At 46.1% G+C, this 72,089-nt stretch overlaps 2 protein-coding genes across 3 annotated transcripts; one reads left to right on the top strand and one right to left on the bottom strand.

The window, feature by feature from the left end:
* The first annotated feature begins 13 nt into the window (after positions 1-13).
* LOC311124962 (uncharacterized protein KIAA0930 homolog) lies at positions 14-5,961 on the top strand. The gene is made up of 3 exons (XM_084199055.1): positions 14-95; positions 3,661-3,816; positions 4,742-5,961. The coding sequence occupies exons 1-3, from the start codon at positions 35-37 to the stop codon at positions 4,780-4,782; spliced, it is 258 nt and encodes an 85-aa protein (XP_084055181.1). The 5' UTR covers positions 14-34; the 3' UTR covers positions 4,783-5,961.
* An 8,993-nt stretch (positions 5,962-14,954) lies between these two features.
* On the bottom strand, positions 14,955-42,058 carry LOC311124961 (nuclear pore complex protein Nup50-like). Of its 2 annotated transcripts, none has more exons than XM_084199054.1 (8): positions 41,983-42,058; positions 40,577-40,659; positions 38,883-38,966; positions 37,786-37,993; positions 35,335-35,991; positions 17,512-17,593; positions 17,031-17,149; positions 14,955-15,351 (listed from the first exon to the last, which is right to left on the bottom strand). In XM_084199054.1, exons 2-8 carry the CDS (start codon positions 40,643-40,645, stop codon positions 15,152-15,154), a joined length of 1,419 nt encoding a protein of 472 aa, XP_084055180.1. In that variant the 5' UTR covers positions 40,646-40,659; positions 41,983-42,058; the 3' UTR covers positions 14,955-15,151. The 2 variants fall into 2 exon arrangements, with proteins under 2 accessions (XP_084055180.1, XP_084055179.1); XM_084199053.1 differs by having other exon boundaries at positions 38,883-38,969.
* Positions 42,059-72,089: the final 30,031 nt, after the last annotated feature.

Consider the following 72,089-nt stretch of genomic DNA (forward strand, 5'->3'; position numbering starts at 1 on the left):
CCGGAGGAAGGCCCCCAGGAACCGTATCGCTGAGATGAAGAAGAGCCACTCAGCCAACGATAGTGAAGAGCTCTTCAGGGAAGAGGATGACGAGGGTAACAATATTCCTACACCCCAACACCACAGTAAAACCCAACCCTACTTCCTACCCCAACACCACAGTAAAACCCAACCCTAATTCCTACTCATTGACCTTAGCAGAGCAGTGAAAAGGGTTACATTGAAATGTCCAAAACCCTTTCAACCCCAGTGTGTAAAGTGTTTTATTAAATCATTTTTGTACACTTGGTTAAAAAAAGAGATTCTAGAGATTTGCAGGTAAAGAGAGGCAAGTGATCTAACCCTGAGAGGGAGAGAGAGAGAGAGAGATCTAACCCTGAGAGAGAGAGAGAGAAAGATCTAACCCTAAAAGAGAGTTAGAGAGAGATCTAACCCTGAGAGAGAATTAGAGAGAGATCTAACCCTAAAAGAGAATTAGAGAGGGATCTAACCCTAAAAGAGAATTAGAGAGGGATCTAACCCTAAAAGAGAATTAGAGAGGGATCTAACCCTAAAAGAGAATTAGAGAGGGATCTAACCCTGAAAGAGAATTAGAGAGAGATCTAACCCTAAAAGAGAGTTAGAGAGAGAGAGAGTTGGAGATGAATGATTGCCCTGTTTGTGTTGATGAAGAGAGTGTATGTAATGTTTAGCAGTCTTGGTTCATTCTGACCTGGTAGAGAGAAGCTGGCTAACTGTAGCTGCAGAAATAGGGAGAAAGATATTCTAGTTGCCCTGGCTGGAAGAGATGAACTATAACCTGTATCATGTTACCCTGGATGTGTTGCAGAGAGAGTGTATAACCTGTATCACGTTACCCTGGATGTGTTGAAGAGAGAGTGTATAACCTGTATCATGTTACCCTGGATGTGTTGAAGAGAGAGTGTATAACCTGTATCATGTTACCCTGTATGTGTTGAAGAGAGAGTGTATAACCTGTATCATGTTACCCTGGATGTGTTGAAGAGAGAGTGTATAACCTGTATCATGTTACCCTGGATGTGTTGAAGAGAGAGTGTATAACCTGTATCATGTTACCCTGGATGTGTTGAAGAGAGAGTGTATAACCTGTATCATGTTACCCTGGATGTGTTGAAGAGAGAGTGTATAACCTGTATCATGTTACCCTGGATGTGTTGAAGAGAGAGTGTATAACCTGTATCATGTTACCCTGGATGTGTTGAAGAGAGAGTGTATAACCTGTATCATGTTACCCTGGATGTGTTGAAGAGAGAGTGTATAACCTGTATCATGTTACCCTGGATGTGTTGAAGAGAGAGTGTATAACCTGTATCATGTTACCCTGGATGTGTTGAAGAGAGAGTGTATAACCTGTATCACGTTACCCTGGATGTGTTGAAGAGAGAGTGTATAACCTGTATCACGTTACCCTGGATGTGTTGAAGAGAGAGTGTATAACCTGTATCACGTTACCCTGGATGTGTTGAAGAGAGAGTGTATAACCTGTATCACGTTACCCTGGATGTGTTGAAGAGAGAGTGTATAACCTGTATCACGTTACCCTGGATGTGTTGAAGAGAGAGTGTATAACCTGTATCACGTTACCCTGGATGTGTTGAAGAGAGAGTGTCTAACCTGTATCACGTTACCATGGATGTGTTGAAGAGAGAGTGTCTAACCTGTATCACGTTACCCTGGATGTGTTGAAGAGAGAGTGTATAACCTGTATCACGTTACCCTGGATGTGTTGAAGAGAGAGTGTATAACCTGTATCACGTTACCCTGGATGTGTTGAAGAGAGAGTGTATAACCTGTATCACGTTACCCTGGATGTGTTGAAGAGAGAGTGTATAACCTGTATCACGTTACCCTGGATGTGTTGAAGAGAGAGTGTCTAACCTGTATCACGTTACCCTGGATGTGTTGAAGAGAGAGTGTCTAACCTGTATCACGTTACCCTGGATGTGTTGAAGAGAGAGTGTATAACCTGTATCACGTTACCCTGGATGTGTTGAAGAGAGAGTGTATAACCTGTATCACGTTACCCTGGATGTGTTGAAGAGATAGTGTATAACCTGTATCACGTTACCCTGGATGTGATGAAGAGAGAGTGTATAACCTGTATCACGTTACCCTGGATGTGTTGAAGAGAGAGTGTATAACCTGTATCACGTTACCCTGGATGTGTTGAAGAGAGAGTGTATAACCTGTATCACGTTACCCTGGATGTGTTGAAGAGAGAGTGTATAACCTGTATCACGTTACCCTGGATGTGTTGAAGAGAGAGTGTATAACCTGTATCACGTTACCCTGGATGTGTTGAAGAGAGAGTGTATAACCTGTATCACGTTACCCTGGATGTGTTGAAGAGAGAGTGTATAACCTGTATCACGTTACCCTGGATGTGTTGAAGAGAGAGTGTATAACCTGTATCATGTTACCCTGGATGTGTTGAAGAGAGAGTGTATAACCTGTATCATGTTACCCTGGATGTGATGAAGAGAGAGTCTATAACCTGTATCATGTTACCCTGGATGTGTTGAAGAGAGAGTGTATAACCTGTATCATGTTACCCTGGATGTGTTGAAGAGAGAGTGTATAACCTGTATCATGTTACCCTGGATGTGTTGAAGAGAGAGTGTATAACCTGTATCATGTTACCCTGGATGTGTTGAAGAGAGCGTGTATAACCTATAACCTGTATCATGTTACCCTGGATGTGTTGAAGAGAGAGTGTGTAACCTGTATCATGTTACCCTGGATGTGATGAAGAGAGAGTGTATAACCTGTATCATGTTACCCTGGATGTGTTGAAGAGAGAGTGTATAACCTGTATCATGTTACCCTGGATGTGTTGAAGAGAGAGTGTATAACCTATAACCTGTATCACGTTACCCTGGATGTGTTGAAGAGAGAGTGTATAACCTGTATCATGTTACCCTGGATGTGTTGAAGAGAGAGTGTATAACCTGTATCATGTTACCCTGGATGTGTTGAAGAGAGAGTGTATAACCCGTATCATGTTACCCTGGATGTGTTGAAGAGAGAGTGTATAACCTATAACCTGTATCATGTTACCCTGGATGTGTTGAAGAGAGAGTGTATAACCTGTATCATGTTACCCTGGATGTGTTGAAGAGAGAGTGTCTAACCCGTATCATGTTACCCTGGATGTGTTGAAGAGAGAGTGTATAACCTGTATCATGTTACCCTGGATGTGTTGAAGAGAGAGTGTATAACCTGTATCATGTTACCCTGGATGTGTTGAAGAGAGAGTGTCTAACCTGTATCACGTTACCCTGGATGTGTTGAAGAGAGAGTGTATAACCTGTATCACGTTACCCTGGATGTGTTGAAGAGAGAGTGTATAACCTGTATCATGTTACCCTGGATGTGTTGAAGAGAGAGTGTCTAACCTGTATCACGTTACCCTGGATGTGTTGAAGAGAGAGTGTATAACCTGTATCATGTTACCCTGGATGTGTTGAAGAGAGAGTGTATAACCTGTATCATGTTACCCTGGATGTGTTGAAGAGAGAGTGTATAACCTGTATCATGTTACCCTGGATGTGTTGAAGAGAGAGTGTATAACCTGTATCATGTTACCCTGGATGTGTTGAAGAGATAGTGTATAACCTGTATCACTGTGTCCCCATGCAGACCTGTGTAACCAGTCCAACCTGCGGTCTCGCTCCCTGTCGGGTACAGGTCGATCCCTGGTGGGATCTTGGCTCAAACTGAACCGTACAGACGAGTACTTCCTGCTTTACTCCCACCTGACCTACGTCACCCTGCCGCTGCACCGTATCACCTCAGGTCAAAGACGCACACACACCATCGGTCCCAAATGGTTCCCTGTTCCCCGTTAGTCACATGCACAGGGCCGCAGGTGGTCCCAAATGGTTCCCCGTTCCCCCGTTAGTCACAAGCACAAGTTGAAAGATGTTAATGAATTACTGTTCATAGAAAGAAATCAGTCAATTGAAATAAATTCATTAGGCCCTAATCTGTGGATTTCACATGATTGGGCAGGGGCGCAGCCATGGGTGGGCCTGGGAGGGCATAGGCCCACCCACTTGGGAGCCAAGCCCAGCCAATCAGAATTAGTTTTTCCCCATACAAAGGCTTTATTACAGACAGAAATACTTCTCAGCACAGAAAATGTCAGAGAACACAACAGCCAGCTGGTCTGCACATGCTCTGAGGGCGCGGCTGGGGTCCGCTAATGGTCCTCTGATCTACATTTTACATTTTGGTAATTTAGCAGACGCTCTTATCCAGAGCGACTTACAGTTAGTGAGTGCATACATAATTATTATTTTATTTTAATTTTATTTTTTCATACTGGCCCCCCGTGGGAATCGAACCCACAACCCTGACGTTGCAAACGCCATGCTCTACCAACTGAGCTACATCCCTGCCGGCCGTTCCCTCCCCTACCCTGGACGACGCTGGGCCAATTGTGCGCCGGCCCACGGGGTCTAGTCGCGTCTCTGGTCCTCTAACAGTCCTCTGACCCCTTGACCTGTCATAGAGAAGAGGGAACCATTATGGACTTCCCCTTGACCCGTCATAGAGAAGAGGGAACCATTATGGACTTCCCCTTGACCTGTCATAGAGAGGAGGGAACCATTATGGACTTCCCCTGTCCTGGAAATGACTGTGTTGACCGCTCATTTCTTTTTTAATGTTTATTGTAAACTGCTGACTGATTTTTGTTGTTGTTGTTGTCTGTCATCAGATATCCTGGAGGTGAGACAAAAGCCCATCCTGATGACATAGCAGATCAGATCAGAGCTCCAGTCCTCCTCTAACTGCCCCAGAGGCCAGAGCCTCCCTACCAAGAGCCTACCTGCATCAGGCCCTGACTGACACCACTACAACCCAGTGGCGAGATGGAGAACTACAGCAACACTACCGCCATCTGGTGGTGACATGGAGGAATTACAGCGACACTACCGCCATCTGGTGGTGGCATGGAAGAATTACAGCGACACTACCGCCATCTGGTGGTGACATGGATTTACTGCGACACTACCACCATCTGGTGTTGACATGGAGGAATTACAGCGACACTACCACCATCTGGTGGTGGCATGGAGGAATTACAGCGACACTACCGCCATCTGGTGGTGGCATGGAGGAATTACAGCGACACTACTGCCATCTGGTGGTGACATGTAGGAATTACAGCGACACTACCGCCATCTGGTGGTGGCATGGAAGAATTACAGCGACACTACCGCCATCTGGTGGTGACATGGATTTACTGCGACACTACCACCATCTGGTGTTGACATGGAGGAATTACAGCGACACTACCACCATCTGGTGTCGACATGGAGGAATTACAGCAACATTACCACCATCTGGTGTTGACATGGAGGAATTTCAGCAACACTACCACCATCTGGTGGTGACATGGCAGGATTACAGCAACACTACCACCAGGTGGCGATTCAGAGAACTACAACCAAACCTGGCGTCAACGGCTAGCGATGACTTAAAGGGAAACCTTTTGTAACAATGAAAACCAGCCAATCAAAAAGTGCCTCTTCCCTCTGCCATGTCCCTGCTCGATGAGGATTCGCAGGTGGGTGCGAGGCGGTCGCCAGGGAAACAGGCATAGCAACACATCCTGGGACACACCTGTCCTTCAGAATCACATGATCACGAAGTGAAGCACCATTGGCTGAACTCTGACCTGGAACGAAAAGGATTTAGAATGTCTCTTGGACAAATCTAAAATGGAGCCCTATTCCCTGTATAGCGCACTGACTTTGGCCTGAGCCCTGAGTGGACTCTGACCCAAAGCCCTGTAGTGCTCTATAAAGGGAATAGGGTTCTATTTTGGACAACGCCTCTGTTGTCTTGTAAATATCTTGCTGCTTAACTACTCACTGATAAGCCTAGAGAAAGGTTACGCTTCATTCTGACGGAACATAAAGCTTCTCTCTGTTTTGCTGTTGCGTGTTTTTGGTGTCTTTCTCCATCACTGTGTGGTGGGGGAAGGTTGAAGGGATTGTGTGTGTGTCTACAACGTTTTATAGGTCCCAGGGTTTTGGTGATGTGCTGCCTGTAGTCTTCAGCGCGCCACTCGCACATAAAGGATGTTACTCTGAGGCCCAAATGGCACCCTAGTCCCTGTATTGACCAGGGCTATAGGAAATAGGGTGCCGTTTTGGGACGCGGTCTTGAGTATCTATTAAGTTTACTCTACAGTTTTAAATGTGACTTTTTAACTTTCAACAGGGAACTTAAAATGATGATCCGTATAAAAAAAGACTTGGAAATTCACACACACCTATCAAAGACTGGAGAAATATCCGGATTTTCCTCAGCACTAGAACAAGATGGCTGAATATAGAAACCCAGGGCCTGCTGATACTCAGCGTTAGTAACCGTAACCAACACAACTCTGCGCAGGGATACTAAAGCCTGTTGATACCTGGTGTAACCTCGTCCCCAGGCTCCCATTGCTGTCGCACAGAGCCTGGTAACGGTGTGGGACTGTCTAGAAACTTAGGGGGGGGGAATAAGGCTGTAACGTAACAAAATGTGGAAAAAGTCAAGGGGTCTGAATACTTTCCGAATGCACTGTAGATAAGGAAACACTCTGGGCTCCAGGAAAACAATTTTAAGATAGTAACGATATTTTAATTTTATTTTGGTGGTGGGAATGGGCTTCCATATGTATCAGATGGGTTAGGGTTAATCAAAATAAATGTTACACCACATTAACCATAATATTTTGGGAAGACCAATTGATTCTAAATTCCAGCATATAAAGTTTGTGAAAACTATTTCTAAGATGCATACTTACAGATTTTCCTAACTTGCGTCGTTGAACCCCCTAAGCTAGCATATGGAATTGTTTTAAAGATGGTCAACCCTAAAATCCACAATACAAAGGGGAGGTTCTAAGGGTTGGACTAGATGCTGATGGACTGAGAGATCAGCCAAAACCGGCGGCTGTTTTCACCACTCCTGCCACAGACTCCCATTCAAGTTCCATTCTGAGGAGAGAGAGAGAGGAGGGAAAGAGAGAGAGACAGAGAGAGACAGAGAGAAAGAGAGAGAGAGAGAGAGAGAGAGAGAGAGAGACGGGAAAGAGAGAGAGAGAGAGACGGGAAAGAGAGAGAGAGATGGGAAAGAGAGAGAGAGACGGGAAAGAGAGAGAGAAAGAGAGAAAGAGACAGAGAGCCGGCTGGTTGATGAGATTACACCTGGCGCATAGAGGGATGGACCGGGAAATCTGTTCACGATGCGGAAACACCGTGGACGGATACGAGACGCATTTTAATACCATGTGTAGATGCAACGGATAAAATGTGGGCACAATCAGAACGTGAACCTAGATCAGGACAAGGGACGGCAGTTATCACCAGGTATAAACAGGGCCGATGTGTGAATGAGAAACCCCTGGTGTAATCTATTAACAAACTGACCCCTGACCCCATCCTTCCTAAGCACTGTTGGAATGCTTCAGACATGCATCCTTCCATCCTACCTGCCTTGAAGTAATCACAGATCTCCAATTGGTTGGATAGGTGTAAGCCTCACACAACTCAATCTTGATCAACTCGTCGTCTGTTTCTGATTTATTTTAAATCGTGTGTAGTGAGGCGAGAAAACGTGCACCCCTTGAGGTCCGCAGGGTCAGGATTGGGCAACGCTGGCTTACACCTATCCAATCACTTAAGAGCTGTGATTACCTCAAGGGAACCAGAAAGGATGGACACATTTCTTCCGGATTTCAACTGGGCTCCTCTCTGTTCCCTCAAGCCTTAAAACCATTAATGTAACATAAAAGCTTTAATCAATGTTCGTTTAGTTAGTTAAGATTCCCCACTTCTCTGTTGTATCATTTCTCCCCGTTACTAGATGCTGACGACAACGTTACATTAACCACTCAGACGTCAGTACCAGCATGCAGAGTTCCCCATGCTGTTTCCTGTAGTTTGGCCATCTGGTTGTATTGGTCAGAGTCTTCACAGAGACTCAGTTGGTTTTGCTCACGTCCTTTCCTCCTTTTAAAAAAGGTCAAAGGTACTCGAGGGGAGGAAACAAGTGTGCTTGTATGAAATTAATCTCCTTCTCCTTCAGACAGATTATGTTTACAGAGGAATTTTTAAATGTGTAAAGTTATAACACATTTAGCTAGCTGTGCCAGACATTTTCTAGGTCAAAAGGTCACCAGCGTATCTTTTCTAAACGTGTGCATGCTTTTCTCCTCAGAGAAAACAGCTGATTCAAAGACTGATATCAAATCACTTCCTGGCAGGATACAGTTGTGCTTCCTTGGTGGGAAGAAGCTTTGAGGAGAGGACACTCCTCTGTTCCACTATTAACCAATTCCCTGAGATTCTACATATTCTGGAGCAGAGAGGAAATGTGGCAGTTTTAAAGCTCATTTCCTGTATTTCTATACATTTCGCCATGGCTAATGCTGTGTTCATTTGCTCAAACATAAAATCAATACTGCTAAATTTGTTTTTGGAATGTAATTCTCCCTCACTGACTAGCTTTTATTTTGGCAGAGTGGTTTCAGAGAAGTCCAGCAGGCTCTCTGGCCGTAGAGAGAAGCCTGTCCCGTCTCAGTATTTTACTGCTATGTAGTTGAAATGAGGGTTGAATGTATCCGCTCTGTTCAAATAGTCTGTCCCAAATGGCACCCTATTCCCTATATAGAGCCCTGGTCTAAAGTAGTGCACTATATAGGGAATAGGGTGCCATTCTCTGGTCTAAAGTAGTGCACTATATAGGGAATAGGGTGCCATTCTCTGGTCTAAAGTAGTGCACTATATAGGGAATAGGGTGCCATTCTCTGGTCTAAAGTCGTGCACTATATAGGGAATAGGGTGCCATTCTCTGGTCTAAAGTAGTGCACTATATAGGGAATAGGGTGCCATTCTCTGGTCTAAAGTAGTGCACTATATAGGGAATAGGGTGCCATTCTCTGGTCTAAAGTAGTGCACTATATAGGGAATAGGGTGCCATTCTCTGGTCTAAAGTAGTGCTCTATATAGGGAATAGGGTGCCATTCTCTGGTCTAAAGTAGTGCTCTATATAGGGAATAGGGTGCCATTCTCTGGTCTAAAGTAGTGCACTATATAGGGAATAGGGTGCCATTCTCTGGTCTAAAGTAGTGCTCTATATAGGGAATAGGGTGCCATTCTCTGGTCTAAAGTAGTGCACTATATAGGGAATAGGGTGCCATTCTCTGGTCTAAAGTAGTGCACTATATAGGGAATAGGGTGCCATTCTCTGGTCTAAAGTAGTGCACTATATAGGGAATAGGGTGCCAGTTGGGACACAGCCATCAAACTGCTTTAACTACTACTACCAAAAAAATACAATTTTTGCAGCGTTACAATTCCATTATTCCAGATCCAATATTCCATTATTACAGATCCATTATTCCAGATCCATTATTCCATTATTCCAGATCCATTCTTCCAGATCCATTATTCCAGATCCATTATTCCAGATCAGATCCTTTTCATAACATTTTGGAACCTTGTTTATTACTCTTCTGCTTCTCTTGGAACTAGAGGCCCCTGGCTGGCTGTCCCGTGGCTGGCTGCCTGTCCCCTGTCTGTCTGCCTGGCTGTCCCCTGTCCGTCCCCTGTCTGTCCCCTGTCTGTCTGTCCGTCCCCTGCCTGTCCCCTGCGGGAACGACACCGTTCCCAATGCTTCTTTACCCACGTTGGTTTTTGTATCAATAGACAGTAGATGTGTATGTTAGGACCATACTTCTGTATCATTTCCAGTCTGTATTGTACATGTTCCTGTACTGATAAATACACATCTGCAGAAAATACTGTGGAAGTGTCATTTCTTTCCCTCAGGCCCATTAGTCATGGATCACCAGAGGTACACTGTGTTCATATTCTGACCCAAATAGCACCGGATTCCCTTCATTAGCTCTACGTTTGACAGGTCAGACCCTTCTTCAAAGTATGAGATGCATTTAAAGGCAAGTCTGGTAAATATTTCAGTGTTCACCTCAACCGACAGTGCCAAGAAAAAACAAGTGGTACCTGTCGAATTGTTTATGGATTTATTCCCCAATCAATCAATCAATGACTACAAATGTATCAAGACAGGCAATGGCTGCGAGCCTCACCTCAGTGACTTCAGGTCATACAAAAGGACACTTGGAAAACAACCAAAACAGCATCTTTCACACCAACTGACGCCTTGTGGAAAAACATACAGCCCTTCCCTACCTCCAAAATGGCTCCCGACGTAGTGACTACCTTCGACCATCTCCAGCTCGCTGACTAGCTCCGGCTGTGTGTTCGTGTGACCTGTGTTTTCCCACAAGGCATCAACACTGCTAAATTAAAATTGGTTTTTGAAACCGACAAAACACATGTAAAAGAAAAATCTCACTCCAGCACAACATATTTTGATTTATCTTCTACAATAAATACAGTCTTACAAAATCAAAAACGTCTGAACACACATTCAGTATAAACACAGATAGACGGGACACTGGGTTTACAGAGTAAAAGGTGGAAACTAACTAGATGCCGTTGGGGGTTATCTAGTCAAACTGACCCAGTCTTACATTTAACATAAAGGGCAGCAGACAAAATGGCTCCCTACACCCTATATAGTGCACTAGTGTATCCCTATATAGTGCACTAGTGTATCCCTATATAGTGCACTAGTGTATCCCTATATAGTGCACTAGTGTATCCCTATATAGTGCACTAGTGTATCCCTATATAGTGCACTAGTGTATCCCTATATAGTGCACTAGTGTATCCCTATATAGTGCACTAGTGTATCCCTATATAGTGCACTAGTGTATCCCTATATAGTGCACTAGTGTATCCCTATATAGTGCACTAGTGTATTATTATAGGGGATAGGGTGCCATTTGGGATGAAACCTCATCAACACACCCTTCAAAGAAACACTGGTTTGCTCATTGTGTTATCCCCGGAGAGCCGACAGAGCAGGTAGAAAAATACTCCCAGTTCATACTAGTCTTCCACACTTTTGTTAAATCACTTCCCTTCGCCACACAACCAGAAGAACCAAATCATAACAGTAGATCGCTATCCGTTAAATATCTGAAATTTTAAAAAACAGCCTGCTTCCCTCTCCTCCAACTCATCTTGAATTAAACAATAGCAGCAGTATTCAATCTAGACGGAATGTTCCTGAATCCCACAATAACATGAATATGGGTCATTCAACGAGTCTTATGACAGTTAGGAGCAAGACAGTGGAGCCCACTGACCTTTCACAGTCCTACGATGAACCATCTTTTCTAACTTCAACTAAAAATGTGTTGTTACACAACGCATGCAAATAAAACGTTTCATTTCAACGGGCACATGTCCGTCTAGTCCAGGTGTCTCTCTGTGTGACAGTACGTCTAGTCCAGGTGTGTCTCTGTGTGACAATACGTCTAGTCCAGGTGTCTCTCTGTACGTCTAGTCCAGGTGTGTCTCTCTGTGTGACAGTACGTCTAGTCCAGGTGTCTCTGTGTGACAGTACGTCTAGTCCAGGTGTCTCTCTGTGTGACAGTACGTCTAGTCCAGGTGTGTCTCTCTGTGTGACAGTACGTCTAGTCCAGGTGTGTGTCTCTGTGTGACAGTACGTCTAGTCCAGGTGTGTCTCTGTGTGACAGTACGTCTAGTCCAGGTGTGTCTCTGTGTGACAGTACGTCTAGTCCAGGTGTGTCTCTGTGTGACAGTACGTCTAGTCCAGGTGTGTCTCTGTGTGACAGTACGTCTAGTCCAGGTGTCTCTCTGTGTGACAGTACGTCTAGTCCAGGTGTGTGAAGATAAAAGGGGTATAGGACTGGGGTATAGGACTGGGGTATAGGACTGGGGTATAGGGGTATAGGACTGGGGTATAGGGGTATAGGACTGGGGTATAGGGGTATTGGACTGGGGTATAGGACTGGGGTATAGGGGTATAGGACTGGGGTATAGGGGTATAGGACTGGGGTATAGGGGTATTGGACTGGGGTATAGGGGTATAGGACTGGGGTAGAGGGGTATTGGACTGGGGTATAGGGGTATAGGACTGGGGTATAGGACTGGGGTATAGGGGTATAGGACTGGGGTATAGGGGTATAGGACTGGGGTATAGGGGTATAGGACTGGGGTATAGGGGCATAGGACTGGGGTATAGGGGCATAGGACTGGGATATAGGGGTATAGGACTGGGGTATAGGACTGGGGTATAGGGGTATAGGACTGGGGTATAGGGGCATAGGACTGGGGTATAGGGGTATAGGACTGGGGTATAGGGGTATAGGACTGGGGTATAGGGGTATAGGACTGGGGTATAGGGGTATAGGACTGGGGTATAGGGGCATAGGACTGGGGTATAGGGGCATAGGACTGGGGTATAGGGGTATAGGACTGGGGTAGAGGGGTATTGGACTGGGGTATAGGGGTATAGGACTGGGGTATAGGACTGGGGTATAGGACTGGGGTATAGGGGTATTGGACTGGGGTATAGGACTGGGGTATAGGGGTATAGGACTGGGGTATAGGGGTATAGGACTGGGGTATAGGACTGGGGTATAGGGGTATAGGACTGGGGTAGAGGACTGGGGTATAGGGGTATTGGACTGGGGTATAGGGGTATAGGACTGGGGTATAGGGGTATAGGACTGGGGTATAGGACTGGGGTATAGGACTGGGGTATAGGGGTATAGGACTGGGGTATAGGGGTATAGGACTGGGGTATAGGGGTATTGGACTGGGGTATAGGGGTATAGGACTGGGGTATAGGACTGGGGTATAGGGGTATAGGACTGGGGTATAGGGGTATTGGACTGGGGTATAGGGGTATAGGACTGGGGTATAGGGGTATAGGACTGGGGTATAGGGGTATAGGACTGGGGTATAGGGGTATAGGACTGGGGTATAGGACTGGGATATAGGGGTATAGGACTGGGATATAGGGGTATAGGACTGGGGTATAGGGGTATAGGACTGGGGTATAGGGGTATAGGACTGGGGTATAGGGGTATAGGACTGGGGTATAGGGGCATAGGACTGGGGTATAGGGGCATAGGACTGGGGTATAGGGGCATAGGACTGGGGTATAGGGGCATAGGACTGGGGTATAGGGGTATAGGACTGGGGTATAGGACTGGGGTATAGGGGTATAGGACTGGGGTATAGGGGTATTGGACTGGGGTATAGGGGTATAGGACTGGGGTATAGGGGTATAGGACTGGGGTATAGGGGTATAGGACTGGGGTATAGGACTGGGGTATAGGGGTATAGGACTGGGGTATAGGGGTATTGGACTGGGGTATAGGGGTATAGGACTGGGGTATAGGGGTATAGGACTGGGGTATAGGACTGGGGTATAGGGGTATAGGACTGGGGTATAGGGGTATTGGACTGGGGTATAGGGGTATAGGACTGGGGTATAGGACTGGGGTATAGGGGTATAGGACTGGGGTATAGGACTGGGGTATAGGGGTATAGGACTGGGGTATAGGGGTATTGGACTGGGGTATAGGGGTATAGGACTGGGGTATAGGGGTATAGGACTGGGGTATAGGGGTATCGGACTGGGATATAGGGGTATAGGACTGGGGTATAGGACTGGGGTATAGGGGTATCGGACTGGGGTAGAGGGGTATTGGACTGGGGTATAGGGGTATAGGACTGGGGTATAGGACTGGGGTAGAGGGGTATTGGACTGGGGTATAGGGGTATAGGACTGGGGTATAGGACTGGTGTATAGGGGTATAGGACTGGGGTAGAGGGGTATAGGACTGGGGTATAGGACTGGGGTATAGGGGTATAGGACTGGGGTATAGGGGTATAGGACTGGGGTATAGGACTGGTGTATAGGGGTATAGGACTGGGATATAGGGGTATAGGACTGGGGTATAGGGGCATAGGACTGGGGTATAGGGGTATAGGACTGGGGTATAGGGGTATAGGACTGGGGTATAGGGGTATAGGACTTGGGTAGAGGGGTATAGGACTGGGGTATAGGGGTATAGGACTGGGGTATAGGGGTATAGGACTGGGGTATAGGGGTATAGGACTGGGGTATAGGGGTATAGGACTGGGGTATAGGACTGGGGTATAGGACTGGGGTATAGGGGTATAGGACTGGGGTATAGGGGTATAGGACTGGGGTATAGGGGTATAGGACTGGGGTATAGGACTGGGGTATAGGGGTATAGGACTGGGGTATAGGACTGGGGTATAGGGATATAGGACTGGGATATAGGGGTATAGGACTGGGGTATAGGGGTATAGGACTGGGGTATAGGACTGGGATATAGGGGTATAGGACTGGGGTATAGGACTGGGGTATAGGGGTATAGGACTGGGGTATAGGGGTATAGGACTGGGGTATAGGACTGGGGTATAGGGATATAGGACTGGGATATAGGGGTATAGGACTGGGGTATAGGGGTATAGGACTGGGGTATAGGACTGGGATATAGGGGTATAGGACTGGGGTATAGGACTGGGGTATAGGGGTATAGGACTGGGGTATAGGGGTATAGGACTGGGGTATAGGGGTATAGGACTGGGGTATAGGACTGGGGTATAGGACTGGGGTAGAGGGGTATAGGACTGGGGTATAGGGGTATAGGACTGGGGTATAGGACTGGGGTATAGGGGTATAGGACTGGGGTAGAGGGGTATAGGACTGGGGTATAGGGGTATAGGACTGGGGTATAGGGGTATAGGACTGGGGTATAGGGGTATAGGACTGGGGTATAGGACTGGGATATAGGGACTGGGGTATAGGGGTATAGGACTGGGGTATAGGGGTATAGCTCAGTTGGTAGAGCATGGTGTTTGCAACGTCAGGGTTGTGGGTTCGATTCCCACGGGGTATAAAAAAAATCATGTATGCACTCTAACTGTAAGTCGCTCTGGATAAGAGCGTCTGCTAAATGACTAAAATGTAAATATAACTGTAAAATGACTGGGGTATAGGACTGGGGTATAGGGGTATAGGACTGGGGTATAGGGGTATAGGGGTATAGGACTGGGGTAGAGGGGCTGGGAGAATAGGACTGAGATCTAGGTTTGGACCTGTGGTTAGTTGATAGGGAGAAGGGTTGAGTGGAGTTTGAGCCTGTATCCCCCCCCCCCCCCAGGGGCGAGTCCCCCCCCCAGGGGCGAGTCCCCTAAACTTTCTTCTCCTCCAGTATGTTGTGCAGTTCATCAGCGTCCTCGGCTGTCTTCACCCTGATGAGCATGGCCACAGGGTTGGTAGGGTTGCTGTGGTCCACCACAGGGTTAGGAACACATACCACCATAACGTTGTTCTTCCCCATCCTGGAACACGGTATGGAGGCCTGGACCATGATGTTCAACAGGATGTTACCTGGAGGAGAGAGAGAGAGAGGGTTGTTATTGACGAGGCCTGGACCAAGATGTTCAACAGGATGTTACCTGGAGGAGAGAGAGGGTTGTTATTGACGAGGCCTGATGTGGAATAGAGTTCCATGTAGTCATGGCTCTATGTATTACTGTGCGCCTCCCATAGTCTGTTCTGGACTTGGGAACTGTGAAGAGACCTCTGGTGGCATGTCTGGTGGGGTATGCATGGGTGTCTGAGCTCTGTGCTATTCGTTTAAAACAGACAGCTCGGTGCTTTCAACCTCTCACAAATAGTGATGAAGTCAATCTCTCCTCCACTTTGAGCCAGGAGGGATTGACATGCTTTCTCTCTGTAATGTTCTCTCTCTGTGTACATCCAAGGGCCAGCCGTGCTGCCCTGTTCTGAGCCAATTATAATTTTCCTAAGTTCCTCTTTGTGGCACCTGACCACACGACTGAACAGTAGTCCAGATGCGACAAAACTAGAGCCTGTAGGACCTGCCTTGTTGACAGTGCTGTTAAGAAGGTAGAGCAGCGCTTTATTATGGACAGACTTCTCCCCATCTTAGCTACTGTTGTATCAATATGTTTTGACCATGACAGTTTACAATCTAGGGTTACTCCAAGCAGTTTAGTCTCCTCAACTTGCTCAATTTCCACATGATTTATTACAAGAGTTAGTTGATGTTTACACGGGGGAAATTCATTTGGTCTGACATTCTATACAAAAAAAAAAAAAAAAAGACATTAAAAACAACATGTGAGTCCACAATTGTTGGGTGACATGGGAGTTAATGATTCACAGTGTGAGTAACCCTTCTCCACTGGGGAGGGATGAGTCTGCAGATATCCACAGTACTGTAATACCTCCGTGTGGCCACTAGAGGGAGGAGAGGAGTGTTTAGTAAACTCCTCACGTCGTCTACAGCTCCACAGCAGCAGCCGAAACAGGAGACAGAAGCACCAGGACACAGAAACCCACCAGGGGCTGGTCTCCCCAGCACAGCCTTAGTATTGGGCCAGCAGGCAAAAACACTTCAATCGGTAGAGATTTGTCAAACCGTGAGGTGCATAAAGTGAATCGGACGTCATGATTGCAAAGATAACAAATTAAAAACCCTCCTTATCCTATTGCTACATTTAGAAAAAGACAAAAAATATGCTGATGTCATTTTACAGGAGCCTCCGTAGTGTACATCACACAATGTTTTGCGGATATTTCTACATACAGTTGTCAAATATATTGGCACCCTTGCATTTTACAACGGAGCACAACGTTCTCTTCTCAATGCTGGTTGAATGGCTATTTTTTAACCCTGTAGGCACCTGCAATTTACCACAGGCAGCGTTTCCCCTAGGATTTATTTCAGCAGCGGTGGCGGTGCACTGCCACTAGCATTAGCATTAGCCCAACGACATGCTAGGTGTTCCATAGACTTACAATCATTGAGCCAACGACTACACATTTAAAAAGCGCCTCCGCAGAAATATCTAATTTTTTGCAGCGGTGGCAACAATGAATGAATATAAAGGGGGAACGCCAGCAGGTGAGAAATGAAAAACAACTTGCCTACAACCAAAATAATTGATTTCCCCTCTACCAGTTAGTCTAGTCCTGGTCTCTAGGTAAGGTTTAAACAGATTTAATAAAAAGGTAAGGTTTGATAAGGTTTAATAACGTACCCAGGTTAGTGTCAGCGCGGACTATCAGCTGTGTCTTTCCCTCTGGGGTTGTTTTCAGATGCAGCGTTCCAACTCCCTTCTCCTTGAACTCAGTCTCTTTTTTATAGAACAGTTTACACCTGGAACACACATGGGATTCACATGGAAGAAACACATTTCTGAAGAATATTGGAAGTGTGTAGTAACAAATACAAAACAGCAAAGCATGCGAAAGAATTGAATAATTTACTGTTTCATAAAGCCTAGAATAATTGTACATTTCGTTACGTTATCTAATATATATAGCCAGTCTTTTCCAGCGAGTCGAAAAGGTTTTGAAGCAACGCACCGTTAAAATATAACACTGCAGAATGTTTGGCGAATGTGAATCATGATACATTCCATTGGATAATTTCCAAGACGTATCTATAAACCAGATCCTACAGATTGACATAACCCTATTTTAAGATGTTTCTGGAAAATGCTGGAAACCCAGACATACTTCTTAGAGTAGAAGGCATCAGACTCCTTGATCTCTTGGACTTCAACTTTGGGTGGTTCATCAGACTCCTCTCCATTCTCCTCTACAGGGTGACAAGGAAGAGGGACGGACAGACGTTACGGAGAGCAGGCAACATTGTCCAATCTTATTTCATTTTTTTTAATAACCAAATGTAAAGCTTAAACAAATAATATTATAATATAATATTATGCCATTTAGCAGACGCTTTTATCCAAAGCGACTTACAGTCATGTGTGCATACATTTTTGTGTATGGGTGGTCCCGGGGATCGAACCCACTACCCTGGCGTTACAAGCGCCATGCTCTACCAATTGAGCTACAGAGGACCACAAAAACACATGGTCTAAATCCACTTTACACTAAAGAATATTTACAACATTGACTATTTTCCAGAATGACTTTCCATGTGAGCTCAGCCCCCTGAAAGTGACATCTAATAAAAAGAGGTTTAATCTCCGGGATTAAAAACCAATACAACCTTCAAATATCATTAACGCCAGATAAAATGGTAAAACATTATGGTTTAACAATAGTGCAGAGTGAAGGTTTATCATAATTCTGATTAAATGTACTTAACTATCAGCATAGTTGTTTTTCCAACATGTTTCACAAAACAATGTTGACAATAAACCAGAAAATAGTATAAAAGTAATCCTTCTACCCCCCCGAAAATATATAAAAAATAAAATAAAAATAATTGTAAAGTGGTTGTCCCACTGGCTATAAGTTGAATGCACCAATTTGTAAGTAGCTCTGGATAAGAGCGTCTGCTAAATGACATAAATGTAATATTTGTCTCACCATTTTTTTATTTTTTTTATAATGATTTAGCCTACAGAAAATATATTCATGAATCTAGTCAATAAAAACTATTTATCCTCTGTCTGTATTCTGGCTATGTGGTGTCCATCACTAACAGCACCATATAACCAGGTAACATTCTGGGTGTGGTGTCCATCACTAGCAGCACCATATAACCAGGTAACATTCTGGGTGTGTTGTCCATCACTAGCAGCACCATATAACCAGGTAACATTCTGGGTGTGTCCGTCACTAGCAGCACCATATAACCAGGTAACATTCTGGGTGTGTTGTCCATCACTAGCAGCACCATATAACCAGGTAACATTCTGGGTGTGTCCATCACTAGCAGCACCATATAACCAGGTAACATTCTGGGTGTGTCCATCACTAGCAGCACCATATAACCAGGTAACATTCTGGGTGTGTCCATCACTAGCAGCACCATATAACCAGGTAACATTCTGGGTGTGTTGTCCATCACTAGCAGCACCATATAACCAGGTAACATTCTGGGTGTGGTGTCCATCACTAGCAGCACCATATAACCAGGTAACATTCTGGGTGTGTCCATCACTAGCAGCACCATATAACCAGGTAACATTCTGGGTGTGTCCATCACTAGCAGCACCATATAACCAGGTAACATTCTGGGTGTGGTGTTCATCACTAGCAGCACCATATAACCAGGTAACATTCTGGGTGTGTCCGTCACTAGCAGCACCATATAACCAGGTAACATTCTGGGTGTGGTGTCCATCACTAGCAGCACCATATAACCAGGTAACATTCTGGGTGTGTTGTCCATCACTAGCAGCACCATATAACCAGGTAACATTCTGGGTGTGTCCATCACTAGCAGCACCATATAACCAGGTAACATTCTGGGTGTGTCCATCACTAGCAGCACCATATAACCAGGTAACATTCTGGGTGTGTCCATCACTAGCAGCACCATATAACCAGGTAACATTCTGGGTGTGTCCATCACTAGCAGCACCATATAACCAGGTAACATTCTGGGTGTGTCCGTCACTAGCAGCACCATATAACCAGGTAACATTCTGGGTGTGTTGTCCATCACTAGCAGCACCATATAACCAGGTAACATTCTGGGTGTGTCCGTCACTAGCAGCACCATATAACCAGGTAACATTCTGGGTGTGTTGTCCATCACTAGCAGCACCATATAACCAGGTAACATTCTGGGTGTGTCCATCACTAGCAGCACCATATAACCAGGTAACATTCTGGGTGTGTCCATCACTAGCAGCACCATATAACCAGGTAACATTCTGGGTGTGTCCATCACTAGCAGCACCATATAACCAGGTAACATTCTGGGTGTGTTGTCCATCACTAGCAGCACCATATAACCAGGTAACATTCTGGGTGTGGTGTCCATCACTAGCAGCACCATATAACCAGGTAACATTCTGGGTGTGTCCATCACTAGCAGCACCATATAACCAGGTAACATTCTGGGTGTGTCCATCACTAGCAGCACCATATAACCAGGTAACATTCTGGGTGTGGTGTTCATCACTAGCAGCACCATATAACCAGGTAACATTCTGGGTGTGTCCGTCACTAGCAGCACCATATAACCAGGTAACATTCTGGGTGTGGTGTCCATCACTAGCAGCACCATATAACCAGGTAACATTCTGGGTGTGTTGTCCATCACTAGCAGCACCATATAACCAGGTAACATTCTGGGTGTGTCCATCACTAGCAGCACCATATAACCAGGTAACATTCTGGGTGTGTCCATCACTAGCAGCACCATATAACCAGGTAACATTCTGGGTGTGTCCATCACTAGCAGCACCATATAACCAGGTAACATTCTGGGTGTGTCCATCACTAGCAGCACCATATAACCAGGTAACATTCTGGGTGTGTCCGTCACTAGCAGCACCATATAACCAGGTAACATTCTGGGTGTGTCCGTCACTAGCAGCACCATATAACCAGGTAACATTCTGGGTGTGGTGTCCATCACTAGCAGCACCATATAACCAGGTAACATTCTGGGTGTGGTGTCCATCACTAGCAGCACCATATAACCAGGTAACATTCTGGGTGTGTTGTCCATCACTAGCAGCACCATATAACCAGGTAACATTCTGGGTGTGTCCATCACTAGCAGCACCATATAACCAGGTAACGTTCTGGGTGTGTTGTCCATCACTAGCAGCACCATATAACCAGGTAACATTCTGGGTGTGGTGTCCATCACTAGCAGCACCATATAACCAGGTAACATTCTGGGTGTGTCCATCACTAGCAGCACCATATAACCAGGTAACATTCTGGGTGTGTTGTCCATCACTAGCAGCACCATATAACCAGGTAACATTCTGGGTGTGGTGTCCATCACTAGCAGCACCATATAACCAGGTAACATTCTGGGTGTGTCCATCACTAACAGCACCATATAACCAGGTAACATTCTGGGTGTGTCCATCACTAGCAGCACCATATAACCAGGTAACATTCTGGGTGTGTCCATCACTAGCAGCACCATATAACCAGGTAACATTCCGGGTGTGTTGTCCGTCACTAGCAGCACCATATAACCAGGTAACATTCTGGGTGTGTCCGTCACTAGCAGCACCATATAACCAGGTAACATTCTGGGTGTGTTGTCCATCACTAGCAGCACCATATAACCAGGTAACATTCTGGGTGTGTTGTCCATCACTAGCAGCACCATATAACCAGGTAACATTCTGGGTGTGTTGTCCATCACTAGCAGCACCATATAACCAGGTAACATTCTGGGTGTGTTGTCCGTCACTAGCAGCACCATATAACCAGGTAACATTCTGGGTGTGTTGTCCATCACTAGCAGCACCATATAACCAGGTAACATTCTGGGTGTGTCCATCACTAGCAGCACCATATAACCAGGTAACATTCTGGGTGTGTCCGTCACTAGCAGCACCATATAACCAGGTAACATTCTGGGTGTGTTGTCCGTCACTAGCAGCACCATATAACCAGGTAACATTCTGGGTGTGTCCATCACTAGCAGCACCATATAACCAGGTAACATTCTGGGTGTGTTGTCCGTCACTAGCAGCACCATATAACCAGGTAACATTCTGGGTGTGGTGTCCGTCACTAGCAGCACCATATAACCAGGTAACATTCTGGGTGTGTTGTCCGTCACTAGCAGCACCATATAACCAGGTAACATTCTGGGTGTGTTGTCCATCACTAGCAGCACCATATAACCAGGTAACATTCTGGGTGTGTCCATCACTAGCAGCACCATATAACCAGGTAACATTCTGGGTGTGGTGTCCATCACTAGCAGCACCATATAACCAGGTAACATTCTGGGTGTGTTGTCCATCACTAGCAGCACCATATAACCAGGTAACATTCTGGGTGTGTCCATCACTAGCAGCACCATATAACCAGGTAACATTCTGGGTGTGTCCATCACTAGCAGCACCATATAACCAGGTAACATTCTGGGTGTGTCCATCACTAGCAGCACCATATAACCAGGTAACATTCTGGGTGTGTTGTCCATCACTAGCAGCACCATATAACCAGGTAACATTCTGGGTGTGTTGTCCATCACTAGCAGCACCATATAACCAGGTAACATTCTGGGTGTGTTGTCCATCACTAGCAGCACCATATAACCAGGTCACATTCTGGGTGTGTTGTCCATCACTAGCAGCACCATATAACCAGGTAACATTCTGGGTGTGTTGTCCATCACTAGCAGCACCATATAACCAGGTAACATTCTGGGTGTGTTGTCCGTCACTAGCAGCACCATATAACCAGGTAACATTCTGGGTGTGTTGTCCATCACTAGCAGCACCATATAACCAGGTAACATTCTGGGTGTGTTGTCCATCACTAGCAGCACCATATAACCAGGTAACATTCTGGGTGTGTTGTCCATCACTAGCAGCACCATATAACCAGGTCACATTCTGGGTGTGTTGTCCATCACTAGCAGCACCATATAACCAGGTAACATTCTGGGTGTGTCCATCACTAGCAGCACCATATAACCAGGTAACATTCTGGGTGTGTCCATCACTAGCAGCACCATATAACCAGGTAACATTCTGGGTGTGTCCATCACTAGCAGCACCATATAACCAGGTAACATTCTGGGTGTGTTGTCCATCACTAGCAGCACCATATAACCAGGTAACATTCTGGGTGTGTCCTTCACTAGCAGCACCATATAACCAGGTAACATTCTGGGTGTGGTGTCCATCACTAGCAGCACCATATAACCAGGTAACATTCTGGGTGTGTCCATCACTAGCAGCACCATATAACCAGGTAACATTCTGGGTGTGTCCATCACTAGCAGCACCATATAACCAGGTAACATTCTGGGTGTGTCCATCACTAGCAGCACCATATAACCAGGTAACATTCTGGGTGTGTTGTCCATCACTAGCAGCACCATATAACCAGGTAACATTCTGGGTGTGTTGTCCATCACTAGCAGCACCATATAACCAGGTAACATTCTGGGTGTGTTGTCCATCACTAGCAGCACCATATAACCAGGTAACATTCTGGGTGTGTTGTCCGTCACTAGTAGCACCATATAACCAGGTAACATTCTGGGTGTGTCCATCACTAGCAGCACCATATCACCAGGTAACATTCTGGGTGTGTCCATCACTAGCAGCACCATATAACCAGGTAACATTCTGGGTGTGTTGTCCATCACTAGCAGCACCATATAACCAGGTAACATTCTGGGTGTGTTGTCCATCACTAGCAGCACCATATAACCAGGTAACATTCTGGGTGTGTCCATCACTAGCAGCACCATATAACCAGGTAACATTCTGGGTGTGTCCATCACTAGCAGCACCATATAACCAGGTAACATTCTGGGTGTGTCCATCACTAGCAGCACCATATAACCAGGTAACATTCTGGGTGTGGTGTCCATCACTAGCAGCACCATATAACCAGGTAACATTCTGGGTGTGTCCGTCACTAGCAGCACCATATAACCAGGTAACATTCTGGGTGTGTTGTCCATCACTAGCAGCACCATATAACCAGGTAACATTCTGGGTGTGTCCATCACTAGCAGCACCATATAACCAGGTAACATTCTGGGTGTGTCCATCACTAGCAGCACCATATAACCAGGTAACATTCTGGGTGTGTCCATCACTAGCAGCACCATATAACCAGGTAACATTCTGGGTGTGTCCATCACTAGCAGCACCATATAACCAGGTAACATTCTGGGTGTGTCCATCACTAGCAGCACCATATAACCAGGTAACATTCTGGGTGTGGTGTCCATCACTAGCAGCACCATATAACCAGGTAACATTCTGGGTGTGTTGTCCATCACTAGCAGCACCATATAACCAGGTAACATTCTGGGTGTGGTGTCCATCACTAGCAGCACCATATAACCAGGTAACATTCTGGGTGTGGTGTCCATCACTAGCAGCACCATATAACCAGGTAACATTCTGGGTGTGTTGTCCATCACTAGCAGCACCATATAACCAGGTAACATTCTGGGTGTGTCCATCACTAGCAGCACCATATAACCAGGTAACATTCTGGGTGTGTCCATCACTAGCAGCACCATATAACCAGGTAACATTCTGGGTGTGTCCGTCACTAGCAGCACCATATAACCAGGTAACATTCTGGGTGTGTCCATCACTAGCAGCACCATATAACCAGGTAACATTCTGGGTGTGTCCGTCACTAGCAGCACCATATAACCAGGTAACATTCTGGGTGTGGTGTCCATCACTAGCAGCACCATATAACCAGGTAACATTCTGGGTGTGTCCATCACTAGCAGCACCATATAACCAGGTAACATTCTGGGTGTGTCCATCACTAGCAGCACCATATAACCAGGTAACATTCTGGGTGTGTCCATCACTAGCAGCACCATATAACCAGGTAACATTCTGGGTGTGTTGTCCATCACTAGCAGCACCATATAACCAGGTAACATTCTGGGTGTGTTGTCCATCACTAGCAGCACCATATAACCAGGTAACATTCTGGGTGTGGTGTCCATCACTAACAGCACCATATAACCAGGTAACATTCTGGGTGTGTCCATCACTAGCAGCACCATATAACCAGGTAACATTCTGGGTGTGTTGTCCATCACTAGCAGCACCATATAACCAGGTAACATTCTGGGTGTGTCCATCACTAGCAGCACCATATAACCAGGTAACATTCTGGGTGTGTTGTCCATCACTAGCAGCACCATATAACCAGGTAACATTCTGGGTGTGTTGTCCATCACTAGCAGCACCATATAACCAGGTAACATTCTGGGTGTGTTGTCCATCACTAGCAGCACCATATAACCAGGTAACATTCTGGGTGTGTCCATCACTAGCAGCACCATATAACCAGGTAACATTCTGGGTGTGTTGTCCATCACTAGCAGCACCATATAACCAGGTAACATTCTGGGTGTGTCCATCACTAGCAGCACCATATAACCAGGTAACATTCTGGGTGTGTTGTCCATCACTAGCAGCACCATATAACCAGGTAACATTCTGGGTGTGTCCATCACTAGCAGCACCATATCACCAGGTAACATTCTGGGTGTGTCCATCACTAGCAGCACCATATAACCAGGTAACATTCTGGGTGTGTCCATCACTAGCAGCACCATATAACCAGGTAACATTCTGGGTGTGTCCGTCACTAGCAGCACCATATAACCAGGTAACATTCTGGGTGTGTCCATCACTAGCAGCACCATATAACCAGGTAACATTCTGGGTGTGTCCATCACTAGCAGCACCATATAACCAGGTAACATTCTGGGTGTGTCCATCACTAGCAGCACCATATAACCAGGTAACATTCTGGGTGTGTTGTCCATCACTAGCAGCACCATATAACCAGGTAACATTCTGGGTGTGTTGTCCATCACTAGCAGCACCATATAACCAGGTAACATTCTGGGTGTGTCCATCACTAGCAGCACCATATAACCAGGTAACATTCTGGGTGTGTCCATCACTAGCAGCACCATATAACCAGGTAACATTCTGGGTGTGTCCATCACTAGCAGCACCATATAACCAGGTAACATTCTGGGTGTGTCCGTCACTAGCAGCACCATATAACCAGGTAACATTCTGGGTGTGTCCATCACTAGCAGCACCATATAACCAGGTAACATTCTGGGTGTGTTGTCCATCACTAGCAGCACCATATAACCAGGTAACATTCTGGGTGTGTCCATCACTAGCAGCACCATATAACCAGGTAACATTCTGGGTGTGTCCATCACTAGCAGCACCATATAACCAGGTAACATTCTGGGTGTGTCCATCACTAGCAGCACCATATAACCAGGTAACATTCTGGGTGTGTCCATCACTAGCAGCACCATATAACCAGGTAACATTCTGGGTGTGTTGTCCATCACTAGCAGCACCATATAACCAGGTAACATTCTGGGTGTGTTGTCCATCACTAGCAGCACCATATAACCAGGTAACATTCTGGGTGTGGTGTCCATCACTAGCAGCACCATATAACCAGGTAACATTCTGGGTGTGTCCATCACTAGCAGCACCATATAACCAGGTAACATTCTGGGTGTGTTGTCCATCACTAGCAGCACCATATAACCAGGTAACATTCTGGGTGTGCTGTCCATCACTAGCAGCACCATATAACCAGGTAACATTCTGGGTGTGTTGTCCATCACTAGCAGCACCATATAACCAGGTAACATTCTGGGTGTGTCCATCACTAGCAGCACCATATAACCAGGTAACATTCTGGGTGTGTTGTCCATCACTAGCAGCACCATATAACCAGGTAACATTCTGGGTGTGTCCATCACTAGCAGCACCATATAACCAGGTAACATTCTGGGTGTGTCCGTCACTAGCAGCACCATATAACCAGGTAACATTCTGGGTGTGTCCATCACTAGCAGCACCATATAACCAGGTAACATTCTGGGTGTGTTGTCCATCACTAGCAGCACCATATAACCAGGTAACATTCTGGGTGTGTCCATCACTAGCAGCACCATATAACCAGGTAACATTCTGGGTGTGTCCATCACTAGCAGCACCATATAACCAGGTAACATTCTGGGTGTGTCCATCACTAGCAGCACCATATAACCAGGTAACATTCTGGGTGTGTCCATCACTAGCAGCACCATATAACCAGGTAACATTCTGGGTGTGGTGTCCATCACTAGCAGCACCATATAACCAGGTAACATTCTGGGTGTGGTGTCCATCACTAGCAGCACCATATAACCAGGTAACATTCTGGGTGTGGTGTCCATCACTAGCAGCACCATATCACCAGGTAACATTCTGGGTGTGTTGTCCATCACTAGCAGCACCATATAACCAGGTAACATTCTGGGTGTGTTGTCCATCACTAGCAGCACCATATAACCAGGTAACATTCTGGGTGTGTCCATCACTAGCAGCACCATATAACCAGGTAACATTCTGGGTGTGTTGTCCATCACTAGCAGCACCATATAACCAGGTAACATTCTGGGTGTGTTGTCTATCACTAGCAGCACCATATAACCAGGTAACATTCTGGGTGTGTCCGTCACTAGCAGCACCATATAACCAGGTAACATTCTGGGTGTGGTGTCCATCACTAGCAGCACCATATAACCAGGTAACATTCTGGGTGTGTCCATCACTAGCAGCACCATATAACCAGGTAACATTCTGGGTGTGTCCATCACTAGCAGCACCATATAACCAGGTAACATTCTGGGTGTGGTGTCCATCACTAGCAGCACCATATAACCAGGTAACATTCTGGGTGTGGTGTCCATCACTAGCAGCACCATATAACCAGGTAACATTCTGGGTGTGGTGTCCATCACTAGCAGCACCATATAACCAGGTAACATTCTGGGTGTGTTGTCCATCACTAGCAGCACCATATAACCAGGTAACATTCTGGGTGTGGTGTCCATCACTAGCAGCACCATATAACCAGGTAACATTCTGGGTGTGTCCATCACTAGCAGCACCATATAACCAGGTAACATTCTGGGTGTGGTGTCCATCACTAGCAGCACCATATAACCAGGTAACATTCTGGGTGTGTTGTCCATCACTAGCAGCACCATATAACCAGGTAACATTCTGGGTGTGTTGTCCGTCACTAGCAGCACCATATAACCAGGTAACATTCTGGGTGTGGTGTCCATCACTAGCAGCACCATATAACCAGGTAACATTCTGGGTGTGTCCATCACTAGCAGCACCATATAACCAGGTAACATTCTGGGTGTGTCCATCACTAGCAGCACCATATAACCAGGTAACATTCTGGGTGTGGTGTCCGTCACTAGCAGCACCATATAACCAGGTAACATTCTGGGTGTGTCCATCACTAGCAGCACCATATAACCAGGTAACATTCTGGGTGTGTTGTCCATCACTAGCAGCACCATATAGCCAGGTAACATTCTGGGTGTGTTGTCCATCACTAGCAGCACCATATAACCAGGTAACATTCTGGGTGTGTCCATCACTAGCAGCACCATATAACCAGGTAACATTCTGGGTGTGTCCATCACTAGCAGCACCATATAACCAGGTAACATTCTGGGTGTGTCCATCACTAGCAGCACCATATAACCAGGTAACATTCTGGGTGTGTCCATCACTAGCAGCACCATATAACCAGGTAACATTCTGGGTGTGTCCATCACTAGCAGCACCATATAACCAGGTAACATTCTGGGTGTGGTGTCCATCACTAGCAGCACCATATAACCAGGTAACATTCTGGGTGTGTTGTCCATCACTAGCAGCACCATATAACCAGGTAACATTCTGGGTGTGTCCATCACTAGCAGCACCATATAACCAGGTAACATTCTGGGTGTGTCCATCACTAGCAGCACCATATAACCAGGTAACATTCTGGGTGTGTCCATCACTAGCAGCACCATATAACCAGGTAACATTCTGGGTGTGTTGTCCATCACTAGCAGCACCATATAACCAGGTAACATTCTGGGTGTGTTGTCCATCACTAGCAGCACCATATAACCAGGTAACATTCTGGGTGTGTTGTCCATCACTAGCAGCACCATATAACCAGGTAACATTCTGGGTGTGTTGTCCATCACTAGCAGCACCATATAACCAGGTAACATTCTGGGTGTGTTGTCCATCACTAGCAGCACCATATAACCAGGTAACATTCTGGGTGTGTTGTCCGTCACTAGCAGCACCATATAACCAGGTAACATTCTGGGTGTGTTGTCCATCACTAGCAGCACCATATAACCAGGTAACATTCTGGGTGTGTTGTCCATCACTAGCAGCACCATATAACCAGGTAACATTCTGGGTGTGTCCATCACTAGCAGCACCATATAACCAGGTAACATTCTGGGTGTGTCCATCACTAGCAGCACCATATAACCAGGTAACATTCTGGGTGTGTCCATCACTAGCAGCACCATATAACCAGGTAACATTCTGGGTGTGTTGTCCATCACTAGCAGCACCATATAACCAGGTAACATTCTGGGTGTGTTGTCCATCACTAGCAGCACCATATAACCAGGTAACATTCTGGGTGTGTCCATCACTAGCAGCACCATATAACCAGGTAACATTCTGGGTGTGTCCATCACTAGCAGCACCATATAACCAGGTAACATTCTGGGTGTGTCCATCACTAGCAGCACCATATAACCAGGTAACATTCTGGGTGTGGTGTCCATCACTAGCAGCACCATATAACCAGGTAACATTCTGGGTGTGGTGTCCATCACTAGCAGCACCATATAACCAGGTAACATTCTGGGTGTGTCCATCACTAGCAGCACCATATAACCAGGTAACATTCTGGGTGTGTTGTCCATCACTAGCAGCACCATATAACCAGGTAACATTCTGGGTGTGTTGTCCATCACTAGCAGCACCATATAACCAGGTAACATTCTGGGTGTGTCCATCACTAGCAGCACCATATAACCAGGTAACATTCTGGGTGTGTCCATCACTAGCAGCACCATATAACCAGGTAACATTCTGGGTGTGTCCATCACTAGCAGCACCATATAACCAGGTAACATTCTGGGTGTGTTGTCCATCACTAGCAGCACCATATAACCAGGTAACATTCTGGGTGTGTTGTCCATCACTAGCAGCACCATATAACCAGGTAACATTCTGGGTGTGTTGTCCATCACTAGCAGCACCATATAACCAGGTAACATTCTGGGTGTGGTGTCCATCACTAGCAGCACCATATAACCAGGTAACATTCTGGGTGTGTTGTCCGTCACTAGCAGCACCATATAACCAGGTAACATTCTGGGTGTGTTGTCCATCACTAGCAGCACCATATAACCAGGTAACATTCTGGGTGTGTTGTCCATCACTAGCAGCACCATATAACCAGGTAACATTCTGGGTGTGGTGTCCATCACTAGCAGCACCATATAACCAGGTAACATTCTGGGTGTGGTGTCCATCACTAGCAGCACCATATAACCAGGTAACATTCTGGGTGTGTTGTCCATCACTAGCAGCACCATATAACCAGGTAACATTCTGGGTGTGTTGTCCATCACTAGCAGCACCATATAACCAGGTAACATTCTGGGTGTGTTGTCCATCACTAGCAGCACCATATAACCAGGTAACATTCTGGGTGTGTTGTCCGTCACTAGCAGCACCATATAACCAGGTAACATTCTGGGTGTGTTGTCCATCACTAGCAGCACCATATAACCAGGTAACATTCTGGGTGTGTTGTCCATCACTAGCAGCACCATATAACCAGGTAACATTCTGGGTGTGTCCATCACTAGCAGCACCATATAACCAGGTAACATTCTGGGTGTGTCCATCACTAGCAGCACCATATAACCAGGTAACATTCTGGGTGTGTTGTCCATCACTAGCAGCACCATATAACCAGGTAACATTCTGGGTGTGTCCTTCACTAGCAGCACCATATAACCAGGTAACATTCTGGGTGTGTCCATCACTAGCAGCACCATATAACCAGGTAACATTCTGGGTGTGTTGTCCGTCACTAGCAGCACCATATAACCAGGTAACATTCTGGGTGTGTTGTCCATCACTAGCAGCCCCATATAACCAGGTAACATTCTGGGTGTGTCCATCACTAGCAGCACCATATAACCAGGTAACATTCTGGGTGTGTCCATCACTAGCAGCACCATATAACCAGGTAACATTCTGGGTGTGTTTAAGTTATGTACTTGGTGAATTATGGGGATTCTGATTACTATTAAACCCCTTCAGTTGAAGTAGTAACACAAGGAATAAAATCAAATACACAAGAATGGAGCTATATACAGGAAGTACCAGATCAATGTGGAGCTATATACAGGAAGTACCAGATCACTGTGGAGCTATATACAGGAAGTACCAGATCACTGTGGAGCTATATACAGGAAGTACCAGATCACTGTGGAGCTATATACAGGAAGTACCAGATCACTGTGGAGCTATATACAGGAAGTACCAGATCACTGTGGAGCTATATACAGGAAGTACCAGATCAATGTGGAGCTATATACAGGAAGTACCAGATCAATGTGGAGCTATATACAGGAAGTACCAGATCAATGTGGAGCTATATACAGGAAGTACCAGATCAATGTGCAGCTATATACAGGAAGTACCAGATCAATGTGGAGCTATATACAGGAAGTACCAGATCACTGTGGAGCTATATACAGGAAGTACCAGATCAATGTGGAGCTATATACAGGAAGTACCAGATCAATGTGGAGCTATATACAGGAAGTACCAGATCAATGTGGAGCTATATACAGGAAGTACCAGATCAATGTGGAGCTATATACAGGAAGTACCAGATCAATGTGGAGCTATATACAGGAAGTACCAGATCAATGTGCAGCTATATACAGGAAGTACCAGATCAATGTGGAGCTATATACAGGAAGTACCAGATCAATGTGGAGCTATATACAGGGAGTACCAGTACCATATCAATGTTGAGCTATATACAGGAAGCACCAGTACCAGATCAATGTGGAGCTATATACAGGGAGTACCAGATCAATGTGGAGCTATATACAGGAAGTACCAGATCAATGTGGAGCTATATACAGGAAGTACCAGTACCAGATCAATGTGGAGCTATATACAGGAAGTACCAGATCAATGTGGAGCTATATACAGGGAGTATCAGATCAATGTGGAGCTATATACAGGGAGTACCAGTACCAGATCAATGTGCAGCTATATACAGGGAGTACCAGTACCAGATCAATGTGGAGCTATATACAGGGAGTACCAGTACCAGATCAATGTGGAGCTATATACAGGGAGTATCAGATCAATGTGGAGCTATATACAGGGAGTACCAGATCAATGTGGAGCTATATACAGGGAGTACCAGTACCAGATCAATGTGGAGCTATATACAGGGAGTACCAGTACCAGATCAATGTGGAGCCATATACAGGGAGTACCAGTACCAGATCAATGTGGAGCTATATACAGGGAGTACCAGTACCAGATCAATGTGGAGCTATATACAGGGAGTACCAGTACCAGATCAATGTGGAGCTATATACAAGGAGTACCAGATCAATGTGGAGCTATATACAGGGAGTACCAGATCAATGTGGAGCTATATACAGGGAGTACCAGTACCAGATCAATGTGGAGCTATATACAGGGAGTACCAGTACCAGATCAATGTGGAGCCATATACAGGGAGTACCAGTACCAGATCAATGTGGAGCCATATACAGGGAGTACCAGTACCAGATCAATGTGGAGCTATATACAGGGAGTACCAGTACCAGATCAATGTGGAGCTATATACAGGGAGTACCAGTACCAGATCAATGTGGAGCTATATACAGGGAGTACCAGTACCAGATCAATGTGGAGCTATATACAGGGAGTACCAGTACCAGATCAATGTGGAGCCATATACAGGGAGTACCAGTACCAGATCAATGTGGAGCTATATACAGAGAGTACCAGTACCAGATCAATGTGGAGCTATATACAGGGAGTACCAGATCAATGTGGAGCTATATACAGGGAGTACCAGATCAATGTGGAGCTATATACAGGGAGTACCAGTACCAGATCAATGTGGAGCTATATACAGGGAGTACCAGTACCAGATCAATATGGATCTATATACAGGGAGTACCAGTACCAGATCAATGTGGATCTATATACAGGGAGTACCAGTACCAGATCAATGTGGAGCTATATACAGGGAGTATCAGATCAATGTGGAGCTATATACAGGAAGTACCAGATCAATGTGGAGCTATATACAGGGAGTACCAGTACCAGATCAATGTGGAGCTATATACAGGGAGTACCAGTACCAGATCAATGTGGAGCCATATACAGGGAGTACCAGTAACAGATCAATGTGGAGCTATATACAGGGAGTACCAGTACCAGATCAATGTGGAGCTATATACAGGGAGTACCAGATCAATGTGGAGCTATATACAGGGAGTACCAGATCAATGTGGAGCTATATACAGGGAGTACCAGATCAATGTGGAGCTATATACAGGGAGTACCAGTACCAGATCAATATGGATCTATATACAGGGAGTACCAGATCAATGTGGAGCTATATACAGGGAGTACCAGTACCAGATCAATGTGGAGCTATATACAGGGAGTACCAGCACCAGATCAATGTGGAGCTATATACAGGGAGTACCAGATCAATGTGGAGCTATATACAGGGAGTACCAGTACCAGATCAATGTGGAGCTATATACAGGGAGTACCAGTACCAGATCAATGTGGAGCTATATACAGGGAGTACTAGTACCAGATCAATGTGGAGCTATATACAGGGAGTACCAGTACCAGATCAATGTGGAGCTATATACAGGGAGTACCAGTACCAGATCAATGTGGAGCTATATACAGGGAGTACCAGTACCAGATCAATGTGGAGCTATATACAGGGAGTACCAGTACCAGATCAATGTGGAGCTATATACAGGAAGTACCAGATCAATGTGGAGCTATATACAGGGAGTACCAGTATCAGATCAATGTGGAGCTATATACAGGAAGTACCAGTACCATATCAATGTGGAGCTATATACAGGGAGTACCAGATCAATGTGGAGCTATATACAGGGAGTACCAATACCAGATCAATGTGCAGAGGTACGAGGTATTTGAGGTATATATGTACATGAAGGCAGGGTAAAGTGACTAGGCATCAGGATAGATAATAATAAGGTATTTGAGGTAGATATGTACATGAAGGCAGGGTAAAGTGACTAGGCATCAGGATAGATAATAATAAGGTATTTGAGGTAGATATGTACATGAAGGCATGGTAAAGTGACTAGGCATCAGGATAGATAATAATAAGTTATTTGAGGTAGATATGTACATGAAGGCATGGTAAAGTGACTAGGCATCAGGATAGATAATAATAAGGTATTTGAGGTAGATATGTACATGAAGGCAGGGTAAAGTGACTAGGCATCAGGATAGATAATAATAAGGTATTTGAGGTAGATATGTACATGAAGGCAGGGTAAAGTGACTAGGCACCAGGATAGATACTAATAAGGTATTTGAGGTAGATATGTACATGAAGGCAGGGTAAAGTGACTAGGCACCAGGATAGATACTAATAAGGTATTTGAGGTAGATATGTACATGAAGGCAGGGTAAAGTGACCAGGCATCAGGATAGATAATAATAAGGTATTTGAGGTAGATATGTACATGAAGGCAGGGTAAAGTGACTAGGCATCAGGATAGATAATAATAAGGTATTTGAGGTAGATATGTACATGAAGGCAGGGTAAAGTGACTAGGCATCAGGATAGATAATAATAAGGTATTTGAGGTTGATATGTACATGAAGGCAGGGTAAAGTGACCAGGCATCAGGATAGATAATAATAAGGTATTTGAGGTAGATATGTACATGAAGGCAGGGTAAAGTGACTAGGCATCAGGATAGATAATAATAAGGTATTTGAGGTAGATATGTACATGAAGGCAGGGTAAAGTGACTAGGCATCAGGATAGATAATAATAAGGTATTTGAGGTTGATATGTACATGAAGGCAGGGTAAAGTGACTAGGCATCAGGATAGATAATAATAAGGTATTTGAGGTAGATATGTACATGAAGGCAGGGTAAAGTGACTAGGCATCAGGATAGATAATAATAAGGTATTTGAGGTAGATATGTACATGAAGGCAGGGTAAAGTGACTAGGCATCAGGATAGATAATAATAAGGTATTTGAGGTAGATATGTACATGAAGGCAGGGTAAAGTGACTAGGCATCAGGATAGATAATAATAAGGTATTTGAGGTAGATATGTACATGAAGGCAGGGTAAAGTGACTAGGCATCAGGATAGATAATAATAAGGTATTTGAGGTAGATATGTACATGAAGGCAGGGTAAAGTGACTAGGCATCAGGATAGATAATAATAAGGTATTTGAGGTAGATATGTACATGAAGGCAGGGTAAAGTGACTAGGCATCAGGATAGATAATAATAAGTTATTTGAGGTAGATATGTACATGAAGGCATGGTAAAGTGACTAGGCATCAGGATAGATAATAATAAGGTATTTGAGGTAGATATATGTACATGAAGGCAGGGTAAAGTGACTAGGCATCAGGATAGATAATAATAAGGTATTTGAGGTAGATATGTACATGAAGGCAGGGTAAAGTGACTAGGCATCAGGATAGATAATAATAAGGTATTTGAGGTAGATATGTACATGAAGGCATGGTAAAGTGACTAGGCATCAGGATAGATAATAATAAGGTATTTGAGGTAGATATGTACATGAAGGCAGGGTAAAGTGACTAGGCAGGTATGACTAGTAAAGAATATCTAGTCACCTGATATCATTGCTGTTAGGACAGTATTACATGAGTAATATTTCTATTTCCCTACATACATTAGACCTTCCATATCGTACCTGTTGTCTGGGTGGGGACAGCCTCAGCCTTGGCCCCACTGAAGGAGAAGGTAGGAAGAGAGGTGCCTCCAAACAGGGAGGAGGAAGAGGAGGAGGAGGAGGAGAAGGAGACGTTAGGAGCTCCTCCAGAGCTCAGGGACCCCTTCTGGCCCAAGTTAAAGCTGATGCCAGCGGGGAGCGGAGCAGGAGCGGCGCTGGAGCTTTTCTCCGAGGCTGGAGCGGTGCCGTCCTTGTCCTTGCTGAAGGAGAAGAGTGGAGCTGTGGTTGCCGAGCCGGCGGTACTAGAGGAGGGGGGGGGTGTGGTACCGGCTGGCTGCTTCTCCTCTGCTGCTGCTGCCTTGCTACCGCTCGCCGAGCCCCCAGCCACAGCGCCACTCCCTCCAGCCCCTCCGTATTTCTTGTCGATGCTGGCCAGGTGCTTCTCATAGTCCCTGAAGATGGGGTTGAGGTCGCAGAGAGGGTTCCTGTTGACGTGCTTGGTGATCCAGTCCCTGACAGAGCAGTTGAGCGCTGTGAGCTGCTTCCTGTACTCCTGGTTGTCAGAGGAGGTACAGGAGCCGGAGCTCAGAGACAGACTGGAAACCACGGGGGAGGAACCGTTAGGCTGCTGCTCTGTGATGTCACCGCTGGAGGGGGGGCCGCTGAATGTTAATGAACCTAGGAGAGGAGGGGAGAGAGAGAGGAGAGAGGAGGAGAGGGGGATAGAGAGGAGGGGAGAGAGAGAAAAGAGAGGAGGAGAGGGGGATAGAGAGGAGGGGAGAGGGAGAGGGAGAGAGGGAGAGAGGGGGATAGAGAGGAGGGGGATGAGAGGGGGAGAGGAGAGGAGAGGAGATGAGCAGGTGAAGAGGACAAGAGGAAACAGAAGGAGAAGGTGAGTGCTACAGCAGAGAGAAGCCTTAAGGCTTCAGCATGCGCGGACGGCTGTTGCCTAGCCAACCCAACCAGTGTTCCCATACCTTCCACCTTCGCTTGAAAAACCACTAAAGCGGCAATAGTACCGTTTGTCCACCTTGAGACGCCGTAGCCAGTATAGTCACAATTAATCTAAGATAACAAGAAATACGTCATACATTTTTACATCTAACTAGGATGTTTGGTGCAGCATTTCTCAAGCGAAAGAATGTGCACGAAAACTAGCCTATCATTGAAGAATCCCTACTGTTGACCAATCACCAACGACTTTGGCTTGCGAACTTCGTCTTGACTCGAGAAATGTTTGTGTGCACAAACAGCCGAAAAAAACCCTAGCCGAAGACCAAAACATCCGAAAATGTTGTCATAATATATGCAGGAACTGTTTCAGATGGGAGGCATGCGGACGCCTTCAGTAGCCCTGAGTTTAACGGTAGAGAAGGAGAGATACTGACTGAATACTGGAGCATCTCTGTTCTGTCATTCCACCCTCAGGTACCACACTGGGAGAGGAGCCGACACACTGATTCAGCTCCATTAGCCTCTAATACCAGATCCACACAGAGCCAACCCCACTGATTCAGCTCCATTAGCCTCTAATACCAGATCCACACAGAGCCAACCCCACTGATTCAGCTCCATTAGCCTCTAATGCCAGATCCACACAGAGCCAACCCCACTGATTCAGCTCCATTAGCCTCTAATACCAGATCCACACAGAGCCAACCCCACTGATTCAGCTCCATTAGCCTCTAATACCAGATCCACACAGAGCCAACCCCACTGATTCAGCTCCATTAGCCTCTAATGCCAGATCCACACAGAGCCAACCCCACTGATTCAGCTCCATTAGCCTCTAATACCAGATCCACACAGAGCCAACCCCACTGATTCAGCTCCATTAGCCTCTAATACCAGATCCACACAGAGCCAACCCCACTGATTCAGCTCCATTAGCCTCTAATACCAGATCCACACAGAGCCAACCCCACTGATTCAGCTCCATTAGCCTCTAATACCAGATCCACACAGAGCCAACCCCACTGATTCAGCTCCATTAGCCTCGAATACCAGATCCACACAGAGCCAACCCCACTGATTCAGCTCCATTAACCTATAATACCAGATCCACACAGAGCCAACCCCACTGATTCAGGTCCATTAGCCTCTAATACCAGATCCACACAGAGCCAACCCCACTGATTCAGCTCCATTAGCCTCTAATACCAGATCCACACAGAGCCAACCCCACTGATTCAGGTCCATTAGCCTCTAATACCAGATCCACACAGAGCCAACCCCACTGATTCAGCTCCATTAGCCTCTAATACCAGATCCACACAGAGCCAACCCCACTGATTCAGCTCCATTAGCCTCTAATACCAGATCCACACAGAGCCAACCCCACTGATTCAGCTCCATTAGCCTCTAATACCAGATCCCTCAACTCCATTTCATATCAACACCGGGCCACTTTCACAAGTTATCCTCCAGGACTAGCACTTTAACTGTACAACGGTTAGAAATGCAGCCTCTTACCAGGTGTGGTGGTCTTGGTGGCAGCAGGCGAGGCGAACCCGGTGAAGGCTGGAGTGACAGGTGTAACACTGTTCCCATTGGACAGTTTGAACCCTGCCCCGTTCCCGAACCCGGAGAAGGCCGTGATTCCCCCCGTGGCTGGCCCGGTTCCCGACGGAGGGGCCAGGGAGAACCCTTTAAACCCTTTGAACGATCCTCCACTCTGCCCCTGCAGGCAGCACAGACAGGAAGGAAACAAATTATTCACTCCTATCTCCCTCCATTAGGCTACATCACCACTCTTTAAAAAGGGAGTTCTGGCATCGAAGGAAGGAAGCACTGCTTGACTTGGGTTAAAGTAAAGCTGGAAGGAAGAACTGCTTGAATTGGGTTAAAGTAAAGCTGGGTTGTGTTCAGAACTTGTGCAATAAGAAACCCTTGTTTCTGTTTTCTTCTAATGAACATTACGCTAGTTCCCATGGTGTTGGTTAGTTTAATTAGTCTATAAAAACTATGTGGCCATTAAGGCCAGATTCTAGCCTACCTCTGAACCAGCAGTTAGACACACAGACAGCATGCATGTCAGTTAGCCAGGTAGCCTACCTCTGAACCAGCAGTTAGACACACAGACAGCATGCATGTCAGTTAGCCAGGTAGCCTACCTCTGAACCAGCAGTTAGACACACAGACAGCATGCATGTCAGTTAGCCAGGTAGCCTACCTCTGAACCAGCAGTTAGACACACAGACAGCATGCATGTCAGTTAGCCAGGTAGCCTACCTCTGAACCAGCAGTTAGACACACAGACAGCATGCATGTCAGTTAGCCTACCTCTGAACCAGCAGTTAGACACACAGACAGCATGCATGTCAGTTAGCCAGGTAGCCTACCTCTGAACCAGCAGCTAGACACACAGACAGCATGCATGTCAGTTAGCCAGGTAGCCTACCTCTGAACCAGCAGTTAGACACACAGACAGCATGCATGTCAGTTAGTCTACCTCTGAACCAGCAGCTAGACACACAGACAGCATGCATGTCAGTTAGCCAGGTAGCCTACCTCTGAACCAGCAGTTAGACACACAGACAGCATGCATGTCAGTTAGCCAGGTAGCCTACCTCTGAACCAGCAGCCCGACGCTTGGCCTTCTTGATGGGCCTGCTCTTCATGACATCATCACTAGCGATGGAAAACGTCCCTGCCTGCTGAACACCATCACAACACTATTAGAGATAGGGTCAAAATATGTACAACAAATCCTTACTCTGCAATATAGTCCAGGCAATGTGTGCAAAGTTTTTGGTTAAATTCACATATCGGCTGGACTAATAGTTTTTTAAACATTGATGATTCTAGAACGTTGAATCAACATGTTGATTTGACAAGCTTCTTTGTAACTGTATTTACTTAGGGCTGGCACAATTGCTGTATAGCCGTGTAACTGACGGTTATAGATGAAGACCTTCATGAAAATAAAATAAACAGTCATAACCTGTATAAATAAAATAAAAAATAAAAAAAAAATAACTTGCTGACTGAAGATGGGGTGGCTGGGAATTTGTGCAGTTGAGTCAGTTTCTACGGTAACATGGCCTTAACATGATAAAACTGTTGCTCCTTGCTGAAACAAAGCAACAAACGATTATTCGGTTGCCACAATGCAGCAGCACATAGAAATGAAAGGAATAGAACGGGGCTTGGACCTTCTAACCCTGGTCATTTGACTGGTAAACTCATGGGTACACTCGCAATGGCTGCCTGGTATTGTGATGCAATCGTTTCCATAGTAATGTAGAACGTTCACTAAAATGATGTTAACTGATGTGGCTCAAGCAATGGAATGTATTATTTGTAACGTCTGTTGAGTTGAATCAACAAATAACAGCACAGGGAACACTTCCTGCTTTTACTTCCTGCTTTGCTCCTAGGTAAAAAAAATACAAGGTTACAACAACGTAATAATTCCATGCGGAAGCGTTCGAACATAAACAAATTCATGGGACCAGCTCCGTTGAGAACTGCTAGCGCTGTTGCTAACTAGCAACGCTGGTCCCATGAATTGCAGAGTTACGGGATATTAGAACCCCATTGTCTTAACCTTGTAGTCTTCAACCTAAATGCTAGCAAGCTGGCTAGACGGCTGTTGCATTAGCATAACATTATATTTTTGTTCAACAACCGTATGATCTGCTTCAGACCGCTTGCCTTCTGCCTAGGCAGCGTAGCTACAACGCTTGAGCTGGTCCCACGGTTGATTCAGAGCGGTAGAACCTCAGCATTATTGTGACGCCGTTGTCTTAACCTTCCCCATTTTTCAACCTAGCTTTGCTTCTATGGGGACACTCAAAATGGCCGCCAGTCCACCCATTATGACACCATCCGTTCTATTCATTCTATTTCTATGTTAGCACATGCGGTCAGGAGCGGAGCAGAGGCGAAAATGCGTGTTTAAAATAAAACAAAAAACGCTACTTATTACAGAGACCTCTGTCATTTGGCTGGCTACAGTGATCCAAAACGCCATGACCTATCCAACCAGGTCTTTAGCTCCTTCTGAGTATCCCCTCTATGCACAACACTGCCCAGATAACTGTTTTTACAACACAACGCATGTTGTATCTATTGATTATCATTTACTGGGATGCTGAAACTATTGAAACGGCCAACAACAGAAAGGGAGACTAATACTTTCTACTACTAGGCAAACGTGTGAAAGGCTAACCCCTGGACACGTGCCTGCAGGACTGTGTATTATTTATACAGTCTATAGCACTATCAGTGAGGCTGTAGTAACATGGTACAGCAAGCCCACCTCCTCTCCTTCATCCTCCTGATCCCAGTTCCTGTCGGTCAGCTCTTTGTCAGCGATCCTCTTCGCCATCACAACGCTGCTCTCTGGAAGACGACACAAGAGACCGTCAACACACAAATGATTCAACTGTGATAATTAAAGATACTTCAAAAATTGTCTGGTTATTTTGTGAGGCCAGTGGTACATTTACATTACATTTTAGTCATTTAGCAGACGCTCTTATCCAGAGCGACTTACAGTTAGTGAATACATGTTTTATTTTTATACTGGCCCCCCGTGGGAATCGAACCCACAACCCTGGCGTTGCAAACGCCATGCTCTATCAACTGAGCTACATCCCTGCCGGCCATTCCCTCCCCTACCCTGGACGACGCTGGGCCAATTGTGCGCCGCCCCATGAGTCTCCCGGTCGCGGCCGGCTGCGACAGAGCCTGGATTCGAACCAGGATCTCTAGTGGCACAGTTAACACTGCGATGCAGTGCCTTAGACCACTGCGCCACTCAGGAGACACGTACATGATAAAAGTCTACTGTAAACAAATACAATATAGTATAAACACTAGAGAATTTCAGTAACAATATTTCAACATCAGGGACCTGGACTAACTAAGTTAACTACAGTAAACAGCAAACTAAGTTAACTACAGTAACTAGCTAATTAAGGCGAGTGCTTTTCTTATGTCCTGTTAGATTGAGTTGATGTAGCTAGCTATTAGTAGGTAGCTACTGTTGATACTGACTTAATTCACAAACTGTTTGACAAGAGGTGAGAGATGAGGACAAAAGAGCACAGATATGTTCTTGTTTGGTGAATAGTTATGGGCTGCTAATTCTTGATTCTGAAATATAAACAAAGGTAACTTTAGCTTGCAACATTAAGATGGCTAAATGCCTGGTAGTAGCTAGCTATATTGAATACTAGTTAGCTAGCTAGCTAAGTAACGTTAGCATACTATTGAGTCCGTATTTTCTCTTCCGGCTAAGGATAATTTGGCTAACCATCTGTGGGAGGACTTCCTTTCCCTAATGTTAGCTAACTCTAAAACGTGTGTAAACGTTCAAAAGACAAAAGTAGCTAGCCAACTAAAGTTGGCGAACATATTAATGCATGTAGCAAGAACGTGCGTTGTCCATTTAGTTAGCACGCTAGCTAGTTCGCTAACCAATTTAACAAGTTTTCTTTTTGAGGTTATGTTCTCGGTACTTTTTTTTAGCCACCGTCCGTGCAGAGTAACTTTAATCAATAAGATAAGAGTAAGTAAATAAATAATAAAATAAGAGTTAACGTCAATCATTTGAAACGCTAGCCTAACAACCACGAAGTCTCACTGCTAGCGATGTTGCTAGGCTAGTTAGCTAACTAGCTAGCTACTGCTCCGATGTCATTGAATATAAAAGAAACATACCTTTTCCCGAATTAAATGTTCGATAACTACCCCTTAATAGTAAAACAATTCCAAATGTTACTAAACTTTGAATAATCGCTGGGGTGTCCGAACAGCGAGGAAGAGGCGAAGCGAGAGGGTTTACTTCCGCCCAAAATCTGTCCACGAAAATAAAACCACCACAAAATTATGATTTTTTTTTTTTATGGCGGTCAATGAGTGTCGAATTTGGTCAACCTTAAAATGTAATTGTTAATTTGCTACATGAGGCTTATTTGGTCGAACAGAAGTTTCGCAATGGTTAGGCTGTTATGAATGCACTGATATAAGTGGACGCACTTACTATTTCCGTTATGTTATTCATATGTGTAGCTATCTGCCCTCTCATTGGCTAGAATGGTCCCACCTGATCTCGCCCGTTCTATACACCTCAGACTTCGTTTACACGCACACAATAATGCGATTATTGTGGATAATCCGATTCCTGTAATAGTTCGATTAAAATGTTTACATGCTTTGAAAGAAGAACGAATCCCCTAATAATCCTGTTTCCATGGACACATCTGAATACAGGCTACCCGATGGCACTGATAAATGCAATCAAAAAATAAACGTTCTACCACAACGAACATGTTATTTTTGGGAAGCATATTTGATTCTGAGTTTGTAATGTGAAAACTACTTCTAAGAAGCATAGGTTCAGTTCCAAACTCACTCCACTCCTGCTCAAGAGGGGGGTTCGCTTGGCTGGTGCTAGCACATATAGTTGAAATACACTTCTGGAATGCCGATTGTGTTTACATGTCCTAATAATTCGAAAGATTGCTCAGAAAACCAGATGTTTTAATCGGCGTATGCTAACTTCGATTTTGACCGTACCCCGATAATAAAGATAAACAGAGGAAGGTGTTTACATGACTATTGCGTAATCAGCCTACTGCCATAATTCATTTAATATCAAATTATTAGTGTTTTAAACGAACTATTATATTAACCTGACTATCCACAATAATCGCATTATTGTGTGTTTGTAACCGTGCTCAGTAATGTCGCTTCCTCCCGCCTGTATTCCATCTTTGACGACATGTATTTCCATTGTTAGAGCGGTCACTTGATTATCTTGTCAATATAATAGAACATCTTGGGTTTAGTAAATTTGTCCAAACTCACTCACGCCGCCATTTTACAAAACGGAATCTCTGCGCGCCTCGTCTCCGTTTACCCAATGCGCAAGGGCGAAATATAGGAACATTCATGGGAGTTGCAGTCCTGTAGTAGAGTTTGAGAGTCCTCCAGAGCTCGGTGTCCGGATGTTAAAAAATATTTCTACTGAAATGCCAAAAAATTCCCCAAAGCTCACTTCCTCAAGAGCTTTGTGATGAGGTGATTACACACACACACACACACACACACACACACTCTTAGAGTTGTGCTACACTATATATCTTGTGAGTGAGGCATATGGGGAGTGTACAATATTCATACTATGTATGATTCAAAATGGGCACAGAATGTGCTTGTGATACTTATGGCATGAGACGGTGTCTTTCTCATCAGGGCTGTGGCTTTGGGATTTGGACGCCAAATCATTATGGCTCCAGCCATAGCTAGGCTCCAGAGCTGCAGTAGGCCAAGACTGCAGTAGGCCAGGCTGCAGACTACAGAGGTTCCAGGGACTGGGGGGTAGAATGTCTCCAGTACTGCAGTAGGCCAGGCTGCAGACTACAGAGGTTCCAGGGACTGGGGGGTAGAATGTCTCCAGTACTGCAGGGGGGGGTAGAACCGTATAATGGTGCAGAGTTGGGAAGCAGAGCAGATGACTGGTCTCCAAGCCCCAGGATTCTCCAGTCCAGTGCCAGGGCCTTGCCAAGGCAGGAACAGGTGCTGGAGAAAAGGAGGAAGTGAGCTGGGAGCCCTAGCGACAAGAGGAGAGACCCTTGACCAGGGGAAACTTCCCCCCGGAGCAGCTGGCCTGGCCAGGGGAAGATACAGTGGGCCGGGGGCCTTGGGTTGGTTGGGTTGGCAATGCAAGAAAGAGGAAGCTGTTCTAACGTGGAGAGAGCAGGGACAGCAGCTCATTGAGGACAATTCAAGGTCAATGGAAATGTAAGGTGCGTTGAAGCATTTTACAGTGGAGTGAAATGCATGCTGCTGAAGCCAACTACCATGGGTCCTAGCTTGCTGCATTATGCTTTAGTTCCACTATTTCCTTTCCAACTTGATAATGATATTAATTTTGTCTTACCGGTATTTCAGAGTTCCAGTGAAGTGCATTAGGTTCAGACATCCATAGAGGGCCTTGGTAGGCTATTCTCCAGCCCAGGGAAGAGGGGCGTAGATGGGGTAACAAAAGGAGGCCCTCTGCCTGCCTGCTGGGTGGAGGAGATTACCAGCCAGGCTGACAAAATGGAGGGGCCTTACTGGGCACTATGGGGGGACCCCCTCCATAGGCAGGTTAAGAGCCACACACACACACACACACACGCGCACACACGCGCACACACACACGCGCACACACGCACACACACACACGCACGCACGCACACACACAGCCAATAGGCATGGTAGGGTAGCCTGATCAGGGCTGACAGGTTCAATAGGTTTCAGATGTTTAGATGGGAGACTTCAGAGCTGGTAAAATCAAAGGCTTGTTATTCCCTGGACAGACAGAGCCTGTATCGATCACTATGAGAGGACGTCAGACCGCAGTGATTATCTCCCGATGAGGTTCTGATTCTAGCGTGGCATCAACACATCAGGACAAGGACAATACTGTTCAACCACAGGTCTGTTATGTCAGAGCTTTCTTCAGTCGGGTAGGAATAATTGAAATTGGAAATACAGCTAAATCTGATACAATATTTAAGGTATACAGCTTCTTTCAACCATATAATTCCATATAAAACACTATAATGAATATAGTGAACTATAGGATCTCTATGTTTAAACCCCCCCCCCCCCCCGATCTTACTCCCTTAGTTATGTTCTTGATTAAATCCCAAGGTCTTTATTATAATTCCTGCAGCATGTATCTCTAATAGCTGGTCTGCTCTCATGACGACATGGGTGCATCCAAAATGGCCCCCTATTCCCTATATAGTGCACTACTCATAGGACTCTGGTCAAAATCAGTGCAGTATGTAGCGAATAGCAGCATGCCATTTGGGACGCTGCCATATTTAAATGTCAATCAGGCACTATGCAGATCACTGAAGCCGTAATTACACCCAATTAGTTAACAGCGTTATGCAGTAATTAGCAGAGTGACAAATTAATTTCATGACTCAACACAATCTAAAACTAAAATGTTAACTGTAGAATTAGATGTGTATTTCTCTCATAGAAAGAGTTATAGGCTGTAATGCTCATCTATGTGTATTGGGATGTAATCAGCATCATGTCTTCTAGTGACAGGGAAGGGTGCTAACTAGTGACAGGGAAGGGTGCTAACTAGTGACAGGGAAGGGTACTAACTACTGACAGGGAAGGGTGCTAACTAGTGACAGGGAAGGGTGCTAACTAGTGACAGGGAAGGGTGCTAACTAGTGACAGGGAAGGGTACTAACTAGTGACAGGGAAGGGTGCTAACTAGTGACAGGGAAGGGTACTAACTAGTGACAGGGAAGGGTGCTAACTAGTGACAGGGAAGGGTACTAACTAGTGACAGGGAAGGGTGCTAACTAGTGACAGGGAAGGGTACTAACTAGTGACAGGGAAGGGTACTAACTAGTGACAGGGAAGGGTACTAACTAGTGATAGGGAAGGGTACTAACTAGTGACAGGGAAGGGTACTAACTAGTGACAGGGAAGGGTACTAACTAGTGACAGGGAAGGGTACTAACTAGTGATAGGAAAGGGTACTAAATAGTGACAGGGAAGGGTGCTAACTAGTGACAGGGAAGGGTACTAACTAGTGACAGGGAAGGGTGCTAACTAGTGACAGGGAAGGGTACTAACTAGTGAAAGGGAAGGGTACTAACTAGTGACAGGGAAGGGTGCTAACTAGTGACAGGGAAGGGTACTAACTAGTGACAGCAAATGGTACTAACTAGTGACAGGTAAGGGTACTAACTAGTGACAGAGAAGGTTACTAACTAGTGAAAGGGAAGGGTACTAACTAGTGACAGGGAAGGGTGCTAACTAGTGACAGGGAAGGGTGCTAACTAGTGACAGGGAAGGGTACTAACTAGTGACAGGGAAGGGTGCTAACTAGTGACAGGGAAGGGTACTAACTAGTGGCAAGGAAGGGTACTAACTAGTGACAGAGAAGGTTACTAACTAGTGAAAGGGAAGGGTACTAACTAGTGAAAGGGAAGGGTACTAACTAGTGACAGGGAAGGGTACTAACTAGTGACAGGGAAGGGTACTAACTAGTGACAGGGAAGGGTACTAACTAGTGACAGGGAAGGGTACTAACTAGTGATAGGAAAGGGTACTAAATAGTGACAGGGAAGGGTGCTAACTAGTGACAGGGAAGGGTACTAACTAGTGACAGGGAAGGGTGCTAACTAGTGACAGGGAAGGGTACTAACTAGTGAAAGGGAAGGGTACTAACTAGTGACAGGGAAGGGTGCTAACTAGTGACAGGGAAGGGTACTAACTAGTGACAGCAATTGGTACTAACTAGTGACAGGGAAGGGTACTAACTAGTGACAGAGAAGGTTACTAACTAGTGAAAGGGAAGGGTACTAACTAGTGACAGGGAAGGGTGCTAACTAGTGACAGGGAAGGGTACTAACTAGTGATAGGAAAGGGTACTAACTAGTGACGGAAGGGTGCTAACTAGTGACAGGGAAGGGTACTAACTAGTGACAGGGAAGGGTACTAGCTAGTGATAGGGAAGGGTACTAACTAGTGACAGGGAAGGGTACTAACTAGTGACAGGGAAGGGTACTAACTAGTGACAGGGAAGGGTACTAACTAGTGATAGGGAAGGGTACTAACTAGTGACAGGGAAGGGTACTAACTAGTGACAGGGAAGGGTACTAACTAGTGACAGGGAAGGGTACTAACTAGTGATAGGAAAGGGTACTAAATAGTGACAGGGAAGGGTGCTAACTAGTGAAAGGGAAGGGTACTAACTAGTGACAACAGGGAAGGGTGCTAACTAGTGACAGGGAAGGGTACTAACTAGTGACAGGGAAGGGTGCTAACTAGTGACAGGGAAGGGTGCTAACTAGTGACAGGGAAGGGTACTAACTAGTGACAGGGAAGGGTACTAACTAGTGACAGCAAATGGTACTAACTAGTGACAGGGAAGGGTACTAACTAGTGACAACAGGGAAGGGTGCTAACTAGTGACAGGGAAGGGTACTAACTAGTGACAGGGAAGGGTGCTAACTAGTGACAGGGAAGGGTACTAACTAGTGAAAGGGAAGGGTACTAACTAGTGACAGGGAAGGGTGCTAACTAGTGACAGGGAAGGGTACTAACTAGTGACAGCAAATGGTACTAACTAGTGACAGGGAAGGGTACTAACTAGTGACAGAGAAGGTTACTAACTAGTGAAAGGGAAGGGTACTAACTAGTGACAGGGAAGGGTGCTAACTAGTGACAGGGAAGGGTACTAACTAGTGATAGGAAAGGGTACTAACTAGTGACGGAAGGGTGCTAACTAGTGACAGGGAAGGGTACTAACTAGTGACAGGGAAGGGTACTAACTAGTGACAGCGAAGGGTACTAACTAGTGACAGCAAATGGTACTAACTAGTGACAGGGAAGGGTACTAACTAGTGACAGAGAAGGTTACTAACTAGTGAAAGGGAAGGGTACTAACTAGTGAAAGGGAAGGGTACTAACTAGTGACAGGGAAGGGTACTAACTAGTGACAGGGAAGGGTACTAACTAGTGACAGGGAAGGGTACTAACTAGTGATAGGGAAGGGTGCTAACTAGTGACAGGGAAGGGTACTAACTAGTGATAGGGAAGGGTACTAACTAGTGACAGCAAATGGTACTAACTAGTGACAGGGAAGGGTACTAACTAGTGACAGAGAAGGTTACTAACTAGTGAAAGGGAAGGGTACTAACTAGTGAAAGGGAAGGGTGTTAACTAGTGACAGCAAATGGTACTAACTAGTGACAGGGAAGGGTACTAACTAGTGACAGGGAAGGGTACTAACTAGTGACAGGGAAGGGTACTAACTAGTGACAGCAAATGGTACTAACTAGTGACAGGGAAGGGTACTAACTAGTGACAGAGAAGGTTACTAACTAGTGACAGGGAAGGGTACTAACTTGTGACAGGGAAGGGTACTAACTAGTGGCAGGGAAGGGTACTAACTAGTGACAGAGAAGGTTACTAACTAGTGACAGAAGGTTACTAACCCCCTCCATAGGCAGGTTAAGAGCCACACACACACACACACGCGCGCGCACACACGCACACACGCGCACACACACACGCGCACACACGCACACACACACACGCACGCACGCACACACACAGCCAATAGGCATGGTAGGGTGCTAACTAGTGACAGGGAAGGGTACTAACTAGTGACAGGGAAGGGTGCTAACTAGTGACAGGGAAGGGTACTAACTAGTGACAGGGAAGGGTGCTAACTAGTGACAGGGAAGGGTGCTAACTAGTGACAGGGAAGGGTACTAACTAGTGACAGGGAAGGGTACTAACTAGTGACAGGGAAGGGTGCTAACTAGTGACAGGGAAGGGTACTAACTAGTGACAGGGAAGGGTACTAACTAGTGGCAGGGAAGGGTACTAACTGGTGGCAGGGAAGGTTACTAACTAGTGACAGAGAAGATTACTAACTGGTGGCAGGGAAGGGTACTAACTAGTGACAGGGAAGGGTGCTAACTAGTGACAGGGAAGGGTACTAACTAGTGGCAGTGACGGGTACTAACTAGTGGCAGGGAAGGGTGCTAACTAGTGACAGGGAAGGGTACTAACTTGTGACAGGGAAGGGTACTAACTTGTGACAGGGAAGGGTACTAACTAGTGGCAGGGAAGGGTACTAACTAGGAAGGGAAGGGTGCTAACTAGTGGCAGGGAAGGGTACTAACTAGTGACAGGGAAGGGTGCTAACTAGTGACAGGTAAGGGTGCTAACTAGTGACAGGGAAGGGTGCTAACTAGTGACAGGGAAGGGTGCTAACTAGTGACAGGGAAGGGTACTAACTAGTGACAGGGAAGGGTACTAACTAGTGACAGGGAAGGGTGCTAACTAGTGACAGGGAAGGGTGCTAACTAGTGACAACAGGGAAGGGTACTAACTAGTGACAGGGAAGGGTACTAACTTGTGACAGGGAAGGGTGCTAACTAGTGACAACAGGGAAGGGTACTAACTAGTGAAAGGGAAGGGTGCTAACTAGTGACAACAGGGAAGGGTGCTAACTAGTGACAGGGAAGGGTACTAACTAGTGAAAGGGAAGGGTGCTAACTAGTGACAGGAAAGGGTACTAACTAGTGACAGGGAAGGGTACTAACTAGTGACAGGGAAGGGTGCTAACTAGTGACAGGGAAGGGTACTAACTAGTGAAAGGGAAGGGTACTAACTAGTGACAGGGAAGGGTGCTAACTAGTGACAGGGAAGGGTGCTAACTAGTGACAGGGAAGGGTGCTAACTAGTGACAGGGAAAGGTACTAACTAGTGAAAGGGAAGGGTACTAACTAGTGACAGGGGAAGGGTGCTAACTAGTGACAGGGAAGGGTGCTAACTAGTGACAGGGAAGGGTACTAACTAGTGAAAGGGAAGGGTGCTAACTTGTGAAAGGGAAGGGTGCTAACTAGTGACAGGGAAGGGTACTAACTAGTGACAGGGAAGGGTACTAACTAGTGACAGGGAAGGGTGCTAACTAGTGACAACAGGGAAGGGTACTAACTAGTGACAGGGAAGGGTACTAACTAGTGACAGGGAAGGGTACTAACTAGTGACAGGGAAGGGTGCTAACTAGTGACAGGGAAGGGTGCTAACTAGTGACAGGGAAGGGTGCTAACTAGTGACAGGGAAGGGTACTAACTAGTGACAGGGAAGGGTGCTAACTAGTGAAAGGGAAGGGTACTAACTAGTGAAAGGGAAGGGTACTAACTAGTGAAAGGGAAGGGTACTAACTAGTGAAAGGGAAGGGTACTAACTAGTGAAAGGGAAGGGTACTAACTAGTGACAGGGGAAGGGTGCTAACTAGTGACAGGGAAGGGTGCTAACTAGTGACAGGGAAGGGTACTAACTAGTGAAAGGGAAGGGTGCTAACTTGTGAAAGGGAAGGGTGCTAACTAGTGACAGGGAAGGGTACTAACTAGTGACAGGGAAGGGTACTAACTAGTGACAGGGAAGGGTGCTAACTAGTGACAACAGGGAAGGGTACTAACTAGTGACAGGGAAGGGTACTAACTAGTGACAGGGAAGGGTACTAACTAGTGACAGGGAAGGGTGCTAACTAGTGACAGGGAAGGGTGCTAACTAGTGACAGGGAAGGGTGCTAACTAGTGACAGGGAAGGGTACTAACTAGTGACAGGGAAGGGTGCTAACTAGTGAAAGGGAAGGGTACTAACTAGTGAAAGGGAAGGGTACTAACTAGTGAAAGGGAAGGGTACTAACTAGTGAAAGGGAAGGGTACTAACTAGTGAAAGGGAAGGGTACTAACTAAGGGATGTAGTCAGCATCATGTCTTCTTACATTTACATTTACGTCATTTAGCAGACGCTCTTATCCAGAGCCACTTACACATTGGTGCATTCACCTTATAGCCAGTGGGATAATCTTCCAGTGATGCTTCTCAATCCACCACATCCGCCGATGTCGCACTTCCGCATCTGCAGTGAAAGGTGACAGAGCTGGAGCGGTGTTTTTCAGACCATGAGACATCCAGAAGATGGTCTGTAGTGTCTGAACGGTTTGGCCTACACACTAATATGACCCCTCTGTGGAAAGGTGAGACACCCACGAACACATACATGTCGGTTGTTTAGGTCCCCCGGTACCAGTTTTTAAAAAAAATGAATGGAAGTATATATGGAGACTGTTTAGTGCCAAAAATAAGGGGTTAAATACATGTTCTTTCTTATTATCTCTCAGATAAATGACAGACACTTCAGAACAAACTTCCTTTAGAGTTTTTGGGGGGACAATCTGTTATCCAATGCCTTTGTATGGGCTAATAGCAGTAAGGGCCAAAAATATTTTACTATATTTTTATCTATATTTTTTTTTATATACTTCAAGGGGTCTTAAAATTCTAAATCAAATTTCAAAATTATCCTTGGTATGACCTTCTTAAAACAATTCCATATAGCTTAGTAGAACCGCCCCCTTAGATAGGGCTTAGACTGTTATGGGTTAAATCCTGAAACTTGCAAGTGACTGGGTTACTGGTGCCAAAGAGCTGTGTCCCACTGGCTATTAGAAAGGGTGCCAAAGAGCTGTGTCCCACTGGCTATTAGAAAGGGTGCCAAAGAGCTGTGTCCCAGTGGCTATTAGGGAGGGTGCAGAGAGCTGTGTCCCACTGGCTATTAGAAAGGGTGCAGAGAGCTGTGTCCCACTGGCTATTAGAAAGGGTGCAGAGAGCTGTGTCCCACTGGCTATTAGAAAGGGTGCCAAAGAGCTGTGTCCCACTGGCTATTAGAAAGGGTGCAGAGAGCTGTGTCCCACTGGCTATTAGAAAGGGTGCCAAAGAGCTGTGTCCCACTGGCTATTAGAAAGGGTGCAGAGAGCTGTGTCCCACTGGCTATTAGAAAGGGTGCAGAGAGCTGTGTCCCACTGGCTATTAGGGAGGGTGCAGAGAGCTGTGTCCCAGTGGCTATTAGAAAGGGTGCAGAGAGCTGTGTCCCACTGGCTATTAGGGAGGGTGCAGAGAGCTGTGTCCCACTGGCTATTAGGGAGGGTGCAGAGAGCTGTGTCCCACTGGCTATTAGGGAGGGTGCAGAGAGCTGTGTCCCACTGGCTATTAGGGAGGGTGCAGAGAGCTGTGTCCCAGTGGCTATTAGAAAGGGTGCAGAGAGCTGTGTCCCACTGGCTATTAGAAAGGGTGCAGAGAGCTGTGTCCCAGTGGCTATTAGAAAGGGTGCAGAGAGCTGTGTCCCACTGGCTATTAGGGAGGGTGCAGAGAGCTGTGTCCCACTGGCTATTAGGGAGGGTGCAGAGAGCTGTGTCCCACTGGCTATTAGGGAGGGTGCAGAGAGCTGTGTCCCACTGGCTATTAGAAAGGGTGCAGAGAGCTGTGTCCCACTGGCTATTAGGGAGGGTGCAGAGAGCTGTGTCCCACTGGCTATTAGGGAGGGTGCAGAGAGCTGTGTCCCACTGGCTATTAGGGAGGGTGCAGAGAGCTGTGTCCCACTGGCTATTAGGAAGGGTGCAGAGAGCTGTGTCCCACTGGCTATTAGGAAGGGTGCAGAGAGCTGTGTCCCACTGGCTATTAGGAAGGGTGCAGAGAGCTGTGTCCCACTGGCTATTAGGGAGGGTGCAGAGAGCTGTGTCCCACTGGCTATTAGGGAGGGTGCAGAGAGCTGTGTCCCACTGGCTATTAGGGAGGGTGCAGAGAGCTGTGTCCCACTGGCTATTAGGGAGGGTGCAGAGAGCTGTGTCCCAGTGGCTATTAGGGAGGGTGCAGAGAGCTGTGTCCCACTGGCTATTAGAAAGGGTGCAGAGAGCTGTGTCCCAGGGGCTATTAGGGAGGGTGCAGAGAGCTGTGTCCCAGTGGCTATTAGGGAGGGTGCAGAGAGCTGTGTCCCACTGGCTATTAGAAAGGGTGCAGAGAGCTGTGTCCCAGGGGCTATTAGGGAGGGTGCAGAGAGCTGTGTCCCACTGGCTATTAGGGAGGGTGCAGAGAGCTGTGTCCCACTGGCTATTAGAAAGGGTGCAGAGAGCTGTGTCACACTGGCTATTAGAAAGGGTGCAGAGAGCTGTGTCCCACTGGCTATTAGGGAGGGTGCAGAGAGCTGTGTCCCACTGGCTATTATGAAGAGTGCAGAAGAAAACGTTTTAGTGGTATGACTTTATAGAAATTACAAATTAAATGTTTAACAAAGTTATCTGAGAATGTATTTCCTTATACTCTGATGTTTACTGAAAGTAAAATGTATTTGGTTTGCTGTCAAACCTGATATCACTGTGTACCAAACCATGTGGGTATTTGGTTTGCCGTCAAACCTGATATCACTGTGTACCAAACCATGTGGGTTGGAAAGGAGGAAAAGGAAATGAAATGATAAAAAGAAGAAGAAATCGAACCAGAGATCTCTTTGTTTCTTCTCATGAAAGAGACAATCAACACTTCTCTCTTCTAACTCCCCCCACAACATCTCAGGTCCTTCAGTTTTAAAGGCCCATTGCAGTCAAAAACACGATTTTCCTGTGTTTTATATATATTTCCACACTATGAGGTTGGAATAATACTGTGAAAATTGTAAAAAATGATGATGATGCCGTTTTACTGTAAGAGGTGTTTTCGAAAGACCGCCTGAAATTTCAGCCTTTTTTGTTGGAATGGAGTTTTGGCCTGCCTGGTGACATCACCAGGCGGTAAATTAGTCAATCGACCAATAAGAAAGAGAGTTCCAAACCTCTCTGCCAATAACAGCTAGTTTTGAGTTGTCCCCTCTCCACCCAGACAGTCCTAGGCAAAACGCTTGCTTGAGAAATTCCTCTTTGCTAAAGAGCTATTTTTGTTGCTCTGTGACCATTTTAATTTTGACCAATAATCACAGTAAGGAACTTGGCTCATTGTTGATTCTTCTCATGTTTTTCTGGTTGTGTCCCAACTGGCACCATATTCCCTACATAGTGCACTACTTTTGACCAAAGCCCTATCTGGCCCTAGTCAAAAGAAGTGCCCTATATATAGGGAAACAGGGTGCCATTTTGGGACGCCGCATCTGACGTCGACATACTGTTGCCTGCCACTCCACTGTTTCTGCACACAGCCTTAAGCTATCGTTACTATCCGGCTGACAGGAGCAAGACAGCTGCACTGAAATGGGGGGAAACGCTGCTGAGAAACAGGAGAAGAATTTCATTTGGTCACTGCCTCGATGGATTCATGACAGTGGTACAGAACACCTACTTTACGGGGGTTACATTATAGGCCTCTTATCACTTCCTGTTTTCTTCAACCATCCCATATTCCAGATTATACATCCATTACAGCAGCCAATGGGGTTTTACAAAAGGACATGATGTCACGATCGTTATAAACAGCGGACCAAGGCGCAGCGTGATATGCGTACATCTTTTATTTAAGTGCACACACGAACAAAACGAACAAACCAAACGATACGTGAAGTCCTAGGTTATACACCAAAAACAAACCTTACAGGAACATCAAGCGGTAGCAGCTAGTACTCCGGGGACGACGAACGCCGAAGCCTGCCCGAGCCAGGAGGAGGAGCAGCCTCGGCGGCATCCGTGACACATGACTTGTCATTTAGAAGTCTTTAGTTATGATAGTAACACAAACTTCTATGAAGAGTGAGAATTAACATTCCCCCCGGGGTTGTCTTTTCAAAACCCTCCTTACATACCAATCACCTGGGTTGAGTCTGAAATGATACCCTATTCCCCTAAGTAGTGCACACATTTTGTCCAAAGCCCTATGGGACCCCTATGGACGCTGGTCAAATATAGTGCACTATAGAGGGAATAGGGTTAACATTTGGGACTCAAACCTGTTCGTTGTGTTACTGTGTTTGTGCTTCGTTCTCGATGAGACTAAACGTTCATCACGACATTTCCTCTATGCAGGAGGGGTATTGTTGTTTTTCCTGATAAGAATTTAATTCACTCCGTTGTGCGCGACAAGAGAAAACATCGGCATTCTCTCCGGCTAAAGCAAAACGAGAGCGCAGCCACAGACAATAAACAGACAGCAGGAGATTTTCCTTCAGAAGTTGTTCTTGAAGTTCAGAATAAGAGTGAGTCATTACAAACTATCAGTCCCAAAGGGCACCCTATTCCCTATATAGTGCACTACTTTAGACCAGAGAATGGCACCCTATTCCCTGTTTAGTGCACTACTTTAGACCAGAGAATGGCACCCTATTCCCTGTTTAGTGCACTACTTTTGACCCGAACCCAACGGGCCCTGCTGCACTATAAAGGGAAAAGGGCGCCATTTTGGATCTAGCACCAAGATTGCGTATATATATCTCCACATGGGATTTTTCTCACCAGACTGAGCAATACAAGGTTTTAAAATGAGAGCGCTGAGATTCAACAAATCACAGTTGTTATTTTTAGAGACTGATGTAATTTCGTGGCAAAGCCAAACCATTTCCATGGCGATACAATTACACTCTGGATGCTATCGAAATGGCACCCTATTCCCTATGTAGTGCACTACTTTAGACCAGAGAATGGCACCCGATTCCCTATATAGTGCACTACTTTAGACCAGAGAATGGCACCCTATTCCCTATATAGTGCACTGCTTTTAACCAGTGCCAATAGGGCTCTGTAGTATATAGGGAATAGCGCGCAGTTTGGGATAAACGCAGCGTCTACTTCCCAGTGGACTGCAGCAGTAAGAGACAACCGTTCACTTCCTTACTGTCTGTTAAATACCTTCTCTCATCAAGCAGACCTTTAAACAAACAGAGGCAGGAGAAACAGTACCTGGCCCTCCTCTCATCAAGCAGACCTTTAAACAAACAGAGGCAGGAGAAACAGTACCTGGCCCTCCTCTCGTCAAGCAGACCTTTAAACAAACAGAGGCAGGAGAAACAGTACCTGGCCCTCCTCTCATCAAGCAGACCTTTAAACAAACAGAGGCAGGAGAAACAGTACCTGGCTAGTCTGTTTATCTTGGATACAGTTCAAACTAAAGTGGATGGTTGCGTCCCAAATGGCACCCTATTCCCTATATAGTGCACTACTTTAGACCAGAGAATGGCACCCTATTCCCTATATAGTGCACTACTTTTGATAAGAGCCCTGTGAGGATATAGGGAATAGGGTGCCATTCAGGATGCAGAGGATGATAATCTTTTTCTTCTTGGCATCACCTGATGGCTGCCTGGTGGAAGTGGACCACCACTGACAAGATGGCTGCCTGGTGGAAGTGGACCACCACTGACAAGATGGCTGCCTGGTGGAAGTGGACCACCACTGACAAGATGGCTGCCTGGTGGAAGTGGACCACCACTGACAAGATGGCTGCCTGGTGGAAGTGGATCACCACTGACATGATGGCTGCCTGGTAGAAGTGGACCACCACTGACAAGATGGATGCCTGGTGGAAGTGGACCACCACTGACAAGATGGCTGCCTGGTGGAAGTGGATCACCACTGACAAGATGGCTGCCTGGTGGAAGTGGATCACCACTGACAAGATGGCTGTCTGTTGGAAGTGGATCACCACTGACAAGATGGCTGCCTGGTGGAAGTGGATCACCACTGACAAGATGGCTGCCTGGTGGAAGTGGATCACCACTGACAAGATGGCTGTCTGTTGGAAGTGGATCACCACTGACAAGATGGCTGCCTGGTGGAAGTGGACCACCACTGACAAGATGGCTGCCTGGTGGAAGTGGACCACCACTGACAAGATGGCTGCCTGGTGGAAGTGGACCACCACTGACAAGATGGCTGCCTAAAGCAGTATCTCTGTCTCTAGTCCTGAGGTTTCATAAAGGACCAGGGATAAAGCAGTATCTCTGTCTCTAGTCCTGAGGTTTCATAAAGGACCAGGGATAAAGCAGTATCTCTGTCTCTAGTCCTGTTTCCTAAAGGACCTGGGATAAAGCAGTATCTCTGTCTCTAGTCCTGAGGTTTCATAAAGGACCAGGGATAAAGCAGTATCTCTGTCTCTAGTCCTGAGGTTTCATAAAGGACCAGGGATAAAGCAGTATCTCTGTCTCTAGTCCTGAGGTTTCCTAAAGGACCAGGGATAAAGCAGTATCTCTGTCTCTAGTCCTGTTTCCTAAAGGACCAGGGATAAAGCAGTATCTCTGTCTCTAGTCCTGTTTCCTAAAGGACCAGGGATAAAGCAGTATCTCTGTCTCTAGTCCTGTTTCCTAAAGGACCAGGGATAAAGCAGTATCTCTGTCTCTAGTCCTGAGGTTTCATAAAGGACCAGGGATAAAGCAGTATCTCTGTCTCTAGTCCTGAGGTTTCCTAAAGGACCAGGGATAAAGCAGTATCTCTGTCTCTAGTCCTGTTTCCTAAAGGACCAGGGATAAAGCAGTATCTCTGTCTCTAGTCCTGTTTCCTAAAGGACCAGGGATAAAGCAGTATCTCTGTCTCTAGTCCTGAGGTTTCCTAAAGGACCAGGGATAAAGCAGTATCTCTGTCTCTAGTCCTGATGTTTCCTAAAGGTCCAGGGATAAAGCAGTATCTCTGTCTCTAGTCCTGAGGTTTCATAAAGGACCAGGGATAAAGCAGTATCTCTGTCTCTAGTCCTGAGGTTTCCTAAAGGACCAGGGATAAAGCAGTATCTCTGTCTCTAGTCCTGTTTCCTAAAGGACCAGGGATAAAGCAGTATCTCTGTCTCTAGTCCTGAGGTTTCCTAAAGGACCAGGGATAAAGCAGTATCTCTGTCTCTAGTCCTGAGGTTTCATAAAGGACCAGGGATGAAGCAGTATCTCTGTCTCTAGTCCTGAGGTTTCCTAAAGGACCAGGGATAAAGCAGTATCTCTGTCTCTAGTCCTGTTTCCTAAAGGACCAGGGATAAAGCAGTATCTCTGTCTCTAGTCCTGAGGTTTCATAAAGGACCAGGGATAAAGCAGTATCTCTGTCTCTAGTCCTGAGGTTTCCTAAAGGACCAGGGATAAAGCAGTATCTCTGTCTCTAGTCCTGAGGTTTCCTAAAGGACCAGGGATAAAGCAGTATCTCTGTCTCTAGTCCTGAGGTTTCATAAAGGACCAGGGATGAAGCAGTATCTCTGTCTCTAGTCCTGAGGTTTTTTCTTAAAGGACCAGGGATAAAGCAGTATCTCTGTCTCTAGTCCTGAGGTTTCCTAAAGGACCAGGGATAAAGCAGTATCTCTGTCTCTAGTCCTGTTTCCTAAAGGACCAGGGATAAAGCAGTATCTCTGTCTCTAGTCCTGAGGTTTCCTAAAGGACCAGGGATAAAGCAGTATCTCTGTCTCTAGTCCTGAGGTTTCATAAAGGACCAGGGATGAAGCAGTATCTCTGTCTCTAGTCCTGAGGTTTTTTCTTAAAGGACCAGGGATAAAGCAGTATCTCTGTCTCTAGGCCTGAGGTTTCCTAAAGGACCAAGGATAAAGCAGTATCTCTGTCTCTAGTCCTGTTTCCTAAAGGACCAGGGATAAAGCAGTATCTCTGTCTCTAGTCCTGAGGTTTCCTAAAGGACCAGGGATAAAGCAGTATCTCTGTCTCTAGTCCTGTTTCCTAAATGACCAGGGATGAAGCAGTATCTCTGTCTCTAGTCCTGAGGTTTTTTCTTAAGGGACCAGGGATAAAGCAGTATCTCTGTCTCTAGTCCTGAGGTTTCCTAAAGGACCAGGGATAAAGCAGTATCTCTGTCTCTAGTCCTGTTTCCTAAATGACCAGGGATAAAGCAGTATCTCTGTCTCTAGTCCTGAGGTTTCCTAAAGGACCAGGGTGTCACGCCCTGGCTCTGGGGACTCTAATATGTTGAGCCAGGGTGTGTATAGTCTATGTGTGTTCTAGGTTTCACTTTCTGGTTTTGTAGATCTATGTTGGCCAGGGTGGCTCCCAATCAGAGACGGCTGTAGCTCGTTGTCTCTGATTGGGAGTCATACTTAGGTAGCCGTTTGGCACTCGGGGCGGCAGGTGGCTTAGTGGGTAAGAGCGTTGTGCCAGTAACCGAAAGGTCGCTGGTTCTAATCCCCGAGCCGACTAGGTGAAAAATCTGTTGATGTGCCCTTGAGCAAGGCACTTAACCCTAATTGCTCCTGTAAGTCGCTCTGGATAAGAGCGTCTGCTAAATGACTAAAATGTAAATGTAAATGTAATGGCACTCATTCATTGTGGTTTCTTGTTCGTATTTGGTTTGTGTATTACCATTGACTGTCACGTCATCGTTTTGTTGTTTTGATCGTGTGATCATTCTATTAATAAATATGTTCGCCTTCAACGCTGCGCCTTGGTCCTCCTCTCTGTTTGACGAACGTGACAGAAGAAACCACCAAGATTTGACCAAGCAGCGTGTCCAGGAGCCATCGCCAGGGAGATCTCTAACAGATCTCCTTCGCCTCCTCGACTGGGTCAAGCCGAGTGAGGAAGAGAAGGGCTTGACATTGTGGCAGAAGGGCGAAAGGCTGGCGAGGGACATGGAGACCTGGTCCACGGGTAGGAGAGACGCCCAGACATTTTTTAGGGGGGGGCTAACGCCGTGGACGACGGGCCAGCAGGAGACCGCGGCAGAGCGGCCCAGCGGATTGGCAGAGGAGGCCGCCAGGTTACGGGGGCCACTGGTCGAAGAGGGGGTGGAAGGTGTAGAGGCACGGCGAGAGGTACTGGGGTGTGTTACCAGTCCGGTCCGGCCCATTCCAGATCCCTGCGTAGGACCAGTGGTGTGTGTCCCCAGTACGGTCCGGCCTGTTCCTGCTCCCCGCACCAAGTCAGTGGTGCGCTTCGTCAGCCCGGCTCGGCCCGTTCCTGCTCCCCGCACCAAGTCAGTGGTGCGCTTCGTCAGCCCGGCTCGGCCCGTTCCTGCTCCCCGCACAAAGTCAGTGGTGCGCTTCGTCAGCCCGGCTCGGCCCGTTCCTGCTCCCCGCACCAAGTCAGTGGTGCGCTTCGTCAGCCCGGCTCGGCCCGTTCCTGCTCCCCGCACCAAGTCAGTAGTGCGCTTCGTCAGCCCGGCTCGGCCCGTTCCTGCTCCCCGCACCAAGTCAGTGGTGCGCTTCGACAGCCCGGCTCGGCCCGCTCCTGCTCCCCACACCAAGCCAGTGGTGTGCGTCGTCAGTCCGGCACGGCCCGTGCCTGTTCCACCGGTGGCTGGTCCGGCACCGGTCAGATGCTTCACGCCGGAGCTAGAGCAATCCGCTCCACCAGTGTGCAGTCCAGCTCCGGCCAGCGGGGCCAGACCGGACCAGGGGTACTTTGGGGGGTTGGAGAGGGAGCGGGGAACAGGCCCGGAGCCGGATCCGCCGCCTAAGCGGAGTGCCCACCCGGTCCCTCCCCTGTGGTGTTTGGTGGGCGCGGTCGGAGTCCGCGCCTTTAGGGGGGGGTACTGTCACGCCCTGGCTCTGGGGACTCTAATATGTTGAGCCAGGGTGTGTATAGTCTATGTGTGTTCTAGGTTTCACTTTCTGGTTTTGTAGATCTATGTTGGCCAGGGTGGCTCCCAATCAGAGACGGCTGTAGCTCGTTGTCTCTGATTGGGAGTCATACTTAGGTAGCCGTTTGGCACTCATTCATTGTGGTTTCTTGTTCGTATTTGGTTTGTGTATTACCATTGACTGTCACGTCATCGTTTTGTTGTTTTGATCGTGTCATCATTCTATTAATAAATATGTTCGCCTTCAACGCTGCGCCTTGGTCCTCCTCTCTGTTTGACAAACGTGACACAGGGATAAAGCAGTATCTCTGTCTCTAGTCCTGAGGTTTCCTAAAGGACCAGGGATGAAGCAGTATCTCTGTCTCTAGTCCTGTTTCCTAAAGGACCAGGGATAAAACAGTATCTCTGTCTCTAGTCCTGAGGTTTCCTAAAGGACCAGGGATAAAACAGTATCTCTGTCTCTAGTCCTGAGGTTTCCTAAAGGACCAGGGATAAAGCAGTATCTCTGTCTCTAGTCCTGAGGTTTCCTAAAGCACCAGGGATAAAGCAGTATCTCTGTCTCTAGTCCTGAGGTTTCCTAAAGGACCAGGGATAAAGCAGTATCTCTGTCTCTAGTCCTGAGGATTCCTAAAGGACCAGGGATAAAGCAGTATCTCTGTCTCTAGTCCTGAGGTTTCCTAAAGGACCAGGGATAAAGCAGTATCTCTGTCTCTAGTCCTGAGGTTTCATAAAGGACCAGGGATAAAGCAGTATCTCTGTCTCTAGTCCTGAGGTTTCATAAAGGACCAGGGATGAAGCAGTATCTCTGTCTCTAGTCCTGTTTCCTAAAGGACCAGGGATAAAGCAGTATCTCTGTCTCTAGTCCTGAGGTTTCCTAAAGGACCAGGGATAAAGCAGTATCTCTATCTCTAGTCCTGAGGTTTCATAAAGGACCAGGGATAAAGCAGTATCACTGTCTCTAGTCCTGAGGTTTCATAAAGGACCAGGGATAAAGCAGTATCACTGTCTCTAGTCCTGAGGTTTCATAAAGGACCAGGGATAAAGCAGTATCTCTGTCTCTAGTCCTGAGGTTTCCTAAAGGACCAGGGATAAAGCAGTATCTCTGTCTCTAGTCCTGAGGTTTCCTAAAGGACCAGGGATAAAGCAGTATCTCTGTCTCTAGTCCTGTTTGCTAAAGGACCAGGGATAAAGCAGTATCTCTGTCTCTAGTCCTGAGGTTTAATAAAGGACCAGGGATAAAGTAGTATCTCTGTCTCTAGTCCTGAGGTTTCCTAAAGGACCAGGGATGAAGCAGTATCTCTGTCTCTAGTCCTGAGGTTTCATAAAGGACCAGGGATAAAGCAGTATCTCTGTCTCTAGTCCTGAGGTTTCCTAAAGGACCAGGGATAAAGCAGTATCTCTGTCTCTAGTCCCGAGGTTTCCTAAAGGACCAGGGATAAAGCAGTATCTCTGTCTCAAGTCCTGTTTCCTAAAGGACCAGGGATAAAGCAGTATCTCTGTCTCTAGTCCTGAGGTTTCATAAAGGACCAGGGATAAAGCAGTATCTCTGTCTCTAGTCCTGAGGTTTCCTACAGGACCAGGGATAAAGCAGTATCTCTGTCTCTAGTCCCGAGGATTCCTAAAGGACCAGGGATAAAGCAGTATCTCTGTCTCTAGTCCTGAGTTTTCCTAAAGGACCAGGGATAAAGCAGTATCTCTGTCTCTAGTCCTGAGGTTTCATAAAGGACCAGGGATAAAGCAGTATCTCTGTCTCTAGTCCTGAGGTTTCATAAAGGACCAGGGATAAAGCAGTATCTCTGTCTCTAGTCCTGAGGTTTCCTAAAGGACCAGGGATAAAGCAGTATCTCTGTCTCTAGTCCTGAGGTTTCATAAAGGACCAGGGATAAAGCAGTATCTCTGTCTCTAGTCCTGAGGTTTCCTAGAGGACCAGGGATAAAGCAGTATATCTGTCTCTAGTCCTGAGGTTTCCTAAAGGACCAGGGATAAAGCAGTATCTCTGTCTCTAGTCCCGAGGTTTCCTAAAGGACCAGGGATAAAGCAGTATCTCTGTCTCTAGTCCTGAGGTTTCATAAAGGACCAGGGATAAAGCAGTATCTCTGTCTCTAGTCCTGTTTCCTAAAGGACCAGGGATAAAGCAGTATCTCTGTCTCTAGTCCTGAGGTTTCCTAAAGGACCAGGGATAAAGCAGTATCTCTGTCTCTAGTCCTGAGGTTTCCTAAAGGACCAGGGATAAAGCAGTATCTCTGTCTCTAGTCCTGTTTCATAAAGGACCAGGGATAAAGCAGTATCTCTGTCTCTAGTCCCGAGGTTTCCTAAAGGACCAGGGATAAAGCAGTATCTCTGTCTCTAGTCCTGTTTCCTAAAGGACCAGGGATAAAGCAGTATCTCTGTCTCTAGTCCTGAGGTTTCATAAAGGACCAGGGATAAAGCAGTATCTCTGTCTCTAGTCCTGAGGTTTCCTAAAGGACCAGGGATAAAGCAGTATATCTGTCTCTAGTCCTGAGGTTTCCTAAAGGACCAAGGATAAAGCAGTATCTCTGTCTCTAGTCCTGTTTCCTAAAGGACCAGGGATAAAGCAGTATCTCTGTCTCTAGTCCTGAGGTTTCATAAAGGACCAGGGATAAAGCAGTATCTCTGTCTCTAGTCCTGAGGTTTCCTAAAGGACCAGGGATGAAGCAGTATCTCTGTCTCTAGTCCTGAGGTTTCCTAAAGGACCAGGGATAAAGCAGTATCTCTGTCTCTAGTCCTGTTTCATAAAGGACCAGGGATAAAGCAGTATCTCTGTCTCTAGTCCTGAGGTTTCATAAAGGACCAGGGATAAAGCAGTATCTCTGTCTCTAGTCCTGAGGTTTCCTACAGGACCAGGGATAAAGCAGTATCTCTGTCTCTAGTCCCGAGGTTTCCTAAAGGACCAGGGATAAAGCAGTATCTCTGTCTCTAGTCCTGAGTTTTCCTAAAGGACCAGGGATAAAGCAGTATCTCTGTCTCTAGTCCTGAGGTTTCATAAAGGACCAGGGATAAAGCAGTATCTCTGTCTCTAGTCCTGAGGTTTCCTAAAGGACCAGGGATAAAGCAGTATCTCTGTCTCTAGTCCTGAGGTTTCCTAAAGGACCAGGGATAAAGCAGTATCTCTGTCTCTAGTCCTGAGGTTTCATAAAGGACCAGGGATAAAGCAGTATCTCTGTCTCTAGTCCTGAGGTTTCCTAGAGGACCAGGGATAAAGCAGTATATCTGTCTCTAGTCCTGAGGTTTCCTAAAGGACCAGGGATAAAGCAGTATCTCTGTCTCTAGTCCCGAGGTTTCCTAAAGGACCAGGGATAAAGCAGTATCTCTGTCTCTAGTCCTGAGGTTTCATAAAGGACCAGGGATAAAGCAGTATCTCTGTCTCTAGTCCTGAGGTTTCCTAAAGGACCAGGGATAAAGCAGTATCTCTGTCTCTAGTCCTGAGGTTTTTTCTTAAAGGACCAGGGATAAAGCAGTATCTCTGTCTCTAGTCCTGAGGTTTCCTAAAGGACCAGGGATAAAGCAGTATCTCTGTCTCTAGTCCTGAGGTTTCCTAAAGGACCAGGGATAAAGCAGTATCTCTGTCTCTAGTCCTGAGGTTTCCTAAAGGACCAGGGATAAAGCAGTATCTCTGTCTCTAGTCCTGTTTCCTAAAGGACCAGGGATAAAGCAGTATCTCTGTCTCTAGTCCTGAGGTTTCCTAAAGGACCAGGGATAAAGCAGTATCTCTATCTCTAGTCCTGTTTGCTAAAGGACCAGGGATAAAGCAGTATCTCTGTCTCTAGTCCTGAGGTTTCCTAAAGGACCAGGGATGAAGCAGTATCTCTGTCTCTAGTCCTGGGGTTTCCTAAAGGACCAGGGATAAAGCAGTATCTCTGTCTCTAGTCCTGTTTCCTAAAGGACCAGGGATAAAGCAGTATCTCTGTCTCTAGTCCTGAGGTTTCCTAAAGGACCAGGGATAAAGCAGTATCTCTGTCTCTAGTCCTGAGGTTTCCTAAAGGACCAGGGATAAAGCAGTATCTCTGTCTCTAGTCCTGAGGTTTCCTAAAGGACCAGGGATAAAGCAGTATCTCTGTCTCTAGTCCTGAGGTTTCCTAAAGGACCAGGGATAAAGCAGTATCTCTGTCTCTAGTCCTGAGGTTTCCTAAAGGACCAGGGATAAAGCAGTATCTCTGTCTCTAGTCCTGAGGTTTCCTAAAGGACCAGGGATAAAGCAGTATCTCTGTCTCTAGTCCTGTTTCATAAAGGACCAGGGATAAAGCAGTATCTCTGTCTCTAGTCCCGAGGTTTCCTAAAGGACCAGGGATAAAGCAGTATCTCTGTCTCTAGTCCTGTTTCCTAAAGGACCAGGGATAAAGCAGTATCTCTGTCTCTAGTCCTGTTTCCTAAAGGACCAGGGATAAAGCAGTATCTCTGTCTCTAGTCCTGAGGTTTCCTAAAGGACCAGGGATAAAGCAGTATCTCTGTCTCTAGTCCTGAGGTTTCCTAAAGCACCAGGGATAAAGCAGTATCTCTGTCTCTAGTCCTGAGGTTTCCTAAAGGACCAGGGATAAAGCAGTATCTCTGTCTCTAGTCCTGAGGATTCCTAAAGGACCAGGGATAAAGCAGTATCTCTGTCTCTAGTCCTGAGGTTTCCTAAAGGACCAGGGATAAAGCAGTATCTCTGTCTCTAGTCCTGAGGTTTCATAAAGGACCAGGGATAAAGCAGTATCTCTGTCTCTAGTCCTGAGGTTTCATAAAGGACCAGGGATGAAGCAGTATCTCTGTCTCTAGTCCTGTTTCCTAAAGGACCAGGGATAAAGCAGTATCTCTGTCTCTAGTCCTGAGGTTTCCTAAAGGACCAGGGATAAAGCAGTATCTCTATCTCTAGTCCTGAGGTTTCATAAAGGACCAGGGATAAAGCAGTATCACTGTCTCTAGTCCTGAGGTTTCATAAAGGACCAGGGATAAAGCAGTATCACTGTCTCTAGTCCTGAGGTTTCATAAAGGACCAGGGATAAAGCAGTATCTCTGTCTCTAGTCCTGAGGTTTCCTAAAGGACCAGGGATAAAGCAGTATCTCTGTCTCTAGTCCTGAGGTTTCCTAAAGGACCAGGGATAAAGCAGTATCTCTGTCTCTAGTCCTGTTTGCTAAAGGACCAGGGATAAAGCAGTATCTCTGTCTCTAGTCCTGAGGTTTAATAAAGGACCAGGGATAAAGTAGTATCTCTGTCTCTAGTCCTGAGGTTTCCTAAAGGACCAGGGATAAAGCAGTATCTCTGTCTCTAGTCCTGAGGTTTCATAAAGGACCAGGGATAAAGCAGTATCTCTGTCTCTAGTCCTGAGGTTTCCTAAAGGACCAGGGATAAAGCAGTATCTCTGTCTCTAGTCCCGAGGTTTCCTAAAGGACCAGGGATAAAGCAGTATCTCTGTCTCAAGTCCTGTTTCCTAAAGGACCAGGGATAAAGCAGTATCTCTGTCTCTAGTCCTGAGGTTTCATAAAGGACCAGGGATAAAGCAGTATCTCTGTCTCTAGTCCTGAGGTTTCCTACAGGACCAGGGATAAAGCAGTATCTCTGTCTCTAGTCCCGAGGTTTCCTAAAGGACCAGGGATAAAGCAGTATCTCTGTCTCTAGTCCTGAGTTTTCCTAAAGGACCAGGGATAAAGCAGTATCTCTGTCTCTAGTCCTGAGGTTTCATAAAGGACCAGGGATAAAGCAGTATCTCTGTCTCTAGTCCTGAGGTTTCATAAAGGACCAGGGATAAAGCAGTATCTCTGTCTCTAGTCCTGAGGTTTCCTAAAGGACCAGGGATAAAGCAGTATCTCTGTCTCTAGTCCTGAGGTTTCATAAAGGACCAGGGATAAAGCAGTATCTCTGTCTCTAGTCCTGAGGTTTCCTAGAGGACCAGGGATAAAGCAGTATATCTGTCTCTAGTCCTGAGGTTTCCTAAAGGACCAGGGATAAAGCAGTATCTCTGTCTCTAGTCCCGAGGTTTCCTAAAGGACCAGGGATAAAGCAGTATCTCTGTCTCTAGTCCTGAGGTTTCATAAAGGACCAGGGATAAAGCAGTATCTCTGTCTCTAGTCCTGTTTCCTAAAGGACCAGGGATAAAGCAGTATCTCTGTCTCTAGTCCTGAGGTTTCCTAAAGGACCAGGGATAAAGCAGTATCTCTGTCTCTAGTCCTGAGGTTTCCTAAAGGACCAGGGATAAAGCAGTATCTCTGTCTCTAGTCCTGTTTCATAAAGGACCAGGGATAAAGCAGTATCTCTGTCTCTAGTCCCGAGGTTTCCTAAAGGACCAGGGATAAAGCAGTATCTCTGTCTCTAGTCCTGTTTCCTAAAGGACCAGGGATAAAGCAGTATCTCTGTCTCTAGTCCTGAGGTTTCATAAAGGACCAGGGATAAAGCAGTATCTCTGTCTCTAGTCCTGAGGTTTCCTAAAGGACCAGGGATAAAGCAGTATATCTGTCTCTAGTCCTGAGGTTTCCTAAAGGACCAAGGATAAAGCAGTATCTCTGTCTCTAGTCCTGTTTCCTAAAGGACCAGGGATAAAGCAGTATCTCTGTCTCTAGTCCTGAGGTTTCATAAAGGACCAGGGATAAAGCAGTATCTCTGTCTCTAGTCCTGAGGTTTCCTAAAGGACCAGGGATAAAGCAGTATCTCTGTCTCTAGTCCTGAGGTTTCCTAAAGGACCAGGGATAAAGCAGTATCTCTGTCTCTAGTCCTGTTTCATAAAGGACCAGGGATAAAGCAGTATCTCTGTCTCTAGTCCTGAGGTTTCATAAAGGACCAGGGATAAAGCAGTATCTCTGTCTCTAGTCCTGAGGTTTCCTACAGGACCAGGGATAAAGCAGTATCTCTGTCTCTAGTCCCGAGGTTTCCTAAAGGACCAGGGATAAAGCAGTATCTCTGTCTCTAGTCCTGAGTTTTCCTAAAGGACCAGGGATAAAGCAGTATCTCTGTCTCTAGTCCTGAGGTTTCATAAAGGACCAGGGATAAAGCAGTATCTCTGTCTCTAGTCCTGAGGTTTCATAAAGGACCAGGGATAAAGCAGTATCTCTGTCTCTAGTCCTGAGGTTTCCTAAAGGACCAGGGATAAAGCAGTATCTCTGTCTCTAGTCCTGAGGTTTCATAAAGGACCAGGGATAAAGCAGTATCTCTGTCTCTAGTCCTGAGGTTTCCTAGAGGACCAGGGATAAAGCAGTATATCTGTCTCTAGTCCTGAGGTTTCCTAAAGGACCAGGGATAAAGCAGTATCTCTGTCTCTAGTCCCGAGGTTTCCTAAAGGACCAGGGATAAAGCAGTATCTCTGTCTCTAGTCCTGAGGTTTCATAAAGGACCAGGGATAAAGCAGTATCTCTGTCTCTAGTCCTGAGGTTTCCTAAAGGACCAGGGATAAAGCAGTATCTCTGTCTCTAGTCCTGAGGTTTTTTCTTAAAGGACCAGGGATAAAGCAGTATCTCTGTCTCTAGTCCTGAGGTTTCCTAAAGGACCAGGGATAAAGCAGTATCTCTGTCTCTAGTCCTGAGGTTTCCTAAAGGACCAGGGATAAAGCAGTATCTCTGTCTCTAGTCCTGAGGTTTCCTAAAGGACCAGGGATAAAGCAGTATCTCTGTCTCTAGTCCTGTTTCCTAAAGGACCAGGGATAAAGCAGTATCTCTGTCTCTAGTCCTGAGGTTTCCTAAAGGACCAGGGATAAAGCAGTATCTCTATCTCTAGTCCTGTTTGCTAAAGGACCAGGGATAAAGCAGTATCTCTGTCTCTAGTCCTGAGGTTTCCTAAAGGACCAGGGATGAAGCAGTATCTCTGTCTCTAGTCCTGGGGTTTCCTAAAGGACCAGGGATAAAGCAGTATCTCTGTCTCTAGTCCTGTTTCCTAAAGGACCAGGGATAAAGCAGTATCTCTGTCTCTAGTCCTGAGGTTTCCTAAAGGACCAGGGATAAAGCAGTATCTCTGTCTCTAGTCCTGAGGTTTCCTAAAGGACCAGGGATAAAGCAGTATCTCTGTCTCTAGTCCTGAGGTTTCCTAAAGGACCAGGGATAAAGCAGTATCTCTGTCTCTAGTCCTGAGGTTTCCTAAAGGACCAGGGATAAAGCAGTATCTCTGTCTCTAGTCCTGAGGTTTCCTAAAGGACCAGGGATAAAGCAGTATCTCTGTCTCTAGTCCTGAGGTTTCCTAAAGGACCAGGGATAAAGCAGTATCTCTGTCTCTAGTCCTGTTTCATAAAGGACCAGGGATAAAGCAGTATCTCTGTCTCTAGTCCCGAGGTTTCCTAAAGGACCAGGGATAAAGCAGTATCTCTGTCTCTAGTCCTGTTTCCTAAAGGACCAGGGATAAAGCAGTATCTCTGTCTCTAGTCCTGTTTCCTAAAGGACCAGGGATAAAGCAGTATCTCTGTCTCTAGTCCTGAGGTTTCATAAAGGACCAGGGATAAAGCAGTATCTCTGTCTCTAGTCCTGAGGTTTCCTAAAGGACCAGGGATAAAGCAGTATCTCTGTCTCTAGTCCTGAGGTTTCCTAAAGGACCAAGGATAAAGCAGTATCTCTGTCTCTAGTCCTGTTTCCTAAAGGACCAGGGATAAAGCAGTATCTCTGTCTCTAGTCCTGGGGTTTCATAAAGGACCAGGGATAAAGCAGTATCTCTGTCTCTAGTCCTGAGGTTTCCTAAAGGACCAGGGATAAAGCAGTATCTCTGTCTCTAGTCCTGAGGTTTCCTAAAGGACCAGGGATAAAGCAGTATCTCTGTCTCTAGTCCTGAGGTTTCCTAAAGGACCAGGGATAAAGCAGTATCTCTGTCTCTAGTCCTGAGGTTTCATAAAGGACCAGGGATAAAGCAGTATCTCTGTCTCTAGTCCTGAGGTTTCATAAAGGACCAGGGATAAAGCAGTATCTCTGTCTCTAGTCCTGTTTCCTAAAGGACCAGGGATAAAGCAGTATCTCTGTCTCTAGTCCTGAGGTTTCCTAAAGGACCAGGGATAAAGCAGTATCTCTGTCTCTAGTCCTGATGTTTCCTAAAGGTCCAGGGATAAAGCAGTATCTCTGTCTCTAGTCCTGAGGTTTCATAAAGGACCAGGGATAAAGCAGTATCTCTGTCTCTAGTCCTGAGGTTTCCTAAAGGACCAGGGATAAAGCAGTATCTCTGTCTCTAGTCCTGAGGTTTCCTAAAGGACCAGGGATAAAGCAGTATCTCTGTCTCTAGTCCTGAGGTTTCCTAAAGGACCAGGGATAAAGCAGTATCTCTGTCTCTAGTCCTGAGGTTTCCTAAAGGACCAGGGATAAAGCAGTATCTCTGTCTCTAGTCCTGTTTCATAAAGGACCAGGGATAAAGCAGTATCTCTGTCTCTAGTCCCGAGGTTTCCTAAAGGACCAGGGATAAAGCAGTATCTCTGTCTCTAGTCCTGTTTCCTAAAGGACCAGGGATAAAGCAGTATCTCTGTCTCTAGTCCTGTTTCCTAAAGGACCAGGGATAAAGCAGTATCTCTGTCTCTAGTCCTGAGGTTTCATAAAGGACCAGGGATAAAGCAGTATCTCTGTCTCTAGTCCTGAGGTTTCCTAAAGGACCAGGGATAAAGCAGTATCTCTGTCTCTAGTCCTGAGGTTTCCTAAAGGACCAAGGATAAAGCAGTATCTCTGTCTCTAGTCCTGTTTCCTAAAGGACCAGGGATAAAGCAGTATCTCTGTCTCTAGTCCTGGGGTTTCATAAAGGACCAGGGATAAAGCAGTATCTCTGTCTCTAGTCCTGAGGTTTCCTAAAGGACCAGGGATAAAGCAGTATCTCTGTCTCTAGTCCTGAGGTTTCCTAAAGGACCAGGGATAAAGCAGTATCTCTGTCTCTAGTCCTGAGGTTTCCTAAAGGACCAGGGATAAAGCAGTATCTCTGTCTCTAGTCCTGAGGTTTCATAAAGGACCAGGGATAAAGCAGTATCTCTGTCTCTAGTCCTGAGGTTTCATAAAGGACCAGGGATAAAGCAGTATCTCTGTCTCTAGTCCTGTTTCCTAAAGGACCAGGGATAAAGCAGTATCTCTGTCTCTAGTCCTGAGGTTTCCTAAAGGACCAGGGATAAAGCAGTATCTCTGTCTCTAGTCCTGATGTTTCCTAAAGGTCCAGGGATAAAGCAGTATCTCTGTCTCTAGTCCTGAGGTTTCATAAAGGACCAGGGATAAAGCAGTATCTCTGTCTCTAGTCCTGAGGTTTCCTAAAGGACCAGGGATAAAGCAGTATCTCTGTCTCTAGTCCTGAGGTTTCATAAAGGACCAGGGATAAAGCAGTATCTCTGTCTCTAGTCCTGTTTCCTAAAGGACCAGGGATAAAGCAGTATCTCTGTCTCTAGTCCTGAGGTTTCCTAAAGGACCAGGGATAAAGCAGTATCTCTGTCTCTAGTCCTGAGGTTTCATAAAGGACCAGGGATAAAGCAGTATCTCTGTCTCTAGTCCTGAGGTTTCCTAAAGGACCAGGGATAAAGCAGTATCTCTGTCTCTAGTCCTGTTTCCTAAAGGACCAGGGATAAAGCAGTATCTCTGTCTCTAGTCCTGAGGTTTCCTAAAGGACCAGGGATAAAGCAGTATCTCTGTCTCTAGTCCTGAGGTTTCATAAAGGACCAGGGATAAAGCAGTATCTGGGGCTTTACACTGCTATGACCTTAACCTCTCTGGGGCTTTACACTGCTATGACCTTAACCTCTCTGGGGCTTTACACTGCTATGACCTTAACCTCTCTGGGGCTGTACACTGCTATGACCTTAACCTCTCTGGGGCTGTACACTGCTATGACCTTAACCTCTCTGGGGCTGTACACTGCTATGACCTTAACCTCTCTGAATGAAGCTCCAGCCCTAAACAGTAAACACTACAAGACATACTGAACCATACCCAAATATTTGGCTGGCTTATCAACCCACTCTCTCTCTCTCTACAGTGAGACTTATCAACCCACTCTCTCTCTCTACAGTGAGACTTATCAACCCACTCTCTCTCTACAGTGAGACTTATAAATCCACTCTCTCTCTACAGTGAGACTTATCAACCCACTCTCTCTCTCTACAGTGAGACTTATCAACCCACTCTCTCTCTACAGTGAGACTTATCAACCCACTCTCTCTCTCTACAGTGAGACTTATCAACCCACTCTATCTCTACAGTGAGACTTATCAACCCACTCTCTCTCTACAGTGAGACTTATCAACCCACTCTCTCTCTACAGTGAGACTTATCAACCCACTCTCTCTCTCTACAGTGAGACTTATCAACCCACCCTCTCTCTACAGTGAGTCTTATCAACCCACTCTCTCTCTACAGTGAGACTTATCAACCCATTCTCTCTCTCTACAGTGAGACTTATCAACCCACTCTCTCTCTACAGTGAGACTTATCAACCCACTCTCTCTCTACAGTGAGACTTATCAACCCACTCTCTCTCTACAGTGAGACTTATCAACCCACTCTCTCTCTACAGTGAGACTTATCAACCCACTCTCTCTCTACAGTGAGACTTATCAATCCACTCTCTCTCTACAGTGAGACTTATCAACCCACTCTCTCTCTCTACAGTGAGACTTATCAACCCATTCTCTCTCTACAGTGAGACTTATCAACCCACTCTCTCTCTCTACAGTGAGACTTATCAACCCATTCTCTCTCTACAGTGAGACTTATCAACCCACTCTCTCTCTACAGTGAGACTTATCAACCCACTCTCTCTCTACAGTGAGACTTATCAACCCACTCTCTCTCTACAGTGAGACTTATCAACCCACTCTCTCTCTACAGTGAGACTTATCAATCCACTCTCTCTCTACAGTGAGACTTATCAACCCACTCTCTCTCTCTACAGTGAGACTTATCAACCCATTCTCTCTCTACAGTGAGACTTATCAACCCACTCTCTCTCTCTACAGTGAGACTTATCAACCCACTCTCTCTCTACAGTGAGACTTATCAACCCACTCTCTCTCTACAGTGAGACTTATCAACCCACTCTCTCTATCTACAGTGA

Source organism: Coregonus lavaretus (assembly GCF_964263955.1).
Source record: "Coregonus lavaretus genome assembly, contig: HAP1_SCAFFOLD_1527, whole genome shotgun sequence".
Lineage (NCBI taxonomy): Eukaryota > Metazoa > Chordata > Actinopteri > Salmoniformes > Salmonidae > Coregonus > Coregonus lavaretus.

Excerpts from the sequence above, each read along its gene's own strand:
- LOC311124962 (XM_084199055.1), top strand. The coding sequence starts at position 35 with ATGAAGAAGAGCCACTCAGCCAACGATAGTGAAGAGCTCTTCAGGGAA. Across the intron at positions 96-3,660 it reads CAGGGAAGAGGATGACGAGG|ACCTGTGTAACCAGTCCAAC; the intron begins GTAACAATATTC and ends GTCCCCATGCAG. Across the intron at positions 3,817-4,741 it reads GCTGCACCGTATCACCTCAG|ATATCCTGGAGGTGAGACAA; the intron begins GTCAAAGACGCA and ends GTCTGTCATCAG.
- LOC311124961 (XM_084199053.1), bottom strand. The coding sequence starts at position 40,645 with ATGGCGAAGAGGATCGCTGACAAAGAGCTGACCGACAGGAACTGGGAT. Across the intron at positions 38,970-40,576 it reads AGGAGGATGAAGGAGAGGAG|CAGGCAGGGACGTTTTCCAT; the intron begins GTGGGCTTGCTG and ends GATGGTGTTCAG. Across the intron at positions 17,594-35,334 it reads TGTCCCCACCCAGACAACAG|AGGAGAATGGAGAGGAGTCT; the intron begins GTACGATATGGA and ends GTCACCCTGTAG.